The sequence below is a fragment of the Patagioenas fasciata genome, chromosome 3 (genome assembly GCF_037038585.1).
Source record: "Patagioenas fasciata isolate bPatFas1 chromosome 3, bPatFas1.hap1, whole genome shotgun sequence".
NCBI lineage: Eukaryota > Metazoa > Chordata > Aves > Columbiformes > Columbidae > Patagioenas > Patagioenas fasciata.
This window is the reverse complement of record NC_092522.1, coordinates 60,247,984-60,319,702: the sequence shown is the minus strand read 5'-3', so window position 1 is coordinate 60,319,702 and position 71,719 is coordinate 60,247,984. Positions and strand designations below refer to the sequence as shown.

Sequence of the window (71,719 nt, the reverse complement as noted above, 5' to 3'; positions counted from 1 at the left end):
ACATAGTAGTGCAATAAAACCCAGCAACTGATGACAATAAAGCTAGAATGTTGTCAAAAGATAGTAAAATATTGCTATATAAAAGAATTTGCCAGTACAGTAACACTGAATGAAAAGGGAGTTGTGAAGCCTTTGGGACATATATTTTATTTTTCCATTGAATTTGACTCCTTTCAGAACATAAACAAAGGCTGCACAGTGCTGCCTGGTTCTCCTCTGCTTCTTCAGAAAAGGAGATTTCTGTTTATTGCTTTCATGTGCAGTATATGTGTTCACCTCTTTCATTAAGAAGAGGTTTATGTTTTGTTATAAACACTGCAGAAGAAATTGCCAGGGATCCAGGGGAGGTAGTCTTCATATAAACCTGCTGTAGGCAGTAAATGAAGACTCTCATTCACTTTCATGTTAATTATGGTTTTATAGGGCAAATCCTGACCATGCTAAGGGTCAGCGAAAGGAGAAGCTGCTCCTGGCCTCCAGAGCCAGAATTCACCCCAGAAGTCTGCTTGGAGTCCTGCATGGAAGTACGGCCTTTTCACTTCTGGTGCTAAAATCCTGTAGCATCATTTTCAGTCATGGTTAAAATCCCCTACAGTTTGGTCCCATGGGGCCTGTAAGTGCTCATCTTTGAAAAATCTACCCACCCCTTCCAATTGCAGCAGTTGGGGGCAAAATAAACAATGCGAGAGCTTAGAGAAACCCCAGTTTCTCTTGAACAAATTTGAGCAAAACTTCCTCAAAACTCCTTTCAAACCACCAGAAAATGTCCCAAATCTAGCTGTAAATTGAAGAGTGGCATTTCAAGATCAATGGAAGGATTTAAGTGATCAAATCTTACTTCTTGTTGGAAGTTGTGCATATAAATCGGCAGAAGAGGAATTCATTCCACCCTCTTCCTAACTGAATGCATTTGCCCTGTGGTGATCTCTCCCTGTGACTATGGAGTGAGAGGGCAGCAGTAGGCTGACCTTGAGTGAGAGCAGTGTTACTCTTGGACTTGCTTTCAATGCTGCTACTCAGATGCTCACACAGGACTTGATATGAAAATGAACATCTCCCAGGGGCTGGGCCAATTCACCTCCTTTTATTTTTTTTCCGAAAGGTAAGTCATTTTGGGAAAACACAAGCAAAGGTCCTTACAAATAAGTTTTCTGTATATAGCAGGGCCACAGTGCTTTGGCAAGGCTTTGTGAGGAAAATGGGCTTTGCCATGACCCTGATCCAAAGATCACTGCTGCCAACTTGCTCAGCACACTGTACCTCTTGTGCCTTGCTCTGTTGAAGCTCTTGGTTTCTATGTCCTTCCATGACCACAAAAATCACTTGAAATTGAAGAACAAATGCCAAAAATATATAGAGACACAAACTAAACAAAAAAAAAAAACAACCCAAACCACACACAAAAAAGTAGGCCCCAAGCTAGTAAGTTGCAAATACAGCTCTGTCTGTGTGGGAGGGATGGATAATTGAGGCCTGAATGAGGATTTTGAACTTGTGATGGATACTTGTGGTGCTGTTTCTCTTTCAAGGAGCACATGGGATGTTCCAGCCTTCCAACAAAACACTAAATATTTAAAAACAACAACCCCACTCATATGGTGACTGCATTTGAAAGAACAAACATCAGTCCACTGTCTGGCTTCAGCCGTCATCTTGTACACACAGAAAACCAAAGACTCCAAATAATTTTGTGGCCTCAGGCATCAACAATAAACAATGTATATTTGATGTGTTGGCCTAATTTCTGTTCACTGAATCTGCTGTCTTAAAGCTGTTTCCGTGCCTTTTTTTTTTTTTTCTTTCTTGTTATGTTCAGGTCTTTTATATACCCTGCAATATTTCTTTGTATCATTCTCAAATGTTACAGTTTCATGTTTAGGATGCTATTACTGAGGAAGAGGTGACCAAAGTAAAGTGCTCTTTTGCACTAAAAGGCCACTGCGGACTTAATTCTTGCAGAAATTTGCAATTCCAGTCTGATGAAGCATAGCCTGTTGCCACACTTTGTACTTACATTACTTACATTATCAAGTTTTGGGGGAAAAGTTCTGAAAGCAGGGAAAAGAAAACATAATTATCCTTGCAGTGGAGACAAAAAATACTTACTGAATGTGGTTTCCAAAATTTTTTGCCAGACTCCTGCTGTGAAAATTATTGTCTAGAAGGCAGGTTGTAAACCTATTTTTGAAGATCAGTATGTTTCAAGAAGGACTACTGTACTTCAGGTAATCGCTTTACCCTTTCTCATATGATTTATAAGGCCTTCCAACACCTGTGGTATCAACATTTGTTTGTGACTTTTTATTGCTCTCAGAGCAGTCACTGATTCAAATTACAGAACCTACTCTTTGGTCACTGCAAAGCTGTATTTTGAGAGGGTTAAATGACTCCTTTTTTTGCCCTCCATTCCTCTGAGCTCCTCTCCCCAGGGCTTCAATTTGCATCCCAGGCTCAACACAACCAATGGGTCAACTCTTTGCAGAAGCAAGAGTAATATACAGTCTAAGGAAGCATTATACATAATGTAGTAATTTATTAAAAGAAAAAGCTTGTGATGAATACACTGGAAATATTTCAATGTTACTCCTCAGTGAAGAAATGATGGATATAAACTTCTCAGCAATTATGATAAAAAAGGTGTAATGTATAGAGCAAGCTGTTGAGTGTGAGTTACCATTTCATTTTCAAGCAGCGTTTTATAATAGCAGTACTTCACCAGTACCAACAGTGCTTGCAGCAAAGGCAAGTGCCACAGAGCCAAAGCATTTGCTTTCTTCTGAGATTACACAGGCAACATGTGAGGAAAGCTGGCCACACACGGGGTATAAGAAACAAAATCTAAAAATCTTTGAAAGACCTAGCTGAGCCAGTCCACTAAGAAACACTGCTAGGGTTAGGCTGGGGAGGTGAAACCCATAGCTAGAAACGGCCTCAGGAAGCAAAGCAAAATGCTGAGGGGCGGAGTGGGGAGGCTGAGCCGAGATGCCCCACAGCCTGGGTGAGGCTGTGGCTCACCCAGCTGGTGGATGGAGCTCCAGTGTTTTCACCCAACTGGTTTGATCAGACCTACTCTGAATGTGCCTATTAATTCAAGATCCCCACGTGCCACAGGGAAGCGAACAAAGTCAGCACGTGAACCCAGAAAAGGCCTTGGTCAAAAGATGTCATTGCTCTGTAGAGCCTGGTCAAGCCTGGACCTGGGCAGCTGTACCAAGACAGCTGTAGCAGTAAACAGTCTTGTTTTAAGACATTATTGCTATCCCTCCTGCAGCTACAGAAGGGTTGCTTGGACTTTGAACCAAAAGGTACCCTTAAATCCCCTTAATCTGAAAACACTTGAATGCATTATTCCCACTGAATTTAACAGAATTATTCTCATGCCTAAATTTAAAGCACTTTAGGATCAGAGTCTTTCATAGTCTTGCATGAGCTGGCTGTTACAAAGCAAAGCTTTGAACCTCTTTCTTTTGAAATTGAGTTGGGCTGTCTTAACCACAAGACCACAGGTATTTTGTGAGACTGCTCATTAATGTTTGCAGCATGTTTTAAGATCTGAAGATCTGAGAATGCTATAGAAGATACTACAACAGTAGCTTGCTTTCCAACTTTCTAGAGAAACTGTTGCAAAAGTTAATGAGGTCTTTGATTCCTGATTAGGTTGATTTTCTTGTCTGCAGTAACCAGTTGTGATACTGCTCCCAATTCTACTCAAAACATTTACATACATGACAACAAGTGCAAAAAAAAAAATTCAATTCTTCTGCTGAGATTTAAGATGTTATTTTGAAAGCTAAGCAAATATTTAAATAATTAGTTTATTTAGTGTTAGTATTTTCTTCTTCCAAAAAATAGCTGTAGCTTTTATTTGCGAGTGAGGCTCTAGGAGGTAGAGTTAACGCACCTTTCTTACATTTTGGGGTCTGCAGATAAATTTAGGCTATTAAGAAAAATGGTGGAATTAAAATACTTGCCTATCTAGCATCCTTTAAAAAGAAGAAGCAAGAGGAAGACTACAAAAGAAAACAAGAAAGTCTGTATTGGTTTTTTTCTTTTAAAGTTCATATAGCTTTTCAAAAAGCCTGTTTCTAGTTCACTGTTCCACTGCTGCACGTGCACAGAGACCCAGATTCAGCCAGCCTGGCTTTAAATCCCTGTGACTGTTGTTTCCTGATGTCTGAAGACTTTAATAAGGGGGAGGAGTTAGAGTGATTTAGGCAGAACACAGGCTTTTTGAATCAGGGTCTTCAAATACAATATGCAAAGGACTATCAGCAAGCTCCATGCAGGAATATCTCTGATTTTCCATCATACCATTCATACCTCTTAGAATTTATTTTGAGCAAGTTTCCAGACAACAGACAAGGTATGCTGGCATCATCTCTGATACAGCAGAGATGGTCTTCCCTGCTTTGGCCCACATGCCCCCCTTCAGCAGCAGCAGAAGGAGAGGTCCTCCATCTGCATGTGTGTTCAGGGGTGGTGGGGAGATCCCATCTGCTCCAGCAACCCTTCTTGTCTGCATCACCTGCCATTGCAGCCTCACTTCCCACGCTGCCTCAGCCCAGAGCAGGGTGGTGCTTGAAGGGAGCAGAACTGTACCTCTGCCACCTCCTCTGCTCTTGTACCTGGGGCTTGGCTGTGCCATGTCTGCTTCACCTGCTGGGGCAAAGCACTATGTCACATCTCACCCTCTCTGCTTCTCCAGGTACCAGGCAGGATGGGTCCAAGTTGGCCTCTATGTGCCTTTGATAAATGACTGTTGGGCAAACATCTGCAGCAGATGGGGCAGATGCTGCTCCTGCTAATTTTGCAAAGTGCTTTTCCCGCTCTACCAGCATAGCCTTGTCTTTGCTAGTATTAAACTCCCAACAGTTGTTTTCCATATGGGAACATGATTCTTCTGGATCCAACCAATCTGACTGATGGGGTGTGTTCAGGACAAATCTTTCTTCTGGTGTGTCATGTGGGCAAGGAAATGAGAATCAGGTAAAGTCATCCCCCTGCTTTTGTATACAAATATGCTGCCATTTGACTTGAAGTTTCTCTTTAAACATTGATATTGATGAGTCTTGTAATTTTACAGAAATCACTTGTGTGCTCAGCTTACCTGACAGTCAGATAGTTTTACAGCCGTGTAAAGGGACTCAAGGTAGGCCAAAATAAATTTATAATCTGATTTCTACTAACTATAAAATATATTTATAACCAATTTGTATTTTGCAAAACAAGTTTGTGATCCTCTTTTAAAACATGCTACCTTTGCACAAGGTGCAGTGAAGGAAATTATTACCATGCAGTCATTTGAGACTCACTCAATAAAATTGCCTAGTGGATTAAAAATGTAAATATATAAATATATGACAATTCAGGTCTTATTTCCACACTCTTGAAGTAAAACAAATACTAAATTAAGTTTAGAGGATTTTGCTTTGAGTAAAATATTCTGCAGAAGACCTTTCTTCTTACTGATTAGCTCAGTTTAGCACTGTCATCAGTATATGTGTTTATCTACAAACATATATTTATATGTAGACATATACATCTAGCAGCAGGAAGTGGCACCTTTCACCTAACTAGGAACTTTGTGTAAGTTGTTTTAAAGCTGAATGGAAGAAAATAGGGACAATCCAAGTATAGGATCCAATAAAGCTCTGTCCTTAGGAAATAAGTGGTGCAGGAACCTGATCATGGGGAAAAAAAAATCTGCAATAAGTCTGATAGAGCCATTTATAAATGTAGGTCTTCCTAACTTAACTTTGGTTTCTGATAAACCAGTCATAACCATAGCCCTCATTATTAGGTATGTGTTGTACTATGGCCAACTATAGATACACATAAAATTAAATGAAGTTAGCAAAATCATTAGAACCACTTTGCACCCATCTCTTTATCTATTTCTTACTCCTTTGTACTTAGAAACATTTCAGGGCTTAGAAATTTTTTCATTAACTGAAGTTAGCAATTTACTTTTATTTCTACAGATATTTAAGTTATTTAGAAAGGAAAGAATATTCTGGATAAAGAAAAATGGGGTATTTCTCACTAAAGTGAGATTATTAATCTTTGAGTGGTGAGGAGGTGGAAATACAGAGATTAAGTTATTTGATCCAGGTCAGCAAGGGAACTGGCACGAACATGGGCCAGAATTCATACCTTTCTGATGTTTTCTTTCTTGGCAACCAGTATTTCATTTAAAGCAGTGCTTTTTATAATATATATTTGGTCTGATATGAAATGACTGTGTTTGTTTTACTGAATATTTAATTGCTTTATCAAAACCATTCTGAATTTGTGAGAGTATTTTATGAAACAACAGTACACCTTGGTCAGTTGGTTCTCTCTAGGGCACAGAGAAGGCATGGCCAGGATACTGTTTTTCCAAAGTACTGCTAAAGCCAGGAAGACCCTCAGGTTACTCTCCTTACCCCATCCAGCTGAAAAAGACTCTCTTTGGATGCAGTGTATTCAAAAAAGGACTAGTCAGACCTATTTCTCTCACCAGGCCACACCAAGATCTCCCACACCGTCATATATAGAAGAGAAACATCACTAGCAATCCTGGTATCAAGGTGAGAAATAGGATGTTGATTCTTGTGCAACAGTTTCCCATTAGTGTGAACTTTTAAAATCACATGCTTATAAAACCAAACCCAGTTCTGAATGTGACTCACTCTGACTCAGTTAATTTACCTGTTGCAATTTCCAAATGAACTTTAAATACTCACTGACCTTACCAGGAAGCCCTATTTAGGAAAGGTAAAATTCTCTTACTATTGTGCAAAAAATCCTACAGACTTCTGTGGACCGTGTGTGTAAGGTAATCTATGTAAAATCATACGTAAAATCTATTTTTTTTATAGTGATGGTAGTAGTGATGAACTCTGAAACATGAGTGACAAAATGTCAGGGAATGACTATTCGCTAATGATCATCTGTGGATTGTAAACAGAGGCAAACTGGATTTTCTACCCATACACTGGCTTTTGATCCTGATACTTCAAACCTGTAAATTTTCACAGCTTTCAGCTGTGAATATTAAATAAATCTGTAAGTTTTTCATGAATCATATGCTGAAATACAGCAAAAGCTTCTTAGACAACGCTTTGCCAAACAGGATAAACAACTCTTCTACTCAGAGATACAAATTACAATGTGCTGAGCCCTCTAAAAATTTGATTCAGGAAAAAAATAACTTTTTGTGTCCCTGAATAGAAAACACACTTTTTAAACTTGGTATATGGCCATTGGCTAAATGCTTGTTTATTCGCCCCTCCAGAGATGAGTTTATGGTAATTACCTCTCTTTGAGAAAGGGGCTTAAGCCTGGAAGCTACATCCCTGCAGGCAGAGAACTCTGCACCTGGACAGGGCTGCTGCTGCCTGTGCAAACACACGCTACCCAGAGGGACATGCTGCGTAGCTCTGGTAGCTGGTAGCAAGTCTGGTGATGGGTAGATGGCAATGCAGCAGTCAGGGGACACAAGCAGCAACATGATGTAAAGTGATAACCTGGTCCAACCTCACTAAACTCTAAACTGCTCAATGAATTTTGTTGTGTTCTCTCTGTACCAGCAGGTCTTTGTGCTAGATCAACCATTGTCTGTCCCATCAATGCCAGCTTAAAATTTGAATACCATCCTTGTTGTACACATACTTTGGTTACTTTGTCAGAAATGTGATCATCCACTACCGTGCATGGCTCAGATCCGAGCTGGTGACCTGGAAGCACACAGATTTGGCACTGAAAACTATGGCCTCAGAAGCAGGGTCAGTCAGATTGTGCTTAGATAAAATGCTAAATCCAGTGTTAAGCCAGACTAGAGCCAACATAACTGACGTAACTGCTGAAATGATGCTAAGACTTTCCAATGATTTTTTTTTTTTTTTTGGAAAGGATAAGTTTTCTCCAGCAGACTTTCTGTTATAAAGAATCACCTGCCCTCCTTCTGCTGAACAGTAGCCAGGACAGAAACCTGAAGGTGACAAACACTGTGTAGCTTCCTCTACCAATTCCTCTACCAATTTGACAGGGTGCAGCTGTGGGTTTATGACTGTTTTGTAAGTCTTTGCTGTGAGGTGACAAAAGAGTGCATGCTGCTGTGTTCATGACTGTGGAACCACAATCCTAGTCCACAGTGAGCTGTGTGATGCCAGACTGCCCATGCAAACTAATCCAATGTCCTTTTGAAAACCTGGTCTGCAAGGGGAAATGAATAGAAAGAAAACAAAGCAAGAAGGGAATCACTGAACAATTGGTCTGAGTCTCCTTATCAAATCAAATCACTTTTATTGCTGGAAAATTATAACAAATGAAAAAATGTGCACTCCTGGAGAGCTGGTAGTTGGGTCCTTGCCACAGCAATGAACTCCACACAAAGCTGAAAGCTGCGAAAGGAACCTGACATCTTTTTAATACTCCATACTGGCACAGAACTCATAAACTAACCCACAGAGTCTCTGAAGACATGCAAAAGGGCAGTGTTTTACTTTTATTTAGCACTACTGGAAATCAGAGAGAGTAGTTTTGATTTTTGTTTTTAATTTATTTTGCCAATTAGTATTTTTTGAACAAAAAACCTTATTATACAACCAGAAATTCTAATTGCATCACACCATTTGACTACTAATTAATCTTATCTCAAATAAAGATGAGACTGAGATGATGCAATCATGAGAAAAATCAACTCAACAGTTGCAATCTGGGCTTGGAAAAAGTAACACAGGTAAGCAACTCAGCAACGAATCCCTTTGAGAAAGTGGAGACATGCTGCTTTCCCCTGTCAGCCCCTATTCATTTGTTCAGAGCAGGCTGTAAAGCAGCTGGTGTTGGGGAACGTAAGGTAATGAAAGAACAGAGAGTCACTGCAATATTGTCCTGCTTAAAAAAAAAAATATATATATATATATATATATATATATATATATATATAAAAATAGATTTGTTGTTTTGCAAATTACAAAAAATACTATAAATGAATTATGGATTTATCAGATTGGCAACCTGCTAGCAAGTGACCAGATCTGCTTGCCTGACTCATAAAATATGGTGCTCATCTTATCCAAACCAGACACAGGGTCTGGCCCAAGACATGTGACAAAGAAGGATGACGGCAGATGAATGCTCCAAATACCAACAGCGAGAGACATTTGCTTTCCTGCCTGCAACCTTGGGAAGCATCTGTGCAGTTAAGACAGAAGCACTGTTACATTAACCCTTGTGAAACCATTAACAGGGCACATAGCAAGGCCCATCTGTTTACTCAGGCCTCTTTGAGGGGGGAGAGATGCTGTTTTGTCACTCTTTAAATGTGATTGACACATGATTCACTGGGAAACTGAGAAACCTTTGGTCGTTGCACCAGTATTGAAGCCGTGGTGAACTGCATTTTAAACTTTCAAATAGGCAGAGAGGTTATCTGACAGGCTTAATATTTCAGAAACTAAAAAGCAAATAAATAAATTCTCCATAATGAATTTACCTTATAAGAAAAAAATAAAAATACATCTTGAACCATCATGTAACAAAAAGAATGAACAAATTACTAGGTTTTAGGTATACATGCAAAAAGACCATTTTTAAACTACTAATTCTCAAAACTAGGACTGTGAAGTGTCACTTCTTAACTCCGTGGCAGGGATCTGCAGCAGTGTGTGGAAGAAAGCAGCTGTCTGTGCTGTGGTGGGAAAGCTGGGTGCTGCACAGCTGGACATTGCATAGCTGGAAGCTGCACAGCCATGCACAGAACTGACAGCCCCTGTCCCAAGGAGCCTACATTTGAAGTATATGAGTAGAGATAACAGATGGATAGAGATGGGAACTGATGAAAACAGTGGGATACTGGACAGTCTGAAATCCCAGCTGTTTAACCACTCTCTAATATTGCCAAGTTAAAATTTCAGTCTTATTGTCACAGCAAAATTTACTCTGCTCTTCTTCACTGAGGAATAGGAGCAGCAAGTTACCAAAGGGCTTTGGGCTGGAATTTTCTCCTGAACCAGATCCCATAAGTGATGTACGTTATAAAAATACCTGGTTTCCCCACATCTTCTCACTGCTCTGTTGATGGAAAAGTGGTTGTAGATTATGTGTTCGTTAACAAGGAATGGTGGAGGTTGGTAAGCTTGGCACACAGTTTTGAAGGTCAGCACTTGAAGCTCTGGGTATAGGCTGACACTCGCTGGGGGCTTACGTGGGCTTCAGGAGGTTGCTGGGATACAAGGGACACATTTCCTCTGAGGAAAGTGAGCTTGAGGATCAGCTGATGGCTTAATGTAGCTCCCAAGTTGAGAGCAGCAAAACAGAAGTAATCATCTATTATGGTGAAATAGCCTCCACACCCAGGGACACTTTAAAGTGCAGGATTCAGAAACAAAAACCCAAATGCCAATATTGGGACAAGTGTGGTTGAAGGCAGTCTGCAGTCACTACTAAAATTGCCATGGGGCTGTGTGACTCACACAGAGCTGCCATGGAAGCAGGGTGAAGATCCCAGCCACCATTCCACCCTGCGGGCAGGTCGCCAGTCCCAGGGTGGGATGCTACATTCCAGGCCACCTCCTGCAAACTATGGTGAGGGGAAACCTCCCGTATATTCATCGATCCTTCCCTTTCCTCAGCATGGCATCACCAGTTGCAGTGGCCTCAGCAGTGGGCCTTCCCTCTCTTGTGTCCATGGAGGTCCTGAGCCTCCAAAATATGCTCATTAAAAAAAAAAAGGCATTTAACACTGAATACAAATTGAGCAATGTTAATAAGACAGTAGCAGTGATATAGCTCACAGCAGTTCCTGTTTCTAGTAATAGTTGCTGTTTCCATTACCTGCTCTCTGTCAGGATTCTTGAAATTTTCCAAGCTGGTCTTCACACCTAGGAGACCTAAAACTGTGCCTTGCTTTAAAGAAAAGTGAGATCTGTGGCACCACAAGGTCCCAAGAGCAGTGGCTTTCAGATATGTCACACTTAAAGGGTCTTGTTGCATGGTCTCAGCTACTGTCCTGCTTCAAAACATCTTTTCTGCACAGATTTACAGTCAAAATCAAAGCTGGATGTGGCTTATAGACAGTAATGACATTAAAGCGTGGGATGAAGTGTCAGGTTATTTCGTGTTTTGGGGAGTTCACTGGCAAAGTCTGAAAGCTATCAAGATTTTAAAAGCTTTGTCCCCAGGCGCCTTCCTCGCCCCTTCCCGGGAGAAGCACCCCACAGAGTTTCTCCTCAGCACAAGGCCACACCCGCCGGGGTATCGCACCTGGGGGCGGAGCGGCAGCGGGGCGGTCCCGGTCGCGGCCGGTGGGAGGAGCCAGGGCCGGGAGGGGGTGGCCCGGAGCGGCGCTGCCGGGATGGGAGCTTGAGAGGGGCCGAGTGTTTGTCCGCGGGAGCGCGGTTGCGGTGTCTCCCGCCGGGGTTGGTGCTTGGCGGGACTGAGCTCACTATGGAGCCGGTGACCAGGTGGAGCCCGAAGCAAGTGGTGGACTGGACGAAAGGTAAGAGGGCTACGGCCCGCTTCGTGCCGCGGGAGTTTTCTGGTGTTGGGCTCGGAGTCGGGCTCCCGGCGGGGCGGCCGCGTGGCCGGCGGGGCGAGTGGGGCCGCCGCCGGGCGCCTTTGCCAGCTTTGGCCTCGGCTCCGTGCCCGCCTCCCCCTGCCGAGTCCCGGGACAACCGCGGTGTGCTGCTTGGGAGCTGGCGGCTTTCCGTTCTCTCCTGACTTGTCTCCTTGCCTGGTAGTACACTTGTGCAGACTTCGCCTTGCAAGTTTTAAGGTTTTTGTGGTTGTGGGTTTTGGTTTGGGGGGGGGGGGGGGGCGGGAAGGGGTGAGTCGAGCACCGGACTGCGTGAGGGTGGCTGGCTCCGGGTACATGCATTTGCAGTGGGCTCTCCACAGGGTTCCGTCCCCTTTCTCCGTGGTCGTGCTGGCCAGTCTGCTTGCGTAGGCATCATAACTGTTCTCCTTCAGGCAGATATCGTAAGTTGACTTCCAGCTTTTCAGACTGAAACTGCCGACTGGTCGAAAAAACTTCAGTTTTGTAAGTTAAGCAAAAATTTTATCAACTAGCTCAAGTAAGCAAGAACTCTTAATCCCATCACCATTAAGCAGAATTAAAACGCTGGGCTCCCGCTCGGAGAGTTGCATAGCGGCCCCTCCATCTGTCTGTCCATTCCTCCCACCCTTCATCTCTGGTGTGTGCGCTTGTTTCTCTCCCTCTCCCGCCTATCAAAACTTCCTGGTCTGATTTGAGGTTTGCTCACGATGTTGACATAGCTGCGGAAAAGCCTCAGCGGGACTGGTGGGTGACGGAGGCGTTTGGGAAGGTCTTGGATGGGAGAGAAGGTGGGGACGCTTCAGGCGCTGAGTCGTGGGCTGCACCCGCCATGTGCCCCGTTCGTGCCGTGGGGGACCCCGCGGTGTTGGGTGTTCTTGGGTTTTTCTTTGAAGGTAGGTTGAACCTCAGTTTTGTCAAATCAGGTTGGACTCTGTGAGTGCTTTCTGAACGCTGGTTAAGATATTTGCTGTCACAGTTCCCACTCTACAGGGAATAAATCAAAAGGAAATAGCTATGAATTCAGTGAAGTATTTATGAAATGTACTTCTGTTTTCTTATAGGACTACGTCTTATTGTGATAATCTTTTGTTAAATAAAGTGTTTTCCCAGGCTTTGCTGAAGTTTATGTGAAATGAGAAACTTTTTCAGAGGTGAAAGTTTCCCTGGATTAGAAGTGGCATTTGCTTCCAGCAGCCATTACTCCCGTCTCAGGACCTTAACGCTGATTAGGCTTGTGTGCCTGTGGTCAGCGCTTGGTTGTATTTGGCGCAAGACTGAGGCAGTTTTGGAGAGCAGGCTTATGTTTTCGTACAGTGTGGGGTGGACGCTTCCAGCCCTCCTGAGCCTGAACATGTGCATGAAGGGGCTGGTGCCAGTGAGGGACCGTCTGAGCAGCCTTTGTGAGAAGAGGATTCCAAACAAACGTGCAGTGAAGTTACGCGTTAACATATAAATAGCTTCCACAGAAAGATCTCTCTTTTCTGATTGGTATTAGTTTAAACAGGAGTGCATTGTTCCAATGAAATAAACCTTTTGCTTTGGCATGTGGAATATTTATACAATGCTTTTCCTTCATTGTGTTTTTTCTCTTGGGCGCTGAAAGTTTGTTACCTTGCCAGATTAAAGAGTAAACCTGCTAATCATTTAAAGAGACTTTATTATACTTAAGCATGCTTGGCTTGCTTTCTTGTATAATTTATTTTACTTGCAGATTCCTTGAACAGGTAACTCTTTAGCTGGACCCTCAATTAGTGTTATGCAGACTAATTTGAGGGCTGGCTCTAGTTGGGAGGTGGATCTTCTGACTAATGCAAACACGTGTGTCCTTTGAAATGCAAAGGAATAAATTAAAAGCTGCTGGTGACTTTTGTTTCTCCTCTTGTTGTTCAGTTTCTAGGTAAGCTTTTGACCTCTTTGGTGCGCAGCGTCATTTTATGTCACTCCCTACATGACAAGACTGTAATAAAGAAATGAGATGTGGAAAATTTTTCTTTATGGTTATGCTTTCGTCTCTGCGCATTAAAACTGACACTTTAATAGCTAGCTAACAGCCTTATTAGCACAGTGTTTCATAGTTTATTTTTAATCTGAAATGGTTATTTACTGTGTAGTTCATAACCACTGGATTTTATATTTGACCGAAGACCAATATTCTGTATTTTACCTTATGAATATTATATTGAATTCCCAAGGTTAGTTTTATAGAGCAGGTGATTGGAGGGGAGCTTATACTATTGGTTTTCTTACATGTGCTGTCTAGGAAGGATGATGTCATGATCTTCACTGAATTGGTGAAGCTGTGGGAGAAAGTATTTAGCTGGTGGTATCTGCTGCATGGAGTTAGTGCTGTGGTGCCATGGAGATGTGTTGTGGAAGAATTACATAAATAACTGTGGTGGGAGATGCCAGCTCTCAGTGGGGAGATTGTTTTGCAGATAATGATGCATGTTTATCATACAATGATAAAAATGCATTGGAAAGTTGTAGAGAGTAACGGAAATAATTGGCCTGATTTAATCCCTTTTAATATTCAATGTAAAACTAAGAATATTTCTCCAGGATTTTTTTTTCCTTTGAGAACTTTTTACAATTAAACACCTATACATTCATTTCTTTTTAGTAACTTTTCCAAACCAAAAGAGGCATAAAAATTTCCCTCCATTCCCTGAAACAAACCCCCAAAAGTAGAGTCCAAAAGCAAGCTGTAGGATCACTGCTGGGATAGTCAAGGGTGGTGTGTGTGTTTGTGTGTTTTTTTTTTTTTTTTTTTTTATGGCTTCTGAATAAGTTTTTCTTTAACAAGGTAACTCTTATCCTGAGTAGTTCTATTCTGTGATTTTTTAGCTATTCACTCCTAGGTAAATATGTAAATAAGATTTATCTAGTATTTAAAAGAGAACCTAACAAGAATCAGTAAGTCAAACATGAACATTTTTAGTTTTTTTTTAGTCAGATTTTAAATAAAAAGTACTCTGTTCATTGTTACCAAGAACAGCTGATACCAAACACAGTTGCTTGTCTTCTCTTGCTAATTCAGACTAGAATGCTGCTATTTTTTGTGAACTGGACTGTTTTTTCTGGCAGAGTGTGCTGTACTGACAGTAGTAGGCTATGTAGCTAGCAAGAGTTTGTCTAGTTAAGCTGAATCTGCTGAGGAAGAGTTGTGCTTTTACTTGCTAGCAATTCTCTATGTAGGTGAAGCATTTCTCAAGCTTTGACCAAGGATGTGATTACTTTTTTAGCTACAGTATCAGTATTTGAAAACTGCAGCTGAAATTCTTATAAGTACCTCCACAATTTCTGTCTAGAAGAAGTGATGGTGTAGTTGTAGGATTCTTTTACAGTATGATAGAAATTCAAGTAGTATTTAGGGGCCATATTAAACCATGAGAAGGTACTTTTTTGGCTATCATGCTGTGTTGATTTGACTTGTGGCTGGGTTGATGTGGAGTACATGCTCTTTGATAAAGCTTGCATTGTTTTCCTGGCGATCCTGTGCAGGCTAAGATGCTTATGGCCTTAAAGTATATGTCTGTATCTCACAAAGTATGTACCTGTATCTTGCAGCACTCCATTGTGTGCCTGTGAGACTGAACTCCCCCAGAGTTCCTCGAAAGGGATTCCTGGAGTTATTTGGGTTATTGTGGGACAGGTGCATGGCCATGGAAGTTGTGTCACACCTGTAGTACACTGCTGGCATTCGATTGCAGGCTTGAAGTTTTCTGGCCTATCCTGTGTGCAGAAATCAGCAAGAACTTGTTTAGTTCCATAGGACTATGCATATGGAGAAATATCCAACATAGAAGTGACTTAATTTTACTGACGTGATGACAATTTGAAGGAAACAGAGTGATCTGATGGTGTGGAGAAACTTTCTCTGGTCTCAGAAGCCCCTGGCTACTGAAAACCCTGCACCTAAGGTCATTCCTCAAAAGATGCGAGGGTGAGGAAATCTGCGTATTAGAGAGAGCCTCCTGTGTGAGAAATGTCATTGTCTTATTAGAGAACATTGCTGTGCCTCCTCTTTGTTCGCTGTAGCCTGATCTGTCTCTTCCCCCTGCCCCCGGGCCTCACATACTTATGTGAGTTGTGACTTCCAGCCAAATTTTACACGGTAAAGACAGTTTGACGTGCTTGTGGTTAGAAGCCTCTGTTGTTGTGAGGCTCCATTACAATTTGGCCTTTGTCACTGTAGCTGTAGGCTCAACCAGCTGGGGATCACGCGTTGGCTTTGGTCTCTTTATGGCACTCCAGGTTCAGTTATTCCCTTCCTCAGTATTTCATGGATATCACTTATTCCTGTTCCTGTTATATCAAGAAAAACTCTGATTTCCATTCCTGGTCAAGCTTTTGGGCAACTATATTTATTTATAGGTATGTCTGGGAGAAGTGGGAGAAATTTGGTAATTTATAAATAGTTAGCAATTAATCATGAGGGCTTGGTGTTATTTTTTTAGGGCTATCTTGCTTACCCAGGGAGATTTCAGCAAGGTTAGTCATGTTAACTGTGCATGCTGGGAGCTGCAAACCACAACTGGATTTTAGAAACAATTATGGGTAATGCACAGCACTGGAGTGTGTGTGGTGTGTGTGTTTTTTTTTTTTGTTTTGTTTTTTGGCAGAGTATTTTGTTTTCAGTTAAGAAGAGTAGAGAGCTGATCAGAAGTGGGGCTGCAGAAGATCTTTCCTGTGTTCACAGTTATTTTTTAAGTAACCAAGTATAGAGTATTTGTTCATTTGTTATATAGATCAGAAAATTACATTGAATAACTACTCTTTGCAGATCTCAGTTGAAATTCAGAATATAGCTGGCCCATAGTGTTTACTAGCAGAAGGTGAATTTACTAAATACATGTTTATATTTATTTGTGGTTTGAAACTCAGGAAAAAGCTGCAGGAGTTTGTACTACTGCTGTCTTCAAGTCATTAGTTCATTGTTGCTAAAATCAGTGCATATGTATGAAGAAAACCCCCAAATTTGCCTCTGTCTTCATGTGCTTAGATCATGTTTTCATTTTTTTTTTTCTGCTGTGTTGCATTTTCTGAGCTGCTTGTGGGTTCTGTGATTCCCCTCCCCCCCAATCTTTTAATGTTCATAGTCAGCTCTGTTTATTTGCAGTTAAGTTGCTGTTTAAAGTATTTTAACCAAACATCAGGAAGTCTAAAAGTTGAATGCTGTCAGCATAATATCTGGAAAAGAAACATCATAAATGGTAAAATCGCAACAGTCATTAGTGGAAAGTTGATTGTAACCTTTGAGGAATGTAGTGAAACTGACAATGAATTTTCAGAGTACAAGCAATAACACTTCACAGAATAGAGGATCTGCAGGAGGGACAATGAATCAGCCTGATCTGTTTCACTGGCTTTACACATTCATTAGCTATTGAAATAGATATTTATGTTGTTATGAAATGTAACTAATTTTTGTCAAACATCATATGTGCTGGAGAAAACCAAGCACCTGTGATTGATTTGATAAGATCAAATCGCTGATCTCTGTAACTTTGGTCTACAGACATGCATTCAGTATCTGGCTGAATTGCAATATTGCCTCAGAGCTGAGTTCATTTGGTTTTTTTATACGTACTTCTCTGGCACCCTCTTACATGAAGACAGTTCTTTGTTGCTGTAATGACAAAATCTCTTTAGTTTTTTGGACTGATTCTTATACAAGTAGTTAGGTGTAGGTAAGCAAAGCTTATCTACAGGTGTGCTGTTGCAGTCAAAGCTCTGTGGCATAAATATGATCTTATCTTGCTCCTTGATCAAAGGAAAGAACTCCATTTAAAACTTAATTGGTGCTCCTCAAGGGCTAAGGCTTCTGCTAAAGCAGGTGTTGGTACAGCTTCTAGGTTAATGATCCTGATGTGTCTGTCTTATGTGTGCAAAACGAATGTTGCTTAGGTTGCCATCTTCTTATTAATATCTTTCCTTGTCTCACAGTGTCTTGTGCTACTGCAGTGAAGTTTGCTGGGTGAATATTTTATGAAAAGTTCTGCAAAATGCCCATTTCAACATTAAATAAAATATATCTTGCCTGGTACAGATACTTTCTGAGCCAGAACAGAAGGGCTCAAGGCATTGCCTCCTTTGGATATGAATGTAATGGGCCAGTGAGGCAGGCTGGTTACAGACTTCTGTTGGGCTTTTTAGCTTTTGTAGCTTGTAAAAAACAAACAAAAAACCTCCCACACAAACAAACCAAAACAACTAAAAAACAACCAAAAGAAACCAACCAAACAGAAACAAAAAAACCCCAACCAAACAAAAAACCTTTATCTAATAAGAGAAGATTTCTCCCTTCTGTTCTTATGTCATTGCTGTTGCCCATTCCAAAGATGCTCTGAGCTGCAGGTCTTGGCAGTGCTTCTTGCACCTCCTGAAAACCATTGTAAAAGAAGTGTCCTTGCTGTGATGGCCAAAAGGCAACTCCTTGGTGACAGGTGGAGATGCAAATATAAGAATGAAAATCTACCAGTCCATTTCATCGGGACAGCAGTGTCATAATTTCAGTGCCTTGAAAAGTTAATTTTGAGTTGGCTGCCATCCCACTGATGCAGGAGGCAGAAGAACAAGTTCAGACATGCCTGAAGAATGTGGACTGAAAAACATGTGAAGGGACCAAGGGATGGAGTTGTGCCTGGAGAATATTGTAAAGCAAAACTGAAACCCCGATACGTGCTCTGACCTTTGACATGAGTGTGTTTGCGTGTGTGGTGTTGTGGTTTGTGTGGGTTTTTTTTTGTGTGTTTTTTTTTTTTTCCCTCCATGGATAGTTCTAGTCATGAGACGTACTCTTTCCTTCACTTCCTTCACAAGGTACAGGATTCTTTCTGTTTGTATTCTATTAGCTTCACCAAACAGAATTTTAAAAGGATTATGGCAAAACATAAAACTTGGTAATTGTTGGCATTCCTAACACAGGCTGTAATGGAAACTTTGGAAGAGAGAGGAGACAAAAGATAAATGTGCTATAAATTCTATGTACTTCTTGAAAACTTTGAGTATTCCATGTAGGACTTGAACTTGAGCTGTACTTGCGTTATATTTCTCAAGAGGTATATTATTACATACTCTGGCTTGTATAAACATAAAAGCATTGTAGTTATTTCCTTGTATTTAAACACAATCCTTCATTTTTTTTTTTCTCTAACTATGCATACTTAACGCTATTTCAGACAATAACACCAGATAAATAAATCCATGTGTGACTGAAACAAGAACCTGGGAATCAAACTGCCAGTAACATTTTTATTTCTTGCTGATTTTGGTTTTATCTCATGACAACATGTGTTAACCATCACTGAATTTAAATTAAAAAAAAGAAACAAAACATGGTTTGCCCTCAGTTATGATTAGGATTTAACAGTAATCTTAGAGGAGTATGTAATATTGGCACTTGACTGAGAATGGGATTCACTGCTTATTTGGCAGGGTAGATGTGGGTTTGATGCAGCAGTGCTGAAGCTGGAGCATTAAAATGGACTGAGATGGATGCTCTGTTTCCATAGCAGGTACTCACTGGCAGTGGAGGCTCTCAATAGAGGCGGACCTATTTTTATGCTTGCTCTTATGATAGTTGCATGGTTCTTAAATATTTTGCTGCTTACTGCTTTATTACCATATACCTACCAGACTGATGCTGGTTGGTAGGATTCTGCCTAGTTGTGGTACTTCTATTCCAATTTTAAAAGGATCAAGAGAAGACTGGAGTAGAGCCTTGAGAAACAAAGTCTCTGGGGAAGAAGTGTTCTTTTGGTCCCTTATACAATTCTTATCTTGATTTAATTTTAGCGTGTCATTATTGCAGTGTCCCTGGTGCTTTGCGGTCTTTATTCTTTCAGCACACCTCTCAGTGGGAATTTACTGTTGTTTTCATTTTAAAGATAGAATTAACTTTGTGAGGAATTTGGGGTGTGCCTACCTTAAACAGTACAGGTCCAATTAACCTGAAGGAAGTAATGTATGTAGTAGAGGCAGTATTAGCATGTTTGTCTTGGCTGTTTTAATTCCATAATGCAGTCATGTTGCTTATAAACCTCTGAAATGTCTGTTTGGGCTACTTCAAGTGTCCTATTTATGGCTCTGCATCGTGAAGCATACAGTGAAAGTGATTTGCCTCTGGTCATACGGTGGGTCGCATTCAAATCAGTATTAAGACATGATTAATTTAGATGTCCATACTCCTGTTATAGTCACTGGAGCCTAGAGAGTGGCTCAACAGATCTTTGTCTTAGTGTCTGTTACATGGCAAGTTGAATCATGTTCTGGGTAGGGCTCCATTGAGTATCCTGGAAGTTCAAGCATGTCAGTCTCCAAATGGGTTCATCCCATGGTGTCTGCAGCACAGGAAGAAAACTTGCAGGCCCTGGTTCAATGTTGTAGTTACTGGGTCATCTTTTCTCTTTTGGTTACCTGAGAACTGCTGGGGTGCGGGAAGTCATAACAGCAAATGAGGTGACATACTTGCTTAAGAAAATGGAGCATGGCTGCATTTAGGGTTGTTAGGATAGTACTAGTCAATAGGCAACTGATGGACAAAAGAGTTTTTGAATGTAATCTGTGATATGTCTGTGGGAGAGCTGTAATTGTTTTGTGCTCTTTAGCATCTGATGAAAAAAATTGTATGTTTTAACACAGAGTTCTTAAAATATGGCTTGGGAGAGTCATAACAGATACAAGTGTGATAACTTACCTCTTCTGTCCTTTTTGTCTAGTTCCGGTGCAGCGTCTTGAGTCAGTGAACTACCTTTTAAAGCTATGCAGAAAGATGGGCAGCACCTCATATTATTGCATGAAAAAGCACCATCTAACAATTGTAACTGAAATAGGGGTAGCTGATACTTTTTGGGTATTTGTGGTATAATTAGAAACACTTAGAGCTGCCTTCTGGAGCTACTTGGGATTCTTTTTACAGCAGAAACCCTTCCTATCTAATGGTGTTAGCCATGATGGGAAAACAGTAGGAAAATGTTTTCCAATGATTTGCTGGAACCAGACATTTCAAGTAGCTAGTCTTTAAAATTTTGGGAAGATGTTAAATATTTTGTCTTCTTAGACCACATCACAGTGCTTAGGTTCCGTGCTAGTGAGCATTTTGGTGTATGAAACAAGGCAAACTGACAGTTGGACACTGGGATGTGGCCATGGTACCACTAGCAACTCTGCATGTCAGCTTTTAGTGTGGTAAGTTTAGTACTGGCTTTTCAGGGCAGTACATCTGGTGAGGAATTCCAGCTCCCAGTAGAGTCAATCCTGTGCTAGGCATGCCTGGAGACTTTTCTTGAGCTGTTATTCACAGACATACTCGTTTTCCAGATTGTCAGCTGGTATGTATGCTTACAGGTTTTGCTCAAATTAACATGGCTCGGTTGCTGCAGAATACTGAATGGACTGTGTCATTTCTAACCCGTGTATAACTGAGCAAAATGCATGTAATTCTATTGTCCAGTATCATCCTCAATATTCCAAAGGTTATGTGTGTGCTGAAATGGAAACTTAGTTAATTATCTCTTGTGGCTTTACTCAAATACGCTTTGCTCTTTAATATTCCTCCCTGTTATTTGGTATTCTCAAATATCTGTTAGCTTTTGAACACTAGTCTTCTATTAAGATATAAACTAATTTTATTTCACCTACAGCATCCCCCTAGCAGCAGCTTTGTTAGCCATATATGCAAGGACCCTCCCTAGAGCTGCTTCTGGCACCTAGGAGTTATGCACTCCCTGGAAGCTGCACCAATACAGTTGTATTCTGTAACAGATCTTCCAAAAAAGACCTCACAGAAAAACCAAAACCAACCAACCAAACCCGAGTCCCCGAACTTCATTTTAGCTGAAATGCTGTGAGAAAGAAGCAAGTAGCCATCAATTGAATTGAGTGACTTCCCTACAAATATCTGATGGTGTTTTGCTGTGCCTTTAAAGTATCAGGAAGACTCATTTGGAGCTTCAGCAGAGGGTCAGCAATATCTTGTCACCACCCTGCTAAGATGGCCTCTTCATAGTCACAAAAATCCTATATGGGGATGTCAGATGAAGTGGCTGAAATACAGGGCTTTTTCCTGCCTTTTTCCACTCCATTTTTGCATCTAGGAAGGAAGTAGGGCTCCTGGTCATGTTAGTGATGTTTTGGATATGTGTATGATTCAGACAGAGCCCTCAGGCAGCTTTGCCACCACTGACAAAGAGGCCTTTGGCTTTCTTACAGTTGAGGTGTTGCACTTGAACTCTGAGGTCTCTGCTCTTTTAGGAAGTAGCATTGTCACTGCACACCTAGCTAGGGCTGTAAGACTGTGTGGAATGATGAAAATGTGTCAGGCAGCTAATTGTTTGAAGCAATTGCTTTAGACGTTTAAAGCAATTATAAAAAAATGAAAGAAACTGAGAGATTTGGTGATTGACTGCTCAGTTGATAAACCTTGTTTTTCGGCAGTGTTGAAAGGAAGCTGAGATGCTTCAGTGAAATTCTTTAAAATGCCTATTGTATTGGGTGCCTCAAGGCAGGTCTCTCCTGTCACTGGGACAACATTATCAGTGTATTTTACTGCTGGAAAGTTGGTGTGTGTGGTGTGTCGTGTGTTTCCTTTTTTTTTTTTTTTCCTTTCCTCCCTCCCTCCCTCCCTCCCTCCCTCCCATCTCTGGTCTGGCTAGATGTGCTAACTGTATCAGTCTTTTCTTCTCCCCCTCTCGGCTGTATTTATTGCTTCAAATGTATGCTGGCTACTTTTACTCTCAGATTTTTGTGGCCAGGCCTTCTAGCATTGCTCTGCACATCTTCCCTCATCTGTTGTTGGGAGCCCAATAGCTACTTTACCTGAAGACCTTTAAGCTTTCTTATCCTTTTCACATTGCTGTGAAGCTCTACTCAAAGCTGTCAGCTGTGATGGCATCAACCTTCCCAGCCCTTTGCAGGTGAAGAGTGACAGCTAGCATAGTGAAATGATCACCTGTCTAATGGTGTGGAGTGTTATTCCTTGTCTTATGTTCCTTTCTCTGTTTCAGGCTCCCTTTGGACAGGGGTTGGCATTTTTGTTCTTTGGTCTTGAGGCTCTTTGTGTACTGGCTCATGGAAAGGACTCGGATATGCTATATAAAAGAATGCAAACAATAACTTGTAAGAAGCTAGAATTCCTGATGTAAATAATGTGGGGATTTTTAACATGAAGTAATGTATGCATCCAAGTAATGACAGTGTCTCCTAGGAGAATCCAGTATTGACTCTTAGGGATCTGTCCATGATGGAAAGAAGTATGCACTGTCAGCATTTGTCTGTTAATGTCATTCAGCTTGCTGTGACATAGTATTATAATAGCAGATGCTGATGGCTGGAGATTCTCATGTGCCTGTACTTATGCCTCCCTGGTGACTGAGAGATTGTAAGGTGCTAGTCATAAATGTTTCGTAACAGTGTAGGAGGTTGTCATCTAAAAGGCTGCCTATCTGACAGCTACATCAGCTGTTGCCTTGCAGCAAACTGCTCCCTGACAAGCTCCTGGGTGTAACAGTAATCACAGTGTTTGCAAGGGTGCGCACACAAAGGAGAGGCAGATGTGAGTAATGGGCCTTGCTGCAATCAGCTGAAACAGTTCCACATGGTGGTGTGAGAAGGCAGCCAAACCAAATTAAAGGGATCACCCCATTTTTTCCTGAGAACCAAGAGGCAGGCAGTTTTGCAATGTTGCCTCTTGCTTCCACTGTGGGAACAGGCATCAGAGTGTTAATTGCCAGAGTTCAAGAAAAAGAGCTCTTGTGACTAATGAACTGATCCTTCAACCACAAAAGCCTTGAAACTTTTAAATGGCACACTCTTAATTGCATGTTTGGGATGAAGGCCCTACGGCAGGGGGTTGTTGCACGCATACAGGCTTTGTGTTAGAAATACAGACGTGTACAGTGTACTGTTACTGCTTTTAGCAAATGAAATTATTTTGGGTTTGACCTATGGAAGGATACTATCTGTTTTTAGGGTCAGTAAAGACCCTTTTTTGTGCTTGCTAAGGAGTATAAAAATTACTCCTGGAGGAAAGGTGTTTCCAGCAGAAGGAGCCTAACCTATTAAAGTTGAGGAAGGCAGCCACCTTAAGACGTACGCTTCAAAGGGGACAGTGCTTTTGTGTTGCCTGTAGTCAGTGTGTAATTACTGTGATTAATATTAATATTGCATGTGACTGAATTCTGTGCTTACGCTTACTTCCATCTTATTCCTCTGGAAGAGTGTTTATCCATACTGTTGTGAAGAAGTTGCTAGCAACAGTAAACCAGATGAACAGAGACTTGGTGTTGGGATTCAGGGACTGGTGAAGTCCAGCTCGGGATAAAGTAGGCAGAAGTTTTGATTTTTGTCTCTGACTGACTGGAATGAATTGGGCTTTTTTCAAGTTGGGTTATTGCTTTGCTGTGTCTGGTGGGGGTCTGGCCTGTCCCAGAGCTTCCCAAGTCCCGTCAGTTCCCACTCTAGGAAGAGCTGCTGCTTTCAGCTCTGGTCTTGCAAATAACTGCATGTTTTTGTTTTGTATTGCCCTCATTCCAGCATGTGTGCACATGAGAGGGGAAACAGAAGTTGAAGTTTAGTGCTTGCAGACCAAGAGGTTGATGACAGTTTTATATCTGTTAAAATAAAAAATAAAGAGGGTAAAATATATGTCTGTGTTTTCTCACATAAGAGGGATGGGATGTCTAGAGTGAGTAACTTGGGGACTTCTGTGTTACCCTGTTTATTATATGCCTGTAATGCTCTTATGTGGATTGCTTGTTTTTGGGATATTGCTAGTTCAGCCAACTTGAAATAAACACTAGGACAGAAAAATAATGTCAAAAATTTTTGTACGTACTGTAGTTAAAGAAGGGTGATGGCTTAAATGGCAGTTAAATGGTCTCTGGGTGAATTCTTCAAATGGAAGTATTCAGTAGTATTTTCTCCTTTTCTTTCCTCTTGTGCCTGTATTGCTCTTCATTCCCATTATTTTCCTGTTACGTGGTCTTCTTTCCCATGTGGTACTTTGTCATGTTGGTCTTACATGGATAGGAGCTGTCTTGCTGTCTCCTGACTGTTTTATAACAGTTTTGAGAGGATTTTGGACTACTTTCCTCATTAAAGAAGATGCTTATAGAAGTGGGCAGTAGGAGAAAATGTTTTGATGAATGGCATTAGTCCTTGGGTGGAGAGTCCTCATTCTTTTCCAGCGAATGGCAAGCAGAAGACAGGAGTGCCCGGTAGCCTCTGTGGTCACATTTTGGAAGTAAGTTGGTAGTTCGCAGCTTTCTGCTTATGGATCTCCATTAATTTTGAAGAGGATACATTTGGAGTTGGTGGGTTTTCTGGAAGTTTTGGTAGAAGAGCACATGGGGATGGTGCCATCTTCTCAGTAGCAGTCTTGGTTTGGGAATGCAAAGCCAAGTCTACATAAAGAGAGCATCTGTGTGAAATGCTGTTTCTTTCCTACCATTTTGAGAACTTCTGAAAATCACTAATGCCTTTAATTTAAAAAAGAACCACCCCCCTCTCCCTCTATCTCCCTACCACTTACCTTCTCCCCACTGTTCCTCCCCCCCTGTAAGACCTAATGATTAACTTAGGTATAAATAAGGTCACTACAGTGCCTATAAGTGAAGAACAAAGATGAACAGTGATCAAACAGGCTTCCATAAATAACCATCTTGAAAATCTATCATGGCATAGTAAACAAATAGGAGTACTCCCAGGGGTTGAGAAGGATCCAGCTGGTTACGTGTTCTCTCTCACCTTACACAGCAGCACACAGAAGTATTACTTCTGAATTGACATTTCCAAATACATCCTTTGGCACAGTGAGCAATTTCTTATGATTTGGAAGTCTGAAAATTGCAAAGAGATTGCTACACAGTATTAACCGTGTCACAGATCAACAGTCCAAGCTGTGGAAATTCAGGTAGCCTGGAAATAAGGCTCTGTGATACTTGAGATAAAATATGGATCCAGGAGAGAGGCTGCTTGGGCAGCTTTAAAATGGTCAAAACAACCAACTGTATTGGAACAAAACTTATGATATTTCTGGATCAAGTGTGGTGTCTTTTTATTAGTGGACAAACTGCTTCTTCTAAGTTTCTATGCCCTTGAGTTTTATACACTGATACCCATCAGATGGGACTTTTACAAAAATGATGCAACTTTTAAAGATGGGGAAAGGGAAGGGGGGGGGTGTGTGAGAAAAAAGTAATAATTTTTTGAAGGAATTTTGTAACCTTTTTACATGTTTTGAATTAATGACTCTAGTGAGTCTATTCTGTGACTGAGGTAGTTATAACTCCTTTGAAAAATCAGGAGCAGAGCAGATCATATTTCAGTTTTGCTCTGGAAAATTATGTTGATGACAAGATAAGTATTTGTTAGAGTAAAGTGGCCAGGCTTCTTCCAAATCTGTATTTCAAGGACGAGCAAAGCTTTGAGAATTTTACAGTGTTAATTAAATATAATTTAGTTTTTCTTTCTATGCCATTCTTCAAGTGTGATGTTAGTCATGGAACTACATGAGGTGTTCAATTTCACATAAAACCTTGCATTTACTACTTCTCGTTATTTCCACTCTTCGTACTGATTTACAAAAAACACTGAAGTTTGTAATAGCTGGTAGAGGACTTCATCCAACTTCTGAGCACCAACAGAGTTCTTGATTATTATGTTTTTTAAACTTCATGGTATTTGAAAGGTAAACAGAGGAGCAGTGAGTAGAAGAAAAATAAGAAATTAGTTTCTAGGTGACCCTAGAAATAGAAATTAGGGAGGAGAACATATTTGACTTAAACAGGTGCAAGAATTATTACACCCACTGTTTTTAGGACAGTATTTGCATATGTTTGATTTTTAGCCTGGTTTTCACCTGTTTCAGAGACTTTTGGCTTGTGTTCATTCTTTGTGATTTACTACCGTGTTAAGTGCAGTCATCCGTTCCTTGCTCTTGGAGTTTCTTGCATGTCTTCATAACCCAGGATAGGGAATTGAAGAGTTTTATCTGTATTATTTTACTGTTAATGGGTATCTCCCATTGTTAGTGTCCAACTAAATAGCCATATCCTTGTGACTATGTACTTGGGGTAGCTAAAACAGAGTCTGCATTCAGGAAACTGCAATATGCAACTGGATTTTCTGGAAAGCAGGAACACAAATCTATTATAGTGATGCAGAAGTTAATAGGTGACATTTTGATCACTGCTCTTAATACAGCAGCAGATCCGTGGGTTATTTTTGGTGCTTAAAGTTAGGTTACAGGATCAGGATGAGCGCCTCATTGTAAAAGATTGCATATAATCTCCCATGTGCACACACATACACACATAGCGCGGTCCCCAAGGAGTAAATTATGTCAGACATTAAGAATGCAAACAATTTATGGGATTTTTCAGCCCTTTGTGCATCTGTTTTGCAAATACAGAACTCAAAGCCTTAAGGAGAGATTGTTCACTTAATACTTACTTAAAAGTAGAGCTGTTAAATGGTTGGTTTATTATCTTCATCAATGTTAACTATTTAGCCTTATTTAAAATCCAGCTTAGAGAATCCTCCCCCATGGTTACTCTACATATGTAGACATGGCTGATGTGAAGTTTGATATAACTGAAATTAGGAGTAATAGTGTTTGGGATGAGGGAGAAGTATGGTCCTTATAAGGTGGATCAGCTACTGGATAAACAGTCATTTTCTCCATGGGTGGCTTGTCAGTTTTTAGGAGGCATCTGCCTGTTTTTGCCTCTTGCAAGGGTTGTCTTTCTGTACCAGTTCCTGTCCTTTCAGATGTTGAATTTAGCACTTAATTGAGATGGGCATGGGAGCTCTTTTTAAAATGGACTGTTGATTAATTTGTTTTGTATGAAAGCTAATGAAAGAAGTTAACATACAAAGATATTTTGCTAAAAAAGCTTTGAAAGTATCTTTTTAAAGAAATAAACAGTGGCATAGAAAACATGCTGTATGAGGAAAAATTGACTATACATGAGAAATCAGTGATGCTATGTAGACAAAGAGAACTGTTAAATGCATGAGAATAATCAACTGAAGAAGCATTGCTTTGAAGTGTCAGTAGGCAAAAGATGATACAGGTGGAAATACAGGTGGCTGTATGTTACTGGGGTTAACTCTCTGTGAAGCAGAAGCATTTCCTCATTCAGACTGCTTTGAATTTCTGACACCTTGAAGTTTCATCATGTGATGGTGCTGATGCAAGCTGTGTGTTACTGTGAATACATTAACATTACAATTGAAATTACAAGACTTTATAAAGGGAATGGCTCATTAAATTGTCCAGGAGTCCTCCCATGTCTGGTGTTGTTGTGAAAATAGTTTCTAAATTTGGTTGTGAATTACTTTAAAGTATAGTAAAAACAAAGTTAGGTGAGATAGAAAAGTACTGTGATAGGGAGCTGCCTGTTGTTAAGTTTATCTTTATGTTGGCTTCTTGGAAAACCGGAGCAGGGAGGTGTGAGGGATGGGGTGAAATTGCCGAAGGACATACCCCTTGGTAAGAAGTGAAATGTTGCTTCGCTTTAAGCAATATTATACAAAGTGACTGATGGTAATAACATCTGAGTCCCATAAGACCAGTCTGACCAGCAGCCTGGGACACTGGTGTGACACATGTTGTGTCAGTTTTGAACACTTAGTAAATGCACTTGGTGTGTCTTGAATGCTTTGTATCTGGGGATATGGTGAGAACACTGGCATGCAGGAGGGACTTCATTGTTATGTCAGGCACTGACAGTGCAGAGACCATCTCCATCTCTGTCCCATCTTCTCTTCCCTTCCCCCCTCCCCTGCAAGTACTTGGACGGGCAAATAGGATTGTCAGCTGTACCTTGTAGGACCACCTATTAACCTGCTGTGCAACTCTACATCCCACACCACAGCATATTCCTTGCTGTCCTGAAAGTTTTGCGTATTCACTGCCTATTGTCCAACTTCCCATCAGTCATTAAAGTGCCTTCTTATATTCAGTAAGTCCTTAGTGTCAAATGCAGTCCTGTATCATCTCTGGTTTCTCCGTGATACTTATGTAGTACATTTCCAAAAACCTGTGCCTTGCATGCTGTCCTTTGCTGCCAGGCTGTGCACTAGTGTCTCAGGAATGGTTATGCTGGTCCACGACACAGAGCTTGTCCAGCCTGGTATTTGCAGCGTTTTTCTATTGCACTGGCGTGCCTCCCAGAAGATAATCAAACACAGCCAGAGCATCTGATGGGCGCCTCATCACCTCTAGTTTAGCTCTCTGCACCACTGTTGTTATGGATAGGACCTGGAAGGTTTTCTGGCAAGGTGGTGGTAGTATGGTATAGGTGAGAAAGAAGAGGATCAGGGATGTTGGAGAGAGGAATGGATGGTCAATGGGAAGAATGAGACTAGAGGGGTGGTCTTTAGCCATACAACATGACTTGGAGACAGTATTGTAATTCTGTAATTTCCATAGTTTCTGGAGTTTTTTGCCTCTGGGGACTTAAATGATTCAATTTTCCTGCTATGGATTAAGCTACACTTAATATACTTATTTCACTAGAACAATAAAAAGAGATTGTTTCCATTTAAAAAAATAGCTGGTTCCTGTAATCTTGTGGATGACTCTACAGCTAGCCTTGAGACTATTTTAGGTTCAGTGCTATTATACTTCTGTGAGTGTTCTGGTTTTGGCTGGGATAGAGCTAATTTTCTTCATAGTAGCTAGCATGAGGCATGAGACTATGTTTTGGATTTGGTATATGCATAAGCTTTTACTTTACCTAATTGAACTCTCAACCCATGAGCTTTCTCATCTTTCCCATTGCAGGGCAAACAAGCGAGTGAACGTCTGGGTGGTGCTTAGTTGCCAGTTGGGGTTAAACCATGACACGTAAGCAAAATAATGAAGTGTTTTAAAGGCTTGTTTGGAATAAAAGTTCTCCTGTAAAAAGTGTGTGTTAGACTAGTGGTATAAAAATGTAACCACCGAACAAATTCGGTATGGTTATGCGAGTTGGAAAATTCTGGGAAATGTATTTCTCTGCGGCTGCACTGATTTAGTGAAAACATCTGTATGTTAGTGGCAGATACAAGATTTATTTCGGACTTCTCGTTGGAGCTGTTAATGGGTGTGAGGAAATATACCTCTCTCTAAGTAGGGTCCACAGCTCTTCCAGTGAGGAGCAGCCTGGGGGGTCTCAGGAGGTGCAAGCCAGGTCTCTAGCAGATGAGGTCTGCTCAGCACAGTGGTGCCACTTTCTGCTATTTATCCACCATCCCCCCGCAACTCTCTGCCCTCATTCTCTGCAGGAATTCTACAGCAAAAATGGCAGACAAGGTTGTGTCCTCCTACTTCTTTTCCTAGTTTACAGCCCATTGTACTAGCTGAAGCTGCTGCTGATGTTGAGTTTATGAAGGTCCTGTTGTGGTGGTTGAGGCACAGGCATCTGTGCAGTTTGCCTTCTTCTGTCAACATGTTAAGTGACTGGGACAAATCTGGCTTTGATGGTGTGGGGAAGCTTTACCTGAGTTTTGGATAAAAGTGAGTTGGCAGTAACCAAGTATTCATCTCTTTGTGCCGTCTGGGGTCCAATGAAGTGAATGTTCTGAGGTTATGTCCTCCTGCCTGTTGCCTCTTTAGTGAGAGTGTGAGTCAGGGTGTTTGACCATCCTGAAAATGAGATGGCAACTAGTCTCCTACCTCAGTTCTTGTTGCCACCTAGCTGCAGAAGAGACAGGTGCCCATGGGTGGTTTGTTTCTGAAGTAGTCATCCCAAATGCTCTGTACAGGAGAGGGCACATGGTGAAGTGGATTGATTCTGTACAAAGCCTAGCACTGTATGGAGGGACTGACAAAGGTCTTGTCTGGAGATTCTTCTCAACTGCAGCTTTTAGTGGCCAGATATCACTGTGATTTCATTCCTACCGAAAACCCTACTGTGCCTAGGCAAAGCTGTTACTTGCATCAGTGGAAGGAACAATTAATTTTTCAGTGAGAGGGAAAAACAGACCTACCTTGACTACAGAAGTTGCAAATTCCTGTTAGAGTATAATTTAGAATGTATTGGCCAGCATGTCTCAAAGTGTGCTTATTATGAAGAAAAAGCCTTAGTGGAGTGAGAAAAAGGACTACTGGAATAGCTTGGTTTTCTCCGCTTTTTTCTTTTTATTTTAACACTTGCTTTTTTATTTTTTTTTTTTTTTTTGCCTGCTGAAGGACTTGGTTGTTCTTTGAGCCCATGTGCATTGGGAAACAACTTCTGAGCATAGTAAAGGAGTGAGATTTTTTTCAATGCCAGTGTGGAACAGAGCACCAATGTTTAAACTCTGGTGAAAGTTTGTCAGAGTTTTCACACAGTATATGAGGTCGATGTGTTATGTCAGTAGTTGCCTGTAGGACATATTAGTGTATTCTGTTGTGTGTGAAACAGGTCTACACTCATTGCTGAAGTGGAATTAATAAAGTCTCTCTATGCTGGGGTAACAAAGTAACTAACCTCTGTTGCTGCTGTGTTTAAGCACCACCTTTTGATTAGTCACAGCCATCAGTTGCAAGCAGCAAAAAAAAGAACATAATTTTCTAGAGTGTAGGAAGGAGCTGGCAGTGTTTTTGGATATTTTAAATCCTATTGCATCTATTTTTCACCACTGTCATTTAGTCGTCTTTCTTACCCCTCCTAATGCATGCATGCATGCATGCAACTTCAAAGTCACATTGAGTGATAATTCTTTTACCATGCTACAAGGTCCATATTTGCTGATGCTGTCAGTCATGCCTTCAGCAAAATTCTTTTAAGTGGTGACAAACACCAGGGTATGTTCAATGGAGGCACTTGCTGTCAAAAGAGTTTGAATGAATTGGTTCAGGAACCATGTTTTTGGTAACAATTAAAGGTGAATTTTTCTGCCATTGCAGTAGTCTGCTATAGTATGCAGCACCAAGCTCTGTGGGTTTCAAATAATTTTTTTGGGGTGGGGTGGGGGGGAGGCTACACTGATTGCTAGATATAATAGCAAAAACTTAAGGTGAAAAAGAATAACAAGATCTTGGTCATACTTGCTGGAGGTGCTTCTGTGTCAGTGGAGTGCCATTTCAAACTCATTCAATTTCAGCTATTTTAAATGCAACCAACAGACAAATAGGCACACCTTTGCATGTATTAGTATGTTGGGCAAAGGGATGTTGTCTTGTTTCAGTTTGGAGTTTATTTTAGTTCTTAAGTGCTACTAGAGCAATAAATATTGATTAAAGTGCATCATTGCAGCTGCTGCTCTTTAATTTAGTTAGTGCAACATGAGCAAAGCAACACAATACCCAGAGGATGAATGTTAGTTGCATTTTGCCACAAGTAGGATATTGTTTTTACTGTGAAGTTTAGGGAGGATGTTGTCACCAGTGTCCCTGAAGACATATTGTGTTATTGGCTAGGAAGCTATTTGGGCTTGTCTGCCCAGAGCAGGTGTGTTCTCTCTTTTAATGTGTTTTGCATGCATTTGCTGAATGTTGGCTTTCATTGCATGTTCTACTGAAACTTAGAGTGCCAGGTCTATCTGCATACAACATATGGGTATGCTCTGCTTTCATCTCATTTATTTAGTTTGTCAAACAAAATCTGTTAAAGCATGGAAAGACTTGCTTTTTCCAAGTATAGCTGGTCAGGGAGTGATGTAGTTGGCTCTTAAAAGAGAAAACCTAAGTATGAGTGTTGTATTGTGTGAAGATGCTTGATGCAGACAGAGAATGTACACCAAAGCAGGAAAAAAAAAATAAGCATCAGTTTTCTTTCTTTTTTTTTTTTTGCATCTTTCTCTGGTCAGCAGTCCTGTTCTGGTGGTGGCTGGGATTAGCGGAGTTGCAGCTGAAATGCTGCCAGCAAGAGATTGTGCTGCCAGGTGTTTGAGGTCTTGAATATGAGCCCTTGTTTGTGGTTCCTTTTCTTCCTTCTTGGAAACCAGTTTTCCCAAGTGTTCTGGTTTTGTCTGGGATAGTTATTTTTCTTCCTAGTAGCTGGTATAGTGCTGGGTTTTGGCTATAGAGTGAGGATAATGTTGATAACACACTGATGTTTTAGTTGTTGCTAGGTAGTCAAGGACTTTTCAGTTTCTCATACTGCCCTGCCAGCAAGAAGGTGAGGAGTGCACAAAAGGTTGGGAGGGGACACAGCTGGGATAGCTGAACCCAGCTGGCCATAGGGATATTCTACACCATATGATGTCATGCTCAGCATATAAAGCTGGAAGAAGGAGGAAGGAGGGGATGTTCAGACTAATGGCGTTTGTCCTCCCAAGTAACCATGGCACATGATGACCCCTGCTTTCCTGGAGATGCTGAACAGCTGCCTGCCCACGGGAAGGAGTGAATGAATCCCTTGTTTTGCTTGTGTGCACAGCGTTTGCTTTACCTATTAAATTGTCTTCATCTCAACCCACAAGTTTTCTCTCTTTCACCTTTCCAATTCTCTCCTCTGTCCTATTCATTTCAACCCTAGAAGCCAAAAGATATTTAATGGCCTAATATTCAGAGGTGGAGTCAGTGGGTTTCTCTTGGGGTAGGGGTTGATGTTAGACAGCAACAAAGCCCCACTAGGTTATGGCTGGCTATGTGCTACAGGGGCCCACAGCTGTGCACAGATCTCCAGTCCATCTATGCTGGTGAGAAACATGACTGCATGTGTATGTGGACTCACCTGCCTTCAAATCAGTGGGAATGTAGTACAGTGACTTTTTAATTGTTGTTCCTGGGTGTGCTCTACCTTTTCATACTCTAGAGAGAATTCCCTGTCAAATTGAAAAACTCTGTCAATCTGTGATTGTGGCATAGTGATCTGTTTTCAGTGTAGTAAAGTATGATTGGCCTATGTCCTCATGCTTGTATCTCTTTTATAAAGAGAGATTTTTCTGGTTAAACTTGTATGTCATGGTGCTGTGAGGGGGCGTGTGTAGGTGTGTGGTTTTTTTTGTGGAGGTGTGTGGTTTTTTTTGGTTGTTTTTTTGTTAAATGTGGAATACCAGCACAATTCACTTTTCAATTTCTATAGTGTTATATTTTAATTTTACCTTTAACTTGAAACTGTTAAGCAATGTTGTAATAAGGAATTCTCTTTGGAAAAAGAGCTATTAAAAAAGAAAACTCAACTTTTGAATTTTAACTGAAATACTTTGGAATTAAATTCCATTGACTTTTCATTTATTATACAACTGCTTTTATCTCAGTTTTTTGTATACTACCATTCACTCACATCAAATATATTTTTGCAGTCTTGATGCATGTTCACTCATTGTCAGCTGAAGGTACAATTTCTAAATAAACTTACTCTTGCAATTTCCCACTTGCTGTTAGTATCTCAAGCTGGATTACAACCGACAAGAGCAGCTGTATGATTCACTGTGATATATTTCTAGTATTACCAGGGTCTATTTTTGCCTTTTTTTTTTTTAACCAGTCTGTAAAAGTCTTTAGTGTTTAGCTTTTTTCTTCTGCACCCCCATTTCTCTGTGTACTTTTTTTCTTTTTTGAGAAAATCTTCTACCACTGTTACAGTAAATAACACCGATAATAGCTTCCACTAGCAAAGAGTTAACGGTTTTCTTCAGTCTTAGGATAAAAGTAATTAAAGCTGCCATTTACATTTTGGTGCTGTGTGTGCAGATGTGAAAGTCCTGTGTCTGGTGCCATCTAGCTCAGTGTCACATCCTGAATGTTTTTGGCAAAAAGGGCTATGTTAAGGAGTATCATAAGAAAGATGACATGTTGTGTGTTTCCTTCTGTAGACTTCCTCAAGCCTCAAACTGTTTCTGGTTTACTCCTTCCCAGTTGGGCATGACTTCTATGGCATTTTCTTCCATGAATCTGTTCACCTTCCCCTGAATCTGAATGGATGTTGAGCACTCATTGTATATCACTGTGTGAAGAATCATGCTCTTATTGCTTGTTTGGACCTGTTGCATGGTAACCTCATTGACTCAATTCTTGTGTTGGAAGATATGATGTATAATGAGTGTTCTTTCTGTTTTTCTGTGCCTGGCTTTATAGGCCTCTATTGCATTCCTCTCCTCCCTACAATCTTTTCTTCCATAAAGACTTCACTCTTGCTTGGTCCAAGTCTGCTTAGTTTCCTGAAGATATTTTGTTTCCTGAGAAATATTTTTTTCTGTCTCTTCTAGAAAGAGGTCTTGCTTTGCAAACCTGCTGGAGTCCTTGAAAGGGTACGGCAAGTGTGTGGACAAAAGCTATTTTGGGTCTTCCTTAACACACTTCCATGTTTTACCCTGTGGAATGTTGAAGCTTATAGTTGTCCTCATATTCATGGTTCAGAGCATAATGGATACTGCTGGAATTGTAGGGAGGACTGGTAGAAAGTATAGCACAGTGGAAGGCCTGTTAATTTGCAATTGTGTGGAACAACTAAAGGTTAAACACAGCATCCATAGCCCTTCTGATCAGGATGGTTTACAACCCAGATTTATCCACTATTTCTTTTACTACAGGGCAAAGCTTTCAGTGTTGCATTCAAAACAAGCTAAGGGATTTATGGATGGATCTGAATGAAATGAACGGATTTATTTTGAGATAGTGTGAACGTATGTGTATGCAGTCTGTTTTTCCAGGCTAAATATGTTAGTTGGAAATACTGAAAATAGGAACATGTTGTAAAAGGTTTTCTGTGCAACTGTTGGTCAGAAAGAACAGTAAAGCATTCATTATCGAAGTTGAAGGCTTTGCCCTTTCCCTGTGTCCTGCTGTGACCTTCATGACAGCACTGCCCTTTGCATCCCTGCTGGCAGCTAGAGGGTGACAATTTGTCTGGTTTCATCCCTGTATGATGTGGGGGACAGACAAGGAACTTCTGTACTGTTCTGGCTGTTCTAGGCAGTGCATGTCCTCAGCAAAGTCAGACCTAATGCCTGGTAAGGCAACAAGCTGTTCCTGCTTGGTTAGGATACAGATGATTAAATAGAAATGTGGAAGTGTTGCTTATAAGTTCTCCTCAAGTAGTCAATTATTTTATGAACAAGTTGGCTTATGCAGGAAACATTTTGTGATGCTGATAAGAAGCAACTCTTGCTCTTCAGTTCTTTTTTTCTTTTTTTTTTTTTTTTTCCAAAGTGATTGATACTTCAGATGGTGGCGGCATTGTAAGTGATTGTGAAACTACTTGGAATAAAGAATTAAACAAGGAAGTTTTTTGTAACCTTTGTACACTAGACAGTAATTCAAAGATCCCTTCAAGGCTTTTTTTTCCTTGGCAAACTAAGGCCTTTGAACTCTTTTCTGGCCCTTATAAGTGACTCATGCCATCTGATAACTGAACTTTTGTGTTGAAAACTTATGGAAAGATAAATGCTAAGACAATAATAACTAAGAAAAAATCAGGCTGTGTCCCAGAGAGTCAGTTCTTACCTAGTCTTAAGTTATTACTGAATTAACTTTCCACTGACTGCTCTAGATTTATTTTTTATCATCCTTTTAAAGGAACCTGAGCTGTCTTGTTAATGTCATCCCTGTCTCTGTTTGTAATATTGAAGGAGGAGAATGGCATCTGTGGTGTTACAGTGGAAAAACCCTTCTACAGTGTTCTATACAAAGAGTAAAGACTGAGCAAGTTGGGGCTCTAGCTTGGAGAAAAGGAGACTGAGGGGTGACCTCATTAATGTTTACAAACATATAAAGGGTGAGTGTAATGAGGATGGAGCCGGGCTCTTCTTGGTGACAACCAACAGTAGGACAAGCGGTAATGGGTTCAAGTTGGAACACAAGAGGTTCCACTTAAATTTGAGAAGAAACTTCTTCTCAGTGAGGGTAACAGAACACTGGAACAGGCTACCCAGGGAGGTTGTGGGGTCTCCTGCTCTGGAGACATTCAAGACCCGCCTGCACACATTCATCTAAATGTTCCTGCTCTGGTAGGGGAATTGGACTAGGTGATCTCTTGAGGTCCCTTCCAATCCCGAACATTCTGTGATTCTGTGTAATTTATGATCTTTCAAAGTTTGGGTGGATGGATTGAAGTTGGTGAGTGCAAGGAGTCCTTGGAGACTAAAAGTGACAATTGAATAAACCCTGGAGGGGCGACCAGAGTAGGAGTGACTTTTGTAGGTGGGAAGGTCAGGTAATGTCATTTGAATGTATGTTTTTTTTAAGGCAATGATGCAAAAAAATACTTGGGAAGCCCCACCTAGCCAATCCTCCAAGGTCCAAGGGAGCCTCTCCATGGGTTGAGATTTGTAGTTGAACCTTGGTGATCCCCTGAGACACAAGGTACTGCCAGTTGCTTAGAGTCACCCAACAGAGAAGTGATGAGTACATGTTCATAATAATAAGGCTGTATGTGATGGTGCTGTGTGAAGGAGAAGGTCTTGTTCTTGTAAGTTCTTCTTCTGGTCAAGTGGCTTCTGCTCTTTCTGCTTTCTCATGTCAGCTTTGCCATTTTGTGACCTATCCTGAGAATCTGTTCAAGCTCCTGAACTAACGGAAAATTATCCCTATCACCTCCCAGTTCCCCCTCACCACTCATTCCTTTGTTCCTTGCCCTGTCTATCTCCCCTTCCACTTCCTTGCTGTCTGCCACCCGCCTCCCCCATAGTGGAGTATATATTGTGGAATCTGTGGTCTCGGAAGAAAAGAGAGTGAGGAAGAATCGGATGGTGGGAGGAAAGAAGAGGTGGCAAGCCAGCTCATTTTGGACCTGTGGCCTTAATATGTTCGTTAAATGTTTTTGTTGATATATGGTAGGCAAATTTGGTCATGTCCAGCACAGAGGTCGAGGAAAAAAAAATGACATTATTGAACAACAATACTTAGAAAACACACGTCTCTAGTACTTTGAAAGTCACATGTCATTGCTGAAGGGCTGACATCTGTCAACAGTAGAAATGTTAATTTTCTCTGAATAGCAAACTGATAGGTATGGCTTACATCCAAGCCTCTCCCTTAGCCCCCTTGATGTTTTATTTTTCCTTTCTTTTTTTTTCTTCCCTCAATTCTTATTCAAAATAGCTTTCTTAATCTTGGAAACAGACTGAGGTTGGTATCAGTGCAAATCTGTAAGGGTAAGACCTGTCCTAATGTTTTTACCTGAGTGCAAGGTATTGAATATCTTTTGGAGTGCTTTGCACGGTGATGGAAGGTTATTTAGACTGAGAAGTCTAGACAGTTCTTAGGATCTATTTGCACATCTTTACACCTGCCAAAATTTGGGAGGAAGTTTTGTTCAAGTTACACTGTAGTTCCCCAGAAGGGTTTTTACAACACGAATCACATTAACTAGACTAGTCTCTCCCCCATCTTCCCTCTTCATAAAAATCACTGCTACTATTGTTGTAAAACTTGGGTAACATTCTGCAATTGCTATTTCCATTTCCATCTTCCCTCATTCTCTAACAGTTATGCAATGTGATGCTATCTTTCATGTGTGGTTTTGATGTATGTGCAAGGAATATTATAGAGATTTCTCACACGCAATTGAGACAAATGCTTTTTAAACACACTTTGAGCACAAAATGAATAGATTAGACTTCAGAAGGGTGCTTCAGTGGGTAAAGGAGATAAATATAGATAGATTTTCAATTGTGAGGGTCTGTCTTGTTTTTTTTTTTTTGGAACCAGAGAAAACTACTTTCTTGCTTAAACCTGCTGATATTGCATGGCTGAAAATGACCTGGCATGTAAGAAAGCACCTTCGAGTGATGTAGACTGCTTCTTGTAGTGTTTAATTCATCTAAGTTTCTCAAAAATATCCAGACTTTGCTAATGGGGAATGCCAAGTCTATGTGAGGCTCTGAAGTTCACAGAGAAAAGACATGGAAAAAATTGAGATGCTTGGAAGAAGGAAAAAATGAGCAGTTAATTTAGATTACAGTGGCATTTGAATGCTGACTTTTTAAACTTCACTTAAATATTATTTAGTTTATTTTACTGAACTGATTTACGAGTCTCTTTTTTTTCCCCCCTTTTCCTTTCCGTCTTGGAGAAATAGGAATTTTTTTGTTTGCATATGATGTTTAAACATTTAATGTGATGGAAAATTAAACAATAGGCTGTAAATGTGGTTACAATATCAATTATAATATTTTCATAGTAAAAATAACATTAATGTTAGAAAGCTCATCTTAAACAACTAGTGAATGCTTGTCATGATTGTGTAGGTCTGTCTCCATTTCCTGCTTTGCATAGTTTTGGTCATTTAAATATATTTCTAGCTAAGAGGCTGTTCCTCTGTGTTGACTGTTTTGAATTAATGTTTGTGTGAATTTTGTAGCATTTTATTTTATAGAATAGAGTCTTACGGTGTGATGGTAGTATGACTGTTTTCAAGGACTTCTATTAAAATATCTTAGAGGTAGCTGTTCAAGTTGTACTAGACCTTCAAAAACAGGCAAATAGAAATTAAAAAGCACAGGCAAACTGAAAGCCATAGTTTTATTTCTTGGGAGGAATACATACATTTGTGAGTCTCCTGTTTTAGCACAGAATGAGGACCTAGGAAGTTGAGCCAACACACAAAAGGGAAGTAGGCAAAAGCTATACTGCATCCAAAAACCTGAAACTATAACCTTCATTGTATGCTGAATATAGTGTTTTATTTTAGGTATTTGTGTAATTTGTAATGGAAACTGTGGGCTTACAATGGCAAATGATGGGAAAGAGTGGTCTGCAAGACAGCATTAAAAATTAGGAATGCCAAATATGTGCACTGTATGTCAGCCTCAGTTGAGAATTTGTTTTGAAAAAATAAATTGTTAAACAATGAAGGCCAGATCTTTTTATTATTTTTCCTGGGAAAAGAGTTTGTATAGCCTAAGGGAGAATTTGGTGCCTGTGGGAAAGAGAACACTGGGCTCAATTTTCAAAATTTGTACAGCCTTGCCAAGACAGATGGGAAGAAACCCGAACAACTGTAGCCCTGGGAGACTCTGCTTAGCTTGCATGTGGGTTTTCCCATTCATAATTATGCTTAAAAATCAAGCTGTGCATACTAGTAGCTCTGCACGTGGAGGAGTCAAGCTTCTTCAGCCAGATTTTGATGTACTGCAATAATTAAGCATGCCTGTGTGCTGTAAAGGGGTGACTGTTAAGTGCTGGGATGTCTGTACTTATTAATTTCTAAGTGAGAATAATAAAAGCAAGTGATATGTGTGAAGGAAGTCAGGGTCTTTGGGGGTCCATAGTTTACTGAGTTGCTGTGACCAGATGCTGGCTGCAAGGCAGCAGTGACTACTGGTGCTGCTGTTATGAAATTAATATGTTTCCTGTGACTCCTAAAACTCCCCCCTTGTGGTTTTTCTCGTGGGTTTTCTTGGCAGTAGCGTGTGCTGGGAGTGCTTGTTTTCCAGGCTGCTGCTGCGGCTCCATGAGCAGAATCAAGTGCTGGTCTTCTGGCTCTCATTTTCTTGTAGTTCAGGACACTGTTCATGTTTCTCATCTGCAGCATCTGACATCCTGTCCATCTCAATGGCTTCCTTTTGAGCCAGCATTGTGGATAAACATCCTTTATACAGCTAACGGTTTATTTTTTATAAAAACTGAATCGTCAGACAGTGTAGCTATTGTGGATGCTACAAAAGACATGTTTGAATGTATAATCTGCATTTTTGCTCCCATCAACTATTTTCAGTGAACATGGTGTATTTCTACAAAACAGATCAAATTAGATCTGTTCTTATTACTCTAGGTAATATGCTGAAGTGGAACAGGGCATCAGGAGCACTTCACCTACTTTGAAATAACACATCCAAAAAAATTTTCCCCCAGATTGTTGCTGCTCACAGGATCTTTAAGAACAGAGGAAATGAGAAGAATACACAAGAAAATAGGACTAACACATTTAGTCAGATAAAACAGAATGAACACCAGAAATACTTTCTGTAATTGCTTGCGGAGATGCTGTAGAGAACAGGATCATAGAATCATAACTTAAAGTGAGGATTTTGGGGATATTGCTGGGACAAAATACTCTAAACTACTTGAAAAATAGTTCATAGATACAGAAGTGAACCAGATTTCTTATTGGTTTGTGCCATTAATCCTTAGCAAGGGGAAGGGGAATGACTGATTCAGGAAGCTGCAGGGTCTTATAAATCAAGGGAATAATGAAATCTGAGCCAAACATGATTTTGATTGCTTTGCCTTTGTTCCATTTTCCTCTCATAATTCATTCAACCCTTTTATGTAAAAGTGGATGGGGAGCTGTGTGGTTTTGTGCTTTGGTTTGTTTCTTTAACTGGGATTTGGGCAAGATCTTTGTTCTTGCCTTGCCTTTTTTTTTGTTTTTATTTTTTTGTAAGTAATTATTTTTTGTTGATGCTTTGGTGGACTTTCTAGGTTTTGGGTTATCCTGATAGCTGGGTCTATGCATACCCCCAGATAGCTTTTCAGAGACAAAAGGGACATTCTTATCTGCTGAGCAGGTGGGTTGTGCATTATCTTAGGTCACCTGAAGACCCACATGCAAGTTTCTTTCAGAATTTGGCATTGCATGTTGTATGAGCTTGTAATTGGTGCCTTTTGCAGAGTTTGTTGTGTATGGTGGGGTTTTTTTTGTGTGTGGTGTTTTTTTTTTTTTAATTTGCATTTGTGGGGAAGGGGAAAAAAGAAATTCGTAACCACATCCCCTTCTCTCTTTTGTGCTTTGTTAGGCCTGGATGATTGCCTGCAGCAGTATGTCCATAAATTTGAACGGGAGAAGATAAATGGTGAACAACTGTTGCAGATTTCTCACCAGGACCTTGAAGACTTGGGTATCTCACGGATTGGACACCAGGAACTGGTTCTGGAGGCTGTGGATCTCCTGTGTGCACTGGTTAGTTAAGTGGTCAACAGATACTCGAAGAATTTCTTTAAGTACTCTTTTAGGTGAATAACTGAGGCAAGTCTGGTAAAAACAGAATACTGCTGATTCTTGCTTTCCATCACACATCATGACAAAATAAACTAGTAAAAATTTGTTTAATTCTCACAAGCTTTATGTTAATAGCTCTCTAACTTTTTCCTGATAAAAGGCAAAGCTAATTCATCGGTTGTACTTCTAAAGAAAGTTGTCTGAGTAGCATTGTTAGTTCTTGTGGCTCCTGTTAGTGAACAGAGTGATTAGAATTGCTGTTGAGTAGACTGAATTTCTCATAGAAGGTAGAAGACATCTTCTTGGAATGACAGCCCCTAATGGTTCCTCACATCAGTTGAAATGGGTTTAGGGCGATTCTGTAGTCTACATACAAAGTGAAGAAAATGTTCTTCAAATGAGGGATGTGTCGCTAACTCAGTTACAGTTAAGTTCAACTCTCATTGGTTTCAGAACTTCAGCTGTTCCTGTCTTAGTCCTAATAGACAACTGTGCAGATACTTTTAAAATGAACACACTCTCAAAAGAATAAATATATTTCAAATTGTTTTACTAGTGCAGGCTTTATTTAAAAACCATAGTTTGGGCATAGTCTTGAAGATGTGTTTGAGGTAACACGGTGAATGAGTGCTGGAGATACATAACATTTACATCATAGAGAAGAGTAGGAAAGGCTGTCTGATGATTCCTCAGCCAGCACTGGCCACCTTCCCTTCATTAGGCCAGGCTTGCAGCACCAAGCATACTTATCTTAAAAGGGAGAGTCTTTATTGTGTGAGATACGCGCTTTATTTGCTGCGGAGAGGTGCTACAGGGATTGTTCATACTCTGTAACCAGGAACAAATTGGATAGCCCATACTCAAAGAAGTCTAATTAATGAACTGACTTCATACGATCCAAAATGTTTCCTGAAGAGTTGCTCTTATATTTGAAAAACCATTTTATTTCCTCTTCAGTATTTGATCTATCAAAAAGTTTTAGCACTTAACTTGAAAATCTAATAGAAGAATGGAATTAGTCTGAAATGCAACTAACGTTGTAGGAAGGGATGATCTGTCAGGCAAGTGAAGAGGTCTGGTGAGTTAGTAAATGCACAGTCCTGACTGAAGTAATGGATGTGGCAGCCCCCGAAGGCATTTTTTTCTTCTTACTCTTAAAAATATTGGAATAAAATGAACAGAGCTGGATGACCACCAGAACCTAAAGCTGTGTTTTTATCTCCTCCAATTTCCTTCTAATTTCCTCTGTAGACAAAAGTTTTGACCTCAACTCGTTTCTGGAAATCCTTTCTGAAATGCAGCTCAAGTTAATGCATTTGACAGAGTTCACATATTGCAGCTGAAATGTCCTTGTTTGCTTGTAAGCAGTTTTTTAGGTATTCCCTTTGTTACTCTCTTGATGCCCCTTCCCTTCAGTTTTTGGGATTGTTGTGCAAAATCACTTGATTTAATTCCCAAGGGGATGGTGTGTTTTAAATTCTAGTTACAGCATTTTTTTTTGTTTTCCTGCCTCTTCTTTTTGTGTGAGAGAACAAAGGCTTCCCTATTCCATTTGTAGTAGTTCTTCAAAACTGCATCTGTATATTGATATAATTTAGTAGATTTTTTTTTTTGTGTATGTGTGTGTATATATATGGTGACATCTCCCTAACTTTTTGGGCCTTGAATTAAAAACCAAAGTAACTATTTTTGAGATGTTTTTGCTTCCCACATTCCCCCTCCTGTGCTTTTAGCTCACGCTCTAGAAAGGTGGTGTAAGGGTAAATAGGGGGCAGGAAGGACTGAGAGGGGATTTTGGTGGTTCCCCAGTCCTGGAGTTCTCAAAAAGAATTACCCATTTTTATCTAGGTTTGCCTTGGCAGTTTTCTGGCTGAGCTTCCTTGAGATCAATGCTTTGGTTCTCTCACATCACACTTGCGGCTCTGAAGACAGTGAAGCAGCTCTTTGCAACATCTTTCTCTTTCCAAGCATTTACCATACAGATCTTTTTTCCAGCCTCAGTAGATCAGTCATAAAAATACAGTGTGAAAGTAGCCTTTTCCTTGAGAAAGGATACCAGTTTTTTTTTTTTTTCTGCAAGTTTTGCCATTTGGTGCTGTAGTAAGTGACCTCTAGACAACCCGTGATGACTACATCTTTCTCTGCTGCTTTGGTGATGGTGTAGTGTTCCCTCATCTCACATGTGCAGCAAAGCTGCAGCTGAAGAGGCAGCAGGATGAGAGTATGGATGGGGATAAAAAGTGAAGGTTTCCTGTGAGCACACATTTCTGTTGCTCTCATGCTAATAGGCTTTTCTGAACAGGTGTTGAAGAGTTATTTGAGGAAGTTAGAGGACATATCAAAGAAACTGAATTCCTCAGAGGGCAAAGAAACATTCAGCTTGAGTGTCTTCATCTTCTTGTTGACAAAAATATTTGCTTGGAGAGTAAAGGGATGGGAGGAAGATATTTCTTAATTGACTGAAGTGGTTGGGAGAGGAGGAAACAAACATACATAAATATGCTTTTTAATCCCATGCAAAGCCAGAAAAGCAGGGATAGTGATCCAGAAAATAAGCTTTCTCAGCCAAATAATTGGAACAAAAAGCATCTAGAGTGGTGGTGAAAACTGAATACTTTATTCATAATTCTCTGATGACTTGCCTGTTTGGGCTGATAAACATGAACCAATGTGAGAATTAAGAGGAAACTATATGCAAATATTTTTACTTTTAATGTGTTTCTTGCATACATTTCTGAATCTTTACCTAGACTGTATGAAGAAAAAATAGCTGTTTCTTCTTGAGGTTAGAAAGAAGGGATACTAGTTTTAAGCAAAAACAAATAAACAAAAACCCACCCAAAGAAACCCAACAAAACAAAAACAACAATTAAAACAAGCACAACCCCACAAAATAAAAAGAAGATAGTTTTTAAGGATGTGTCTATAATTGTACTGATAAGAATGTTCTGCCAGCATATTTGCAGGGCAACAAAATATAACATTGTAACATAAAATGGAACATGCCTACACTAAGACTTACACTTTGTGGCTAAGCCTTGTCAAAAACCCTGTATCTGTGCACAGCCTCGTAAGAGTGCAGTTTTCTAGAGGTGTCTTCTTAAATTTAGTGCTGTTATTGGGAAGTTTGGGAATCCAAAGGATTATTTAGGATGCATTTTTGTTAAAAGGGAGAGAGCATCAATGGTTGACTCTGACAGTACCTGGGGTTAACTCTAGTGTTTGTATAAACATACAGTGAATTGAACCAGCTTTTGAGGAGATAGTCTGTTTTTATTCATGGTGTGTGTTGTGTGGGGGGGCTTTTTTGATGTGTATGTTTGGGATTTTTGTTTGGTTTTAGTGTTGTGGTGTGTGTGGTGTGTGGTGGTTTTTTTTTTTTTGGTGCTTTGTGATGTTTTGTGTGTGGTGTGTTGTTTGTTTTTTTTTTTCCTCCCCCCATAGCTGGTTTTCAGTTGGATCAGCCAGCAGATCAAACTCATCATGCTGTGGCTCATGAATGTGGCTGTGAAGAAGGTGCTGCTGACCCTGGGCAGTAGCAGAGGTCTGGATCAGCCCAAGCCAGCTCTGACACTGACACAACTGCTGTGCTCTTTTGACATTACTTAGCCACACTTTTTCTTTTTTTTTTTTTTTGGTGTTTTCTGCCTGACCTTGAACAATTATTTGGTCACTGTACTTTTTCTCATTAATTGCAATGGAGCTTGGGAAGGGTGTGCTCTTGTGCACATGTACTCTCTCATGCATGTGTGTGCCCTGTATCTCACTTCAGCCTTGTGTGTGGCTCCCCAGGTTAATGAGTTAACAACCTGGGAATGTTAGACATAGGGTGCTCTTGACCGCTGGCTTCAGCCTGTGTTTTGATGAAAGCAACTTTGATATTTTAAATCCAGAGTGATAGGAAAATGTAACATGTTTTTTGTTTCATGAGCAACATCTAAAACCTTTGGTTGCTTAAATAATAATAATCACCTGTTAAATATTTTAGCCTCAGCCTTGTTAAAATATTTCAGAAAAGCCTGCTAGGCTTTGCATTTCAACTGTGTGTTGGTGTGAAGGCTGTTTGGTGTGCTGCCACACTATCAACATTCCAATCTGTCCTGAACTGGGGCTACAGCTCAATGACAAATTAATCCAAGTCAGCTGCTGCCTCCACCCCCTCCTCTCCTCCCATGAGTGATCTTTTGTGCTTGCACTCATCTGACCCTCAGGTGAGCTACTTCAGGGAGCTAAACCAGCTAAGAGCACAGTACAGTAAAAAAGGGAATAGATTTTTTTTGTAATGGTTTAATTCCCCAAACCAACCCTCCCAACAGACTGGGTGTTGCAAGTGGAGTAGCAGAAAAGTAGCAGAAACAGGTGGTTGTGTGTGAGGTGGTCAAGATAGCATCAGCTTGGATAGAACCATTGCTGTATCAGGTGAAAGGACATAATGTTTTCTGTGTATTAGAGCAAACAGATGAGGAAGCTGGCTTTGCCCCTGGAAGAGATGTGATTTGGGTTGTGATGACTTTATTCCAGGCAAGTTCATCCCTCGGGGCTGATCCTTATGTAGCTGGCGAATTTGGTGGCCTGAAGAGTTGCCTGCTCCCTGTTGTGCTGGAGGAGCACAGTGCTTAGCCAGGACCTCTCCTAGAGCACGAACTACTGGTTTAGGTATCTCAGGTGCATTCTGTAGAGTCTATGGGGGAAGCTGTAGGAAAGCTTAGTGCAGTGACTTGGAGAGCTTGGTTGTGATGTGCTCTTGATAGGCTGTTGGGGAGACCAGTTGCACTCGTAAACTGGAGCCCCTGTATCTCCAGAAGCTACACCTGTGTTGCTCAAGTCCACCTCAAAACTGAGGACTACTTAACAGACTTACTTAAAAACTAGCTGAAATGGAAAATCCACACTGGACTGACCCACTGTACAAATAAAAAAAAAAATATTTTTTTGTCCCTTTATGGAAGGACAGGTGGAGTCAGCATCCTCTAATATCCCTATAAAAGGGGGAAATTTCTGGCACATGGCTAACTTCAAATTCTTGTGGCCACAGAAACTTACCCCATAGCCAGACTTGTTGGTGAAAAAGTATTCCTCCAAAAATAAAATGCACTATCCTGTGAGGAGGAGGAGAAAACTAACTGTAAGAAACACATCTGAATGACACTGTTGTTTTGCGTGGTGGTTGTTGTGTGTGTGTGTGGTTGGTTTGTTTGGTGGGGTGTGTTGTGTGGTGTGGTTTTTTTTTTTAATGAAAAGGTAAGTTCCCACATGACTGTGTGCAAGTACTTTAACATCGTTTAGTAATCCAAATCTTTCCATCTTTGTGATCCTGGAAAATTTAAGGATATACTTTCCTGCTGCAAGAGTGACTTTTTTTTTTTCTTAATTGGGTATATTCCCTCAATCCTTACTCTTGGCTGCACTTTAAGGGTACTTCCTTGCCAAGAGCCCTGAAGGGGAGGAAGGATGCACTTGTGTAACTTGTACCCACTGAGATATTATCTGTAGGAGATGGTAGGTAATTAAAAGGCAGCTGAGTAGCGGAAACCTCTTTTTACACTAGTGGGTTAATTTGGGGCAGAGGTTCTGTTTCAATTTTTGTAAATGGTTTAGTCTAAGATATTAAAGATTTTTTTTAAGTTTAAAAAAATTATGAATATTATGTTGAATGAAAAATACAAGGTCAAAGAATGGTTTTAATTACTATGTATAGAGTTCATGCAGTCCTCAAATTTGGAAATAATTGCACTGCTGTAATGAAGGAGCACTGTTGCTGAAAACTTGTGATCCAAGTATTTGTTGCAGCTTTTGACTGTGAAATTAATTTTTCTTCCTGTTGATGTTTTTATCTCTTACCAGATTAAATTTATCTGTAGTTGTGAATGAAATGTTACTTCAGTGTTTATGTATCACAGTACAGAAAGCATTTTCAGAAAAAGCAGCATTTACTTTCTTTTAACAGAAAGAAAAAACAACACAGTCCTGTTACTGCAACTACATTTTAAAGGTAGATGGCATCTGATAGGACACTAGGACTTCATTCTGATTAAAAAGTGTCCTCAAATCTCATTAATGTCAGAAACTGGGGGGGTTTGGCACCCACAGATGTATTCTTTATTTGCTAGAGTGTAGAACAAATCTCAGAAGGCTTTTTTGCCTTATAAAAAAAAAAAAAGGAAAAAAAAAAAGTAGAAAAATTGGGCAAATTCTTAGACCTTGCATTTCTTATGAATTCATGACTTGTGGTATAATGTATAGGAGGTCTCAATAAGGAGATTTATCAAACTTAATACTATTTCTTGCAGAACTATGGCCTTGAAACAGACAATATGAAGAACCTGGTTCTCAAGCTGCGAGCGTCATCCAACAATCTGCAAAATTACATCAGCAGCCGTAGGAAAAGTTCAAATTATGATGGAAATACCTCTCGCAAACCCCCCAATGAATTCCTTACTTCTGTGGTAGAGCTTATTGGAGCTGCTAAAGCCTTACTTGCGTGGTTGGACAGGTAAGAATAAAATCTTTATATTTTAATTTACTGCCACAATGAATTGGTTCTCCTTGTGGGGCAGTCTCTAGATGATTTGGTGTAAGGATTTTGGTCTTGCTCACCCCTTTTGTGGTGTTGCCGAAATACCTCTAGTGGGCAAATTTACTCTAGAGTATCTATTCTTGTGCTCCCACTCTTGCTAAAACCAGTGAAGCATTGCATCCAAACTGGTATTTATACAAGTAGGAGTCTTCCCATTCAGGTCAGTTGCTCATACGTGTGACTTCCTCCTCTCCCCTTCCCATCCGCTAAATTACTTGTCGTTGGCAGGTCCCTTTCTAAAGTAATTTTTTATGTTCTGCTGAAGTCATAGTGCTTTTTAAAATTGCTTTCAATTCTGACTGGTTCTACTGCTTTCAGCTCTTAAACAAATTCATTGTTATGTGAGGTTGAGTTGAGGAAGAACTGAGGGTGGTCCCTACACAGGACCCATCATTGCTACCAACCCCCTGCCACTACTCTCACCCTTTCCCCTCTGTGGACCATACCCTAAAAGAGAGCTGACTTCTGCAAGGGAAAAAGGTCCCTTCTCTCTCTTTCACCTTCACAGGGCCATTTTGGTGGAAAATAAATGGTTCCGATAATGACCATTCTACTCCTCCCAGACATTATTTAGGCAATCCAAGCTTTAAAAACACTATTTAATTATTCCGGATGGATGCTGGCAGGGATGCTGTCCATGATAACAGATGAAGATAATCTCTCAAGCCCCTTGCCAGCTTACCTGAGAAGGAAGGGTAGGAAGAGAGCTGCAGAGGGACTCACATCAAGGAGAGCTTCCATCCTTTAGTATCCCTGCTCTACAGTAAGGAGTCGGTTCTGTGTGCAGGCAGTGACATTAACAGTTTGTGTCTATTACATGGTCCTCTCCTCTCACCCTGTTGCTGGCAGCTCCCTTCTGAACCCTAGCCTTCTCAGCTGTCTAAAGGATCTGAGGTGAGAGTCTAAAGCTGCTCTACCTTTAATGATTTATTTCTAAGATTGAACCTCACTGCACCTCTGAGTGGAAAATGTGAAAATCCCATTTTCTTCTTTTAGAGAGTGTGTGGTTTATTTATTTTTTTTTTCTCTCCCATATGAGTTTAGTAATCAAAGGCTTGAAAGGTAGAAATCTACTCACTGGCAAACCCAAGAGTATCATTTTTATAACACAGTCAGTGTGATCTGACTTGAACATACAACTGAGAAAATTGTAGTTTGGAAAATTGACCATATCTTCTGGTTTTGGTCTCCTAACTTACTTACCACAGGGATAGACATATCCCAGAGCTGGTGGAAGGATGGAGGGGGGCTATGCAGTTAGGAATATTTATGCTGTAAAACTGTGTCCTAATGCTTGTGTGGATGTCAGAGTAACAGCTCTTGCTCTCACGTGCTCTTCCTCACTGATGAAGTAGAATGGGAGAAGACTGGTCCCTTCAGTTTAATGGGAATTTTCTTCTGTTGCAGGGCCCCATTTACAGGTATTGCTGACTTTTCATCAATGAAGAACAGAATAATTCAGCTCTGCTTGGATCTCACTACTACTGTTCAGAAGGTCAGCTGATTTCTTTTCCTTTTAGGTTTCCAAAAGGGAAGGAAGGGGGATGTTTGTGGAAGTGATGTGCTTGCTGTGTGCAGTGTTAATTGGAAGACAGATCTGGAAATGAATGCTTGCTTCAAACTTTGAAGGTCCATGAAGGTCACTGTCAGTTGTCTGTTTTTCTGAGTTGATTTCCACCCCCCTGCCTTAATTTCCTTTTTTGCTGTTACTGACTGTATCTCAAGTGACTGTGTAATAAAGGCTACTCATATTTTCTTGAGCCTTAATGGAAAGAAGATTAGTTTTGAAAATAGTTGGTCTGTATTTGAAAATTTTCAAGTTCCTAACAACATGTTGGAAAAGAGTTATCAGTGCTAACTTTAAACAAAAATATGACTCCATTGGTTACTATAGCCATGCTTGGGCAGTCCTTAGGTCTTGTCCCATATAGAGTGGCTGAGCCATGAGATGGGAAATGCTGCATGTAATGGGAGGACCTTTATAACACAAATCCTGCTTCTGCCCATAGTGTGAGACCACAGTGTTTTGTTCTAAACTTTCTATTTATTGACTGTGTGATGAGCACTCATATTGGTAGCAGCTAAAAGAACACATAACAACTCTGACAGTTTTGGTAAATAATGTCATTTTTTCTCTCTGAATAATACTGCCTGTCTTCAAAATCATTCCAACAGTGTGCCACTGCTTTGGCTGTGAAACACAATGTGGAGGCTTCAGCTCCTGCTGAACTTGCTCATAACCATTAGTCCACGGCCTCCTGTGACAGTGATTCTCTCCCAGTTTTGGGGCAATGATGTCTAAGGACAGAAACATCCCATGAGTTGTCAAGCTATGATGGCATCCAATTATATCAGTTGAATCATTCTGAAAGGATAGTGTCTGGGCATTATAAATTCAAAGGCACAGAAGTTTGGCTCGCTGCTGAATGCCTTTCTTGTATGAGTGCTGTGTGTGCATTGCAGAAAGTCAGTGATTTACAGCTACAGAGTTGCAGGCTGTGAAGTAGAACATTAAGCATTTCTAGCAGCAGATGGTGTTCACCCCAGAGTGCTACAGGAACTGAGATATGAGACTGCTGAACTTGTATTAATAAAACTACTAAAAATGGTGTCTAATCTGTCAGTTAAATCAGCCTTTGGCAGAGGAGTGGAAGTTGGCAAATACAACTCTAGCCTTTTAAAAAGTGTCAGAGTACTTCTCTGCCAATTTGATATGAGCTATAGCACAGGATGGGATTGGTACGTGTAAGAAAAAGCTTTAATGGGGACAGAATCAACACTCTTTTGTACTGGGATACTGCAGATACATGGGAATGGTTGGAAGGAACCCACTGACATAGAAAAGAGATACCTAAGGATTTTTCAATTGTGAGTTTTTAGACTTGAAAAGAATTTCTTGTTAAGGAGTGGAGTGTAGGAATAAGTGATCAATTCTTATAATGGAAAAGAGAGCAGTGTGGCTCCCATGCAATCAGTGTTGCTTTGCTTAATCATAAATGATGTGTGAAAGTAGATGAATAATAAAGCAAGATGCAAATGCTGTAAGATTCCAGTTGACTTTAATGATAGCTAGATAGATACAAGGAACAGAGTTTATTCTGCTGTTTCTTAAAGATTCATGTCGAACTTTAAGGTTAAAATAATAATCAGTGTAAATAGAAATGAAGAGGAGCAGAAGGACTTTGCAATATTGAGTAACCGGGTTGCATCATGGTTGGTGACACTTGGTATTGATTCATACAGATGTGTTTAGCAGAGAAAAATTATGCTGATGCACAATGATGGAGTCTAAACTTTGTAGTAGTGTTCAGGAAAGGTCTTGAAGCTGTTGGTGACAGAATGTAAAAAGTATGACCTCATTCCTTGGTGGTCATTACAACAATGAACAGGATGTTAAAATTTATTATGAAAACACAAAACAGAACTTAACTGATCTATACTTTATATCCCTGGTGTGTCCATATCTGGAGGACTGTATTTTATTATTTTTTATTTCTGTATTTAAAAACACAGAGTAGGGTTAGGAAGGAACAGAACAAGAGTTGAGGATGATTAGAAATATGGAATGACTTCAATTCACAGCTCCTGGATGCATCTCTCAGGCAGTGTGTGGTAGTTATGCAAGTTGAGATGTCAAATGGCAAATATCTTTGAATTTAAGCTTATTTAAATGCTTGGCTTTTGGGGGTTTTCTCCTTGTAGATATTGTAAATCTTGTTTCATTATTTACTGGCTGTTTTAACTTTTAGTCAGAGAATATAATACTATCCTCTAGTTCAACTCTTCTTGTAGAAAACAACAACTTCTATAATCTGTTACATGAATTTGTTTCAATTCAGAGACTTTTGTACCTGGGTTGTATAAATAATTCATTGTGTGCAGTCCTCTGGCCCTCAGGGATGTAATTGATAGCATATTTTTAGGAAAACAACTTTTCTTTCTATTTTTAACAATATGATTTAGATCAATTTTGATGCCTGGGACAGAGGAGTGCCTGAGTTGGGGTTTATCAGTGTAAGGCAAGCTCGTGAGCCTGACCTTCCTTGAGTGTAGTTCTATTGTGCAGGGTTCTGCGTTTCTAGCAGAGTCTGCTACTGTAATTGAATCCCATGTTCTCTTAGTTTTCAAGGTTTAGTATTACTTTCTACTAGGACCAGAAAATAGTTGTTTAACAGTACATTGGAGCCCTACTGGGTGAAACTTATCTAATTAATCTCTGCAGCATGAATAACTCTATTTCAGTTTGAGGTTTAAGTGTCAGTTTTGCAGAGTTTACAGAGATGATATGTTTATACGTTTATTGGTTAATGTAGGGCTTTTATTCTTGTTTTGTTTTTAGGACTGCACTGTTGCTGACATGGAAGATAAAGTTCAGACTGTAGTAAGTACACATTTCTGTTGAAACTCAGCTGCCTGCGTTCACATTTATCTCAATGGCTTCTGTGTCAGCTGTACTGACAACAGTTTTCCAATCCCATACATACAAGCATATCATGCAAGTAAACTTTGTTATAGGCCATTTAATGAATATTCTTAACTGTAGAGGAAATCTAAATTTGAACAGATGGTTAGTGTGTGCAATAGTATGAAGTCAAATATTCCTTGAAGCACAGCTATTTTTTAAGATAATTTAGTGCTTGCATTTTCAAGGGGGGGTAGTGCTGTAGAATGATTGTAGGCTAAACAAACTGATTATGCCTGTGATGTGCGTTTTGTGCCTTAAGAAGCAGAGACTATGCCTTATTAAGCCTCTTTATGTAAAAAAGCTGCCTGGCCACAGAACTGAAGTTTTGTCTCTGATGGTACTCGAGCTTGTGTTTTCAGGGTTGTTTGAAGCAGCCTTGTGACCAAATGAGGAGCGTCATGGAATGCTTTTTATATTTTGCAACAGTTAATCATCGCTTCCTGCTTTTGACATGAACCAGGCTGTGCTCTTTGATAAGGCCTTCCGCTAGCTCATAGATGCTTAGGAATTGAGTAGCACAATAACTAAAAATAATTTTGTCCATAAATAATGAAACCACGTAACAGGGAGTTTTTGCATCTTTCTTTTTCCATTTGTGCACACCCACTTTGAAAGTAGGTATTGTTTTTTGGAGTTGCCTTGTTTGAGCAGTTCCTCGCATTCACACTTGAGCATTGTTTTGATTTATTTTATTGCTGCTGTAATAAATCTGATGTAAAACAAAACCAAACACGTTGGAACTATTGTTTCCAGGGACCATTGTAATCCAAACCGATGTCTTTCTATGAGACAGCTCCCCTCATCTGCTTTCACATTGTGAAAGGTGTCTTACCTTGCTTGGTTCCCTAACTGTGTATAAACAACTACTGTACTGTATACTAATCCTTCTTATCCTTTAAGCTTTTGGAACCTACTTCGAGTTTCAGCATTGCTTCAGTTAATTTCAAGACCTAAAACATGCTGTGGGATGTTAATGAAATTTGTGGCGTGGCACAGGTTTTTGGACTATGTTGTGGTGTTGTTTTTTTTTTTTTTTTTTGATTGCTAACCAGCTATTCTGCTAGTTAGAAGCTCTACAAGACAACACTGTTCTGCATCTGACTTTACTGACACACACGTAAGGTCAAAATTTGCCTTTAGTTATAATATTGGCTTAGGATCAGTTACGTTTTGGTCAAAAGGAAATACAAATCTTGCCTGTGTAAGCATTCCAGAAGAGGTCAGCTCAGAGGCACGGTGGAGAGAACTTAGGCTGAAATGCTTAAGTGCTAGATGTCCTACCTGATACTGTAAAACTTTGTGCAGATAAGTCAGTGACCAGCACCTCATTTTTTCTGACTCATGGCCAATTTTATTCTCTTAGCCAGAATAAAAACAATATGAAAATCTCTTAATTGTTCCCACAAGGAATTATCGAAATGTTTCAGTATTGTAATAGGCTATTAATATTTTGGTTAAAGCAAAGAAAACCCCAACCCCAATTTTTTTTGCTGTATTTTGTGTGTTTATTTTTTGAAATAGAGGATGTGTTGGAATCTGTTAGCGATGGTGTGGCACTAATGGGAACAGGTTGTTTGTATGAGATTACAGTAAGAAGATAAGCATGTACAGAATAGATCTCCAGAAATGAATCTTCTATTTTGGTGGTTCTTGGTCCACTAGTACAGTGTAGTTAAGTTTTAGTACTCAATGCCTTTCCATTTTTGAAAGCTGAAAGAAGAATTCAGGAGAGAAATATTTTAACTTTTTTTTTACGTTTTCATTGTAGGCCAAGACTTTAAATGGCATTTGTGATAAAGCTATCCGATCAACTACGGATCCGTTGATGAGCCAGTGTGCGTGTCTGGAGGAGGTTCATTTAACCAACATTAAACCTGGGGAGGGCCTGGTAAGAGCCAATTCTGGAGTGTCCTGATGTCCCCACTGTTTAATATGTAGTCTTGTGAGCAACTCTGTGTGTAGCAAGATATTTCAAACCCATTGGTATCCTCTGGGGAACAGGAAGAGGCAAGGGAGGTAACTCTGAAGGTGAATTGTCAGGCAGTGTGCTGGGGTGGCTGCCAGAGATGGGTGTGCATGTTAATAGGTTTGACCCCAAATATGATTTTTGATGAAGTGTTTCAGACTTGTATTTTAACCAGGGTATTGGGGCATTTAGAGATGCTTGTGAAATCATACATTTTATTTTTTGCAGGTTACCTTAACTAGGTGTTTTTCAGGTATGAGAAGGAGAAGATAAGAAATTTGAAACTTTTGAAAGGCACTTTTATGTATGTCTATAGCAAGGTTGTTTAAAATGTGAGGATTGTTGAGATTTGCTTTTTATCAGGAATGAGAAATCCTTTTAAGTGTTCAGTGGTTGGCTTATTACTGAATCTAGTTCATTCAGTGGATGCCTCTTAGCTGAGTGCTGTTGATAAGAAACTGAGGTTGAAATCTTGCTGATTTTTTTGTCTGAGGAATAGACATGTTACAATGAGTTGGAGGGAATTTAAATTTTTAAGTGCATTTGTATTTTCCCCCCAGCCCTGGAGGTGAAGGAGATGAACACTTTTAAAGGAAACTTTACAGTCTTACTGTGCTATATAGTTTTACCTAGGCTACTCAATTTGACTGAGTCAGTCTTGAAATTATGGGGACCTCTTAGTTAATGCACAAGCTACAACAAAGCAGATTCAGCCTAGATTGCACTAAGCAAGGAAGGAGGAGGTAGATGCACGCAATTGGATACTGACAGGCAAACAAGGATAGGAATTGGCAGGAGAGTAAGGGGCAAAAAAAAAAAAAACATCTTACATCTTTCCTTTCATAGCAAGTGTGGTAACTTTAGGCAGATGAGCTGCCTATGACTTCTGAATAGCATCCAGTTCTGTACAGCTCAGTGTGAGTGCTTCTAACAACAGATAGAGGTAGGAAAAGTAGAGGTGTATTTGTTCATAAATGATGAAACCATTGTACCAGTCACTTCTTGTGGGGAAATCTCTGCACTTATTAGTTAACAGCCTGTTGGTGACTTTTAGTTTGGTAGTCATATGGTCAACACCCACTTCATCTGTGTTTGTCCTAGCATTCACATTCAGCATTAACGTACACAGCCATAAATACTTCTGCCATAGCTTTCATTGCTTATGTCAGCGCTGTTACAAGTTTGTATATTGACCTGCCAAGGGAAATTGTAATAGAAGGCGTACGCAATATTTGTAGCCCACCTGTGTAACTGTGCTTTGTATGGAGAGAACTGGTGGCCGTCTAGTAAAACCTGTAATTCTCTAGTGCAGACAGTGCAATAATGAAATAAAGTTTAGTACAAGGCTAAAAACTGACAGGGCAGAGAAAAAGCACTGTTTGGTATTACCAACCAGACAGTGTTTCTAGATTGCATTCCATATATTAGGTTTTTAAAGTCATTACAACCATAATAATTGATTACATTAAAAGTGATCTGTGAAGAGGTTTAGAATGTTGTAATATTAGACCACACACATTTTCTAGGGAAAATGTGTGAATTGTTAAGTGCTTTTAATAATGTTTTTAGTCTGTTATCAACAGTTGTTTAATCAGATAAGCTACATGTTTGGTGATGGTGTGCAGTTTTTTTGTGTTGTTTTTTCCTTTAAACTTGTTTTTAATTTTCTACTTACATTTAGGGAATGTACATCAAATCAACTTATGATGGATTACATGTAATTACTGGAACTACAGAAAATGTAAGTGAAGTAAATATAGATTAACTCGGGCTATCTGACAACAGCTTTGAGTTTGACTTTTACTACTTTTCCCTGTTTTGCATGTGACTTTCATGATATTATTGCTTTAAATCCTATGTGATGTGTCACTTGTTTATCCACAATTTGTTAATATATTGTATCTGCGTGTTTCACTGTTAGTCTAATTAAACCAGTTTCTGCAAATGCATGAGTTAGTTCAAATGCTTGTCATTAAAATAATTGCTTTAATAAGTTACTGTATCTGCTGTTCTGAATGCTTATGGTGTCTTACTTAAACCCTTGAATGTATTTGCTTTCTGCTGGCAAAGGCAATCTCCCTCAATGGGAATGTTTAGGTGGTAGTGTACTAAATTCAGTAATGAGTAATGAAATCAACGAGTTGTCCGGTAACAAAATTACCTTGTTGATTACAAAGACTGCAAAAAAGTAAGACTTTTAGAGTGGTCTGCTGGAAGAAAATGGTCAGCACAATAAGCAACTGTATTTTTTGCTGCAGGTGGTTGCTTGTGTTTTCTTACAGTGTGAGTTCTCTGTAGCTGAGATTTTATTAAAGGCTTCTGGGCAGTGCTTGCAGTGGACCTCTGACCAGCAGCTGGGGCTGGTGGGTGATGCTGTGGTGTTGTCAGAAATTCCACTCTACAGAAGCAGTGGCTGAAAGAAAAAGGAGTTGAGGAGCCTGACTTTGCAGCATTGCTTTTTTTTTTGTGTGTGTGCGCATAGGAAAGAACCAGTGGTTCTAGTTGTACCTGTGCCAAGTCCAGGGACCAGGAAGGAGTGGGTGGAAATCTGTGCTTGCAGGTCAGAGTGAAAACTGAAAACTTTTATAGCTCTTATGCTGTTGCCCTGGTATAACTCTCTATGGGGTCTGAAACATAGACGGAGGACACTTTGTTTGCAATTTCAACATCTGATAAATGTGAAAGAATGTAACACTGACTGCTGCCAAGCTCTGTGTGGGTATAGATCTCATTCTGGAGGCCAGGAATGAGTCTGTATTGCTTCTATAGCTCTGAGTGTTGACCTAAATTTCCACTTTTTAAATGAATGTTCATTCATTCTTTGGAGCAACAGAACTTGGGAAGTGACAGAGAGCTGCAAACAACTGGTGACTTTCTGGTGTCATGGGATCAGGCTGGGTCTTTCCTTGCTAGGTTTGGAATGGTATTTAGTAGCTATCCCTGTTGGAATGTGGTGGGATTGCACCCCAAAATTAACAGTACTGTATATTGGAAGGACTAGGGAAGTCCACACATTTTATACCAGTCAGCCAAGAAGATTCCGGAGTTGTGCTGTCCTACTTGTGACTTCCTGTGTCATGTTGGCCTAAATCTAAACTTTGCTCTTTCCCCTGTTCTCACAGTGTGATTGCAGCATCTGATGCGGTAGCTGGCACATGTTGTAGGAGTCCTCTGTGCAAGGGTCCCCCACCCTCCTCTCCAGACAGGCTGTTGACTGCTCAAAGGACAGCTTGAAATGAGCTTTGTTTTTTACAAACTTGACTTTGACCCAGTGTTTTTTCATGATCTTGGTTGACTCGTATATACACAGCCTACCACTGAGGCATTTCCTCTCAGAGGAAGCGAGAAGACAATGAAGAACTGGGGTTACTCATGAGAGCTGGAGCCTCCCACAAATTCCCCCATGTTGTCTTCCCTTGTTGCACTGTTTATTCCTACAGTTCCTTCTAATAAAAAAGTTACTTGAGCTCTAAAGTGCATAGTTGTGGAGTGACTAGGAAGAGCTGACCTGCTGCAAGGTGGTTTCTCATGGGGTGCTAGGGGATGGGAGGAGAAGTTGTCCTGTGGCCAGTGTGCAATGTACCAAGGTAGTTTGCTTTTGCACTTTGGGTGTTGTCAAGGCTGGTCAGAGTTGGTGTATTATATCAGTGAGACGATTTTTAATAACTGCAGTGATAGCTTGTGTGTGGTACCAGCTATCGATAAATCTAAGTAAATATTGGCACATCTAGCTCTTTCTTGCTAATGGCTCCCCGGAGCCTTTTTTTTTTCTCCCCCCAAAATTAGTGTTTTAACATGTATTATTGTTAGATTGGTATTTGGTATTGGAAAACACTTGATGTTATGCAAGCATGTATTTTCTCTTTTGACCTTGATACAGGTAGATAATTTGACATTAAATTTGGTAGCTCTTATTTACATTAGGAAACAAAAAAGGAAAGTGAAAGAGATCTGGTTTGTGGGCTGGAGGATTTTTGGTCCTTTGTTCTGTACATTCAGAATCTTAGTGTAACTTTTTAAAAAAATCTATTTACATTTATTTGAAAGGTAAGTTTAAGATAGGTGCTGTGTTAGGACAGGAGTCTTCTCTGCAGTCCTCTGGAACTATGGTACAAACTGGAGGCAAAACAGTGAAGATCATCTGGTGACTTAAGTACAACTTGGCCTCCGATAGATGCAGATCATGCCTTCTCCCTTTCTGTCTAGTTCCCCCAGTATCAAAAATCAATCATAAGTTGAATTCATTTGCATTTTCAAGTTTTGAGTGGATGTAATGTGCGATCTGGCTGTGTGAAAATTTTCAGCAGTGCTCTTTGTTATAGATAGAACCTTTGAATGAGCTTGGTGGTGTTTGTTATTGGAGGGAAGGAAACCTTCTGAAGCATGTACCTCTTGTTTTCCTCTTTGTAGTCCCCTGCTGATCGATCTCAAAAGATTCATGCTGGTGATGAAGTGATCCAAGTCAATCGTCAGACTGTGGTCAGTAACAAACAGCTTTACCAACCTTTCCTCTGATTGCTTTCCAAAACTCCCTCCCCAAAGGTTCTGAGTGGATGGGGCATGGAGGGGAGACAGGGGATGGTTCTGGTGTTTTCCTGTTGACATCTTTGAGGCTTTTCAACATTTTGTTTTCAAGACAAATTTTACTTGGACTTAAAGTTAATTCTTTGCAATACATGGATAAAACAAATATGCGTAATTTTGTGTTTAAATGCTGTATGCATATTAAAATATTTTGTTACATTTAAGACCTGTTTTAAAATGCCTTGTTACAACCTACTGGAATGCAGATAAAACAGCTTTAAAAATACCCAAATATTTGTCAAATCATTTACATCTGGGAACTTAGATAAAATTATTACATTTTTGCTTATCACAAGTAAGCGATTTCCATGTGAGAAAGAAATATGACAAAATTAGTTCTCTGTGAATCCCTGTGTTACTCAATTCGAACACATTCATGTATCCTTCTAGGACCAGAGGTGAGGTATAAAGAACATTGCTTGGTATCTCAGTGTGTAATTTGAAGCTTAAGTGGAGATCTTTATTTGAAACAACAAAAGAAGATCCTTCCAAAGAAGGAGCTTTCCAATTTTTTTCTTCATTCTGGCTTTTTTGGATCTCTTTTCCCTCTTTTTAGGTTCATGTTAAAACAGATAGTTTAACTTGGGGCATTTGGGTTTTTCTCATTTGTTTGCTTTAAGAAAAGCAACATTATAAAAAAAAAAAAAAATATTCTCTTCCAGGTTGGATGGCAATTAAAAAACCTGGTGGCAAAGTTGCGAGAGAATCCTGCTGGTGTTAGGCTGCTGCTTAAGAAACGTCCTACTGGCTCCTTCCATTTCACGCCTGCTCCACTGAAGAACCTGCGTTGGAAACCACCCTTGGTGCAGGTGAGAGGCTGCCAGCTCAACTGTACCGTTGAGATGGAAATGCCTTAGTTGCAACTTGAAAAAGAGAAATACCAGAAATTCTCCCAGGTACTCCTGTTTAAGTAGAGGTCAAGGAAGTTTAGGTGACATGGCTGTCCTCTTCTGTTTGCTAGATAAAAGGGAAAATCTTGGTTTTGGTGTGGTGTGTGGTTTGGTTATTTGTTGTTGTTTTTTTTCTTTTTGTTTTTGTTGTTGTTCTTTTTTTTCTGCTTTTTAATTTAAGAAACTCAGATAACGCCCACTTCATACGCAAAAGGACTAGGTGTGCTGAGCCTTTTAATCAGTCAGCGTGCCACTGGGAGAACTTATCTGAGGCAAAACTGCTGAAACTGCTGAAACTGCTGATATGTATGGAATTCATCAGCACAGAGTAATAAATGCTTCCTCTATTTAGCAGAGTAATAGTGTTTTGCTGAAATAACTTAGATTATTCCATGTGTTTGTCCTCTTAGTCTGGTGAAGGGTGGGAAAGGGTGTTTTTCAGTAAGTTGTTTAAACTGCTTGTTTAAATAAGATTTGGTTGTTGGGCTATTCACACAGGGTAATAAGCAGACAGGGAAAGTGACATTAATAATGCTTTAACTATTTTGAGAATGGCTTGTTGTATTAGGAAGCTTAGGGCTTACTGCTTACAGGAGAAAATAACCAAATTTATCTAAACTGATAACCTGAAATAAATTTCCTTCACAGCTATATAGGGAAGTCTGTGTAGGAATAGGAATGGGAACTCTCACTGATTTTCCTTATCAGCCTGTGAAATGCCAGTGGCTGTCTGAAGTCTTGATGCAGGCAGACTTAGTACCTGAGGGAATGGCAGGAAGATTTGCCAGGGGAGGTTGGACATTAGGAAAAGGTTCTTCACCCAAAGGGTGGTAGAGCACCAGAACAGGCTCCCTGGGGAGGTAGTCATGGCCCCAAGCCTGACGGTGTTCAAGAAGCAATTGAACAGCGCCTTCAGATGCATGGTGTGAATTTTGGGGTTGTCCTATGCAGGGACAGGAGTTGGACTCAGTGATCATTGTGGGTCCCTTCCAAATCAGGACATTCTTTGACAATGATTTGATGAGATTTCTGTTGAACTTGGTAGAGGATGCATGCTTGACTCTTCTCTCATCCTTCCACCAATGTGTGTATCCTGTTTTTGTGGCATGGTGCCTGTTGGCTAATCAGACCCAAAGGAAAAGAAACGAAACAAACAAACAAACCCAAACAACAAACAGACAATAAATAAACAAACAAATAACACAGGCATACACTATCCCCCAACTCCCCCCGCCGCCTCCCCTCCGCCACTCTGAGTTTTTTAGAGTTACCAAAAGCAAGGACTGTGTTACTGATAAGAAGAGTTGAGGTGGGCTGGGATATATAATAGTCTGTGCCAAGCAGCATTTCCTTGGGGGAGTGGGTGGTTGGAGAAGCCAGTTGACAGTTCTGGCCTCCAACAGGTACTGACTGGTAAAAGGCAGATTCTTGTGGAGGGGTGCCACTAGTTGAGTGACCAGTGGAAAAGCCTGGGCAGGTACTTGGCAAAATGGGGAGAGTGCTGTCTTCTTGCCTGACAGAGGTGAAAGGGTCCTTCAAACCTTTGCTCTCCTACAGGCAGACAGGAGCCTGGCAAGACTCTGGGCAAATAGAATTGAGCCACAAAAAGCGAAATGACAGATTTGCTTAGATGAGCAATACCAAATATATTTTTGCTTTGCTTCCTTTACCCTAGTTATATCACTTGATGCAATTTGTGGTGAACTTAACCATATTCCTGTCTGTGCCCATGCCCCAGGCATTGGACTGTATGGAATAAGGGTAGCGTGAGCTGGCTTTGTGAGTGTTGCAGATCATATCTGTATTTAACAAATTGTATTCTTTTAATGGATTTGAAAATAGAAGAAAGGGGTTTTGTCTCTGTTGCGTTTTCTGTCTATGGAATTTGCAGTAAAAATAAAACTTGAAAGAGCAAAATATTTTTGAGCAATACGTTACCTGTGATAGGATTTCTGTGGGAGGAACTGCAAAGCTAGCAAAAACTGAAGGTGGAGAAAAATATATGTGCTAGGAGTTTTTAACATGTTTATTAACTATACAAATAGTCATTCACTAGGGGATGATATGGTACTACTGATTACTGAATTTTTCTTTTTTGTGAATAATAAATCAGTGCTCAGATGTTTGACAGCTATCTAACATTTCAGACCAGCCCTTTGCCAACTTCAACCCAGTCACCAGAAAGCACCATGGATACCTCACTGAAAAAAGAGAAGCCGGCCATTTTGGATCTGTACATACCACCTCCACCAGCTGTTCCGTATTCCCCTCGGTATGTGAATAAAAATGTACTAGTGAACAAAAAACTCCTTTATTATGCCTGTTTCTTAGCCGGCTTTCTGTTAAAGCTCTGTGCAAATTAACTTGAGGAAATTGTGGATCTCGCAGACTTTATCCTAGTTGTTTAAATGCATAGGTTTGCTTAATCTTATGCTTAAATGCATAAATTACCAGGATCATAATAGATGTTGTTATTAGAAAACTGTGTGCCGCATACATTAGAGTTGTTCCCAAAACATGAATGGATGTCATCCCTGGTTTTGTTGTGGGGTTATGTTTTTAATTTTGTTTAAATCCAACTGCACATAGCAAGAAGTAATTTTTGTCTGTAACTTTTTCCACTTTTTTTTTTTTTTGTGAGTTAGGTTACTGTTGTGGGAGTTAGGAGAGGAAAAAAACTTGTTTTAAATTGTTAAACTTGGAAGTTGTACAAACAGGAATGTTCCCAATGAGGGGAAGGGAGAGTCAAGTCATTCGACTTGATTTTTTTTCCCTCCAGTTTAAGCTATAAAATGCAGACCAGTGTACACAGAAGCATGCGGGGCATGCTTCCTGTCCTCTCTTGACACTTCATGTTACATGTAGATAGCCCAGCACAGAAACTCTGAACTTTTTGCCACAGGACTCTAATAGGAGGAGAGCTTGCCTCCTGTCATGTAAGGTCTGACACAGAGACAGAGGTGTTCTATGAGCTGCAGTCTTCAGAGCAGTTCTAGGCTGGAGGGAGAGAATTTCTTCGATGTGGGGTCTCTTTACCTGAAGTTGGATCCACCTGCACCTATTGTCTCCCTGTTTTTCGCATTTATGTGTACTCAATTCTTAAATTAAAAAAAAAAACAAACAGATTTCTTGTCGTAAAACCAAGAATGCATATTTAACAGCAGAGTTTATAATGTCTTGGTCTTAAATTTTTACATATCAAGCACATTGGTCAACTATGTGCATGAACTTGGTTTGTTTATCTCCTTCCTAAAGAGTCACAAAATTATATCTGGCTTCAGATGCCTTTAGACCTGAATCCCTGTTGACAGGGAAGGAAGTAGCAATGTGAGCTGTAAAACTTAATCTGAATGATGTGTGGAAAGGGGAAGGCTTCTTGACTTTTAAAGAAGGCAAATGTGGAAAGCTGTGGTACCCAGCAAGAAGAGGCATTTCTCTCACCTTCTGTTTGGCTATTTAATTTCATCTCTGCATGTTTTGGTCTTCTCTTGAAACTGTAATACTTTTTTGTGGTCGTTTCTTCCCCCCTCATCATCCTGTTCTCTTCCCTTCCTGGTATGGACCTTCTTTGGTCCCACTGGCAAGGCAGAGCACAGTGGCTGGTTTCCCTCCACACGGTGGTGTTGTAGGAGAGCTCTCTGGGTACGCATGGTTGTGATGTAACACTTCTGTGCAATTTTTTCCCCAGAATCTCCATAAATAGCTCCCTGCCATTCAGTGAGTTCTAGAATTGTTCTTGATAGCTGAAAAAGGTGGTATGTGCTGGCAGAGGCTGTTGTGAATGTGGGGGTACGTATGTGCTTAGACAGTCACCTGTGTATTTTTATTCCTGACTTGTCTGATGGTCACTTCATGTACTAAGACTGTAGCACGTATAGCGAAGCAGGGGGAAAAAACTCGGAGAAATCTTGACTTGGAGAGTAGCTCTTTTTCCAGAAGTACTCACAAGGACTGGTTCTAAAAATGTCTGTTCCTGGCCTTTGGAATGAAGGATTACTCTGGGAAAGGGAGTTTCTGCAGAAATTGTTCAAAATTCTATGTATATACACGATGATTTTTGTGGTGTGTGTGGTTTGTGTGTTTTTTCTTGTTTTTTTTTACTGAAGCTCTCAAGGAGGTCTCACTTTTGTATATAGAGAGAAAATACTGAATATCCAGTGGCAATTATTGTGCATTGGAAACGACCAGGAGGCATAGTCCTTCAGATGGAGGCAATAGGTGTTGCCATTACACAGAGATGAATAAATCTTTGTATGCACTCCTCTGTCACAACTGTGTACTGAACAGACAGTGAATCATGAGCTTTGATACCCTCAAGGCAAGAAAGTCTTATTTCTCAAAAGCTTTTCTGGGGTGGTACCTCTTAACTTCTCTGTATGTTAAATTAATGGCTGATTAAAAGTGGATTAACATGAGGGAGGTAGCTTTCTTTTCTCCTTTGTAAATATGTTTATAATGAAGTCTTCTATCACCTGACTTGTGGGTTTTTTTTCTGCTTGACTACATCACAATGCCAATTGTCAGGAGCATGACTGGGGGCTAGAAGTATCTTTCAAACCTACTCATGTCTAGTGTGAACCTCTTTTAAGCTACTAACTGAAGCGAAATGTCCTTTCAGAGATGAAAAAGGGAGTTTTGTATATGGAGGAGGCAGCAAATCCAGTCAACCAGTACCTGGGTCCAAGGGTGCCGAGTCTCCCAATTCTTTTCTGGATCAGGAGAGTCGAAGGCGAAGGTTTACTATTGCTGATTCGGATCGGTTGCCTGGGTATCGCACGGAAGCAAATATCCTACCAGCCAAGATGAGGGAAAAAACACAGTCTTATGGTGAGTTAATTCCTATTTCATTGCTGCTGTTATGCTAAACACTTTGGTCAGTTTGGAATAATTTGTTAGGAAAGTGCATGTTGGACTTAATGGATATTATGCATAGTTTGTAAAAATTGTGACTATAATTCCACATCTGAAATAATTTCACTTAAATGCTGTCATTTCTTTAATAAGTGGTGTTCAGCTGGACTCTGCTGCCATGTTTGGCCATTTCCTTGCATGTTTTGGTTATAGCTTTAGGTCATTATGTCCACTGCTGCTGTAAATGAGCAAGAGTGTGACTTCGATTTTGACACATTGCTTTCTTATATTTCACCAGTGGAAGCAGTCTGCAATTTTAACTGCTTATTGCTGTACCTCTCCTTTTGTGTAATTGAGAAAAGTATCAATCTAAAAATTGGTTTCCTAAACTTAATGTAATTCCTCATAACCTTCTCTATTGCTTTTAGGAAAACCTCGTCCTTTGTCAATGCCTGCTGATGGGAGCTGGATAGGAGCTGCAGAACCCTTCTCTAGGCCACGAGCATCAGGGAGAAAAGGCAAGGTTTTGAGTCTTGTCCCTCTTTCTCTTCCCTTCCTCTCCAAAATTTCATTGGTGTGAAGAGGATGTGCCTGGATTAGGAATGAAGAACAAGTGCTTTTGTATTACTGAACTGATCCAAGATGATGATTGTTGGTTGTAGCAGGAATGCCAGAGGGTAGTTGTGAAATTTGTGAGGCTGTTCAATGGTAGGGCTCCAACTTTTGCTGTTCAGTCCTAGAATTCTTGTGATTATTAAAAGTAGACCAGAATGACTAGGGCAGATCTATACTTGTCTCTTATAGCACAGGTTTGCTATTTTGCTCTTACACACCAATACTTCCCTTTCTTATGCATTTAGTATTGATCATAAAACTTTTTTTGGATCTGTTTGTTTAGCTCACTGTGGTACGCTGTTGTAGAAGCAAGCTTGTTCCCAAAAGTAAAAATGTAGGGCCTTTTAGGAGTTGCTTTTTCCGTGAATGCTGTTAGAAAACAATATACAATGTATTTCAAAAAGATGGATGCAGTTTGCACTGCACTGCGATTACAGATTAGGTCCATCTTTTTGAAACACCCCTTATTCTGCAGATACCACAGAATGGGAGAAAGACACAAGCTGATAATGTTGGGCATTACGTTAGGTGGCTTTTTTTTTCTTCCTTCACTGAGCTTTTCTTCCTCTCCCCTTTTGCATCTGAAAGACTCTGAGTCCTGTTAAAGTAAAAAATAAGAAAGGATGACTCTTTAATTTATTCTTGAAATCAGTTCTGAAAGCTGACAGGAAAATATAAGCTCAATTCTATTAATGCAGATATAGAAGCTGATAACAAGAAACAGCAACCTGGAGGGATATTAGGCTAAGTAACAAGTCTAACAGAATGATCACCAGGTGGCAGGGCTGTTTTTTGCATGCATGGTTTTTTGTTTGGTTTTGTGTTGACTTTTTTTAACACTTGAAACGTACTTAAGTGCTGCAGGCTCGTGTTTAAGATGGTTTGGGTCAGAACAAAGGCCTGCCTAGCCCAGCAGGATGGACATCTCTAGCAGCAGCCATGACTATGTGTCTAGGGAGGAGTAAAACCAGAGAAAGTACCACAAATCAATAATCAAAACCAGGGAAGTGCTTACATTTTTAGCTGCAAAATTAATTTGTTGTCCAATGTAATATTTGTAGCTTTTAAGTTAGTCTTGACTTATATTCAGCTAAATGCAGATTCAGTTCTGGTCTATCAGCATCTTGAATGACACATGTTATGAGAAGGATTTGCATGAAAGTCATCTGTACTAGCAGTTTTGATCTGTGTGAATCTGGAATTTAACAGTCAAACAATATCTGTGAGTTTGTTTTGTTGTTTTGTGTGTTGCTTAAAAAAACATTAAAGATGCAAGAAGCCATAGATCTATTGACAACTGCTTAAGTCCATGTGTGTTTTGAAAGGTACCAAAATCTGGGTAATTTGAAATATAACCAGAATTTTTAAAATAAAAATAGGAAATGTTAAAGGAGTGTTTTATAGTCAGCAATAATTGTTTGTTTTTTTTTTTTTTTACACAGGTGAAGAAGTCCTCTGCAGGTACTTCAGTAATGAAAGGATACCCCCAGTCATTGAAGAAAACCCCACCACACAACACCCCCTCTCAAGACCAGTGTCTGACAAGCACTTAGTGAGGGGAACAGATTATATTCGAGGCAGCAGGTGTTTTATGAATACAGACCTCCACAACAGCGCAACAATTCCTTTTCAAGAGGAGGGTGCTAAAAAATCCTCTGTTACATCGTCCACAAAATCTTCCTCTGCAGAGCCCTCGCTGCTGGTCAGCTGGATCACGAGACTGAAATTGTTGACTCATTGACTGTTGTTCACAGGACTGTTACCAAGTGCCTTTGCTCATTGGTCAGACTTCTCTACTTTTCAGCTTAACTGATGCATAGTGACTAATGCAGTGTTCTTTTCCTGGAGAATCTTACACTTTTGCCTTTTTGTTTGTGATTTTCTTCTTTTTTGATGGATAGGAGGGTTTTGTGACACAAAGAGGGAGGAAAGATAAAGGTTAAGTTCCTCTTCCTGGCCAAAAGCTGAGGGCATTTATTTCCCTGGAAACGAGCAAAATTTCAGTGATAGAGGCCACACGTGACTTGAAATACACAAAATGACTCAGAGGAAATCAGTATGTTACTGTAGAGTCCAGGGGCACTTCATTTGTCTGAATGATCAGAGGCTGGTGCGACTGATGGGTGTCAGAGTACGTAGAGTTCAGCAAAAGTTGTGCTACTCTCCTGACCAGGAAAGGTAAGCAGGGAAAAGGCAGTTTCATGCAAAATAGTGATGCTGTTGCAAGTGCTGCTGGAGATCAAGCTTGTGAGAAAGAAGTACTAGTGTTGCCATTCTTTCTCTGATATCCACAGATCTTAGGAAGCCTTAGGAAGAGAGTTTTCTTACTCAGAGATCTTAATAAGTTGGACCAATTTAATTAAAAATCAATCCAACCTGCTATATAATCTGTTTTATTGAAATCACAGTGCCAATAAAGAGCGCTGAACAGCTGCAGTGTTAATCCATAAAGACATATGGATTGCTACAACGTGCCAAGGAGATGCATCTATAGAGGTGGTGGAAGAATATATGTTTTTCCTTAATTGTTTAAGAATGATTTGCTGTTAACCAAAGTAGGCTGTTAAAAACAGTCCTGTTGGACTAGTGAGAATTTTGACAGTGGTTCAGTTTTTGAATGATGTGTTGTTTTAATGAGGAAAATGTGCTATGATACATTACAATTGTAAGATGTCTTGCTATTTTCTATATAGCTCAAATTTTTCCACCTCCAGAATTTTAAAGTAGCATTGGGTATTTTGGGAGGAAAATAAAACTTGTTTAACAAAAGAGGAGGATATTAAAGAGGTATTGTTTAAACCTGAATGTACATAAGATTGTTAGTATGCAAACAGTTGTGTTTAAAGTAATTTAAATGTTAAATATAGTTGTATATATTTTTTTCACTTAAACAGATATAGTTTGTACCTTCTTGTCTGCAGTACTGGGCACAGATTAGTCAAATGCAACGACAAAGCAAGTCTTTTTTACTCTTCACTAATTATAAGATGCATTGTCAACAGCCTTTAGACCTTTGGTCTCGCTGAAGAAAAGAAGAATTTCTATTTAATAATTGGTAGAGAAAGAGGGAAGTTAAATGTCTGTTAGCACTTTGGATGGGGGAGGAGTTGTATGTGATAACATCAGTGTTAAAACCATACCATGATTCTGGCTTGTGAAAATGTGACCATTCTGCTGCAACAAGTTAGTGAAGTTCTGCTACAACCCTGCAGGTACAGAGGATGTTAAATTCAGTTTTCAATTAAGTATGTTTGATTCTGACTCATTGGTAATCTAGGTGGGGGCTGGTTTGGACTTTTTTGATCAATGCAGAATATAATTTGCCTGTCTTGTGCCACTCTTCTCTACCCTGCAAAGAGTAGCCTGTAGTAGAGATGTGGCCAAACACAGCTGCAGTGCAATTGAATCCTCCATGAGTTCAGTCCTGCCTCTGAGGAAAGGGCTGAAATTGTCATGTTGTGTGCACTGTTGTAGTGTATAGTCCAGCCCCAAACTGACTGAACTGTTTTAATGTACTTCAATAACTTTTATTTAAAGTCAGAGACATTGTCTTAACAAGGCTTTATAATAGAATTTTTGCTCATCTTTAATGTACTGTTTTCCATGGTTTAAAAAGTGAATGGTGGGGATGCACTTTGGTTTATACATTCATGCATATTGATGTGGAAGAATCTATAGGTGCACTCAGTTTCTTTGAGTTGTACCCAGGCACATTTTTTAAGACACCACACTGAAAAGTTTTCTCACTTTGTTTGGCTAGGTTCTATTGCAGTTTGATCTATGAGTAGTGAAATAAGTTTGCCCTAGTTTAACAAGCAGATTGAAATCACTGCAGCTATGAAGAAAGAGGAATTTATAAGCATTTAGGCAGTGACGCTTTCAAAATTGGTCTTGTTCTCAAAATACAAACTAATTCTCCCTTCACCACTGAAAAACACCCCTTCAAACCAACAACGAAACAAACCCAACCAACTAATGTCCTTTCAAGTTCATCCTCTGCATGTTCCAGTGTCCTAACCATGCTGAATTAAGGTACTGAATTTGACCGTTTGTCAGTCAATCATAAGGATATCCAACAGTTGACTGTCCAGGGAGAGAGTTGCCTGACTCTTAGGAACAGGGGAAACAGAGATTCTTTTCTGGAAATTAACAGAAGTGGTATTGTAGTTTCTCAGAATCACAGAATGGTTGAGGTTGGAAGGGGCCTCTGGAGATCATGTCGTCCAAGCCACTGCTCAGGCAGGCCCACCTAGAGGTGGTTGTCGAGGACCACATCCAGACAGCTTTTGAATATCTCCAAGAATGGAGGCTCTGCAACCTCCCTGGACAACATCTGCCAGTGGTTGGTCACCCTGATGGTAAAAAAAGTGTTTTTCGCTTTTCAGAGGGAACCTCCTGTGTTTTAGTTTGTGCCTCTCACCTCTGGTCTTGTCACTGGGCACCACTGAAAGGAGCCTGGCTCCATCATCTTTGCTCTCTCCCTTCAGGTATTTATACACATTGATAAGATCCACCTGAGCCTTCTGTTCTCCAGGCTGAACAGACCCCGCTCTCTCAGCCTCTCCTCACAGGAGAGGTGCTCCAGTCCTATCATCATCTGGGTGTCCCTTTCTTGAATTCTCTCCATATCTCTTTCATACTGGAGAGCCCAGAACTGGACACAGTACCCCAGATGTGGCCCCATGTGTGCTGAGTAGAGGGAAAGGATGACCTTTCTCAATCTGCTGGCAATACTTTGTTTAATGGAGTTGAGTTTTCATTGTAAATTAGCCAAGACCATTGAAAACAGTCATGCATGGTTTCTCAATCAAGAAGGCAAATAATGTTAGGGTTTTTTGCCCCCCTTGTACTTTATCCATCATTGTTGATGGACTTTGGGCCATCAGAGTGTATGTATGCAGAATAAACGTAGTGGAACACGATATGTCTGTTTCTGTTGCAAAAGCCATATCCTTACTGCTGTCAACTTACCATGTACTCTGGTATGCTACCTTGGCTTCTTGATACTCTTGCCTGCAAGTACTGCTTACTGCTCACTATGCTGCAAACCTTTTTCTTTAATATATGGCATGCAGGAGTTTCTCTGGGAAGCTGGCATTTTATTTGCCTCAGCAGAGGTTTTTGGTTTTGTGGGTTTTTTTTCTCCTTTTTCTCCTCTTCTTTCTCTGATTATCAGATAGGAAAGCTTCAATACCTGTTCTCAGAAGTAATTAATAGGCTATTTTAGGTTGTGGCATGAACTGTAGATATTGGACACAAGTACCCTTCCCCCTCCTCTCTACCTCTCATGACTTTTTAATGTGGTGACTTCACTTAGGGGAACAGGCAGTTTAACACACTGAATTAAAATGTGGCCATATCTCAGGTTTTTGAAACATGAGGAGGCAAGTGCAGTTGAAAGACTTATGTGAGCAGACTCTGCTCTTTCTAATATTCCTAAACCAGAAGTTTACAGCTTTCTGTGCTGGATTACCGAAAAGCAAATGTATCAAGAAAACTTAAGTACAATAAAATAGGTAGCTGTAATTTTAAGCACTTGGTAAAGTGAATTAAACACAAGACCCCTTTTCCTTTGCCTGTATAGCTCTCTGATATATGTAACTTGAGTTTCTTCCAAACATCTGCATCTTTTTAAAGACCTGGTCTGATCTTGCTACACCAAGGTAGCTGTTAATGTATTGGCTGCAAGATTCTCCTCTAATGGAAATTTTGTCAGCTGTTGTTGGGCTTTATGGTTACGCACTCATCATTCACTCTAGAAATCTTGATTCAAAGTGGAAGTGAGTTTTAATAGACCTGTTTTGTCCTTTTTCCTAAAAGAAAGGAAGGAGTTGAAGAGAATATCTCTGGGAAACATGCATGTAAATTATGTCAACTTCAAGGGGAAGTAACAGTCCCCTCCTTTCCTATGTGGAGAGGGAAGGAGGTCTGAAGAACTCAGGAAAGACTAGAGGTCCATAGCTACCTGCAGCCCTGGTATTTCGAGGGAGAACTGCTGTTTCCTAGCCCCTCCTCTCTTCAATATTAATCAATATGGCCAACACTAGCAGAAGGAACCTCTCTTAGCTCTTCAAGGGCATTCTGGCAGCTGCTTTGCCTATGAGTATGTCACATCCAAGCTGCTCTGTTCCATCCCATGAAGCCTTTTACTATGTGGAGTGGTTGTATGTGACTGAGAGGTGACCACTAAGCAAGGGTGTTTCTGGGCTCAGGTATGCACAATGTCAAAATCATTTCTTTACCAAAGGAGGAAGCATGTTGTTCTTATTGCCTTTTCTTTATATTTGTCACAAAATGTTAATCATACTAGAAAGATCTTTCCCAGGGGACTGAAGGAGTAGATGGGGGAGACAGGCTATGAACAGGAGATGGGCTTGGTGTTATGTAAAGAGCAAGTGTGCAGTTGCCAGTGGATGATAATGCAATTGGTT

The 71,719-nt window shown here is 40.1% G+C and overlaps 1 protein-coding gene across 3 annotated transcripts; it reads left to right on the top strand.

Annotated features, from left to right (window-relative positions):
- Nucleotides 1-11,307: 11,307 nt before the first annotated feature.
- CNKSR3 (CNKSR family member 3) lies at nt 11,308-70,210 on the top strand. 3 transcript variants are annotated; one of them, XM_065833644.2, is made up of 13 exons: nt 11,308-11,482; nt 41,138-41,301; nt 47,631-47,833; nt 49,325-49,412; nt 52,257-52,298; nt 54,151-54,270; nt 56,030-56,089; nt 58,759-58,827; nt 59,595-59,741; nt 61,970-62,094; nt 64,441-64,649; nt 65,102-65,191; nt 66,731-70,210. In XM_065833644.2, exons 1-13 carry the CDS (start codon nt 11,431-11,433, stop codon nt 67,027-67,029), a joined length of 1,668 nt encoding a protein of 555 aa, XP_065689716.1. In that variant the 5' UTR covers nt 11,308-11,430; the 3' UTR covers nt 67,030-70,210. The 3 variants fall into 3 exon arrangements, with proteins under 3 accessions (XP_065689716.1, XP_065689717.1, XP_071662537.1); XM_071806436.1 differs by lacking the exon at nt 11,308-11,482 and adding an exon at nt 12,354-12,432; XM_065833645.2 differs by lacking the exon at nt 41,138-41,301 and having other exon boundaries at nt 11,310-11,482.
- Nucleotides 70,211-71,719: the final 1,509 nt, after the last annotated feature.

Bases quoted from the DNA above. Each gene is read 5' to 3' on its own strand.
- CNKSR3 (XM_071806436.1), top strand. From the start codon at position 12,369: ATGTGCCCCGTTCGTGCCGTGGGGGACCCCGCGGTGTTGGGTGTTCTT. The intron at 52,299-54,150 runs GTAAGTACACAT...TTTTCATTGTAG, and splicing joins AAGATAAAGTTCAGACTGTA to GCCAAGACTTTAAATGGCAT. The intron at 65,192-66,730 runs GCAAGGTTTTGA...TTTTTTACACAG, and splicing joins ACGAGCATCAGGGAGAAAAG to GTGAAGAAGTCCTCTGCAGG.